Raw genomic sequence first — 60,451 nt, forward strand, 5'->3', positions numbered from 1 at the left:
ATCTCTACTAAAAATACAAAAATTAGCCCAGCATGGTGGTGGGGTCCTGTAATCCCAGCTACTCAGGAGGCTGAGGGTGGAGAATCTCTTGAACCCAGGAGGTGGAGGTTGCAGTGAGCCAAGATTGCGCTACTGCACTCCAGCCCGGGTGACAGACTGAGACTCTGTTTCAAAAAAAAAAAAAAAAGTGTGTGTGTATATATATATATATACACATATATACACACATATATGTGTACATATATATGTACATATATACGTGTGTATATGTGTACATATATGTACATATATATGTGTGTATATATGTATATATGTGTGTATATATGTATATATATGTGTATATATGTGTATATGTGTATATATATGTGTATATATGTATATATATGTGTGTGTATATATATGTATATATATGGTATTGCTTTGATTTTCAGGAAGCATGGACCATTAACTGAATTGAGAATTCCAAAATTTCCCCTCTGGATCTCAGTTTCACCATAATAAATTGAGGGAGTTGAACTCGATTGGTAATTCTCAACCCAAATCACAGTGATGTCTTCTTTCACAGTGATGTCCTCTTTTTTTTTTTTTTTTGAGATAGAGTCTCGCACTGTCACCTGTCACCTGGATTGGAGTGCAGTGGTGCGATCTCTGCTCACTGCAACCTCCGCCTCCCAGGTTCAAGTGATTCTTCTTGCCTCAGCCTCCCAAGTAGCTGGGATTACAGGCGCCTGCCACCATGCCCGGCAAATTTTTTTGTATTTTTAGTAGAGATGGGGTTTACTATGTTGGCCAGGCTGGTCTCAAACTCCTGACCTCGTGATCCACCCTCCTCGGCCTCCAAAGTGGTGGGATTACAGGCGTAAGCCACTGCGCTTGGCCAATGTCCTCGTTTAACAAGTAGTTTATAACTCTCCTTTTACTATTTTAAAATGATGCTAATAGGTAAGAGATAATGAAACTTGTCTATATACATAGTTTCAATAAACATCAATATAACTTCCTAACTACAATATAAAGGAGAAACAAAAGGGAGGTAACTTTTAATAAAATATGTATTTAGGTATATATTTCAGTCGTTGTCAGATGCTTGCACCCATGGGTATAATTATTGTAAATGTGGCAACACATGCATATAAAAATAGTATGCACTGGTGGCTCTAATACCACATAACTCTAAATGATGCCATGATTTTCTGAAATGATTAATTTTGGCAAAATTCCAAGCCAAACGTACCATTTTCCTTCAACTGACATAGTAGTTGTGTTCTTGGGAAAAAATATCAGCGAATATTGAAACCGTGAAAAAATACTTTATCTGTAAAAGGGAGTTGGGAGTTAGGGCTGGGTGCAGTGGCTCACGCCTATAATCCCAGCACTTTGGGAGGCTGAGGTGGGAGGATTACTTGAGCCCAGGAGTTCAAGACCAGCCTGGGTAACAGAGTGACACCCTGTCTATATAAAAAAAAAAAAGGCCAGGCGTGGTGGCACACCTGTGGTCCCAGCTACTGAGGAGGCTGAGGTTTGAGGATCGTTTGAGCTTGGAAGGTCGAGGCTGCAGTGAGCAGTGATTGCACCACTGCACTCCAGCCTGGGCAACAGACAGAGGCCTTGTCTCAAAATAAAATAAAGGTGTGGCTGAGTTAGAATCTAGGCTCAGGTAATCATAAGCAGTTTTGCACCCACATGAAAGTTGAGTGGGGCATTTGAAAGAGTTGTAAGACACTGTACAGTTCTCAGTTCTCCATTGTGTGGGTCTCCCTGTGCCTTGCAGGACATCTCTGTTAATACCAGCAGCGTCGCTGCACATTCTGATTGTGCCCCCTAGAGGGTGCTGCTCCTCTTGTTGAGAACAAGTGGACTAGAAGATCGAATTGCCGGCCGGCTTGATTCTTTTTTGAGTCCCTGCATGATTTTTTTAAATTTACATTTTTATTTATTTATTTTTTTAGACGGGGTCTCACTCTATCGCCCAGGCTGGAATGCAGTGGTGCGATCTGGGCTCACTGTAGCTTCGACCTCCCAGGTTCACGCCATCCTCCCACCTCGGCCCCTCAAGTAGCTGGGAGCACAGGCGCGCGCCACCATGCCCCGCTAATTTTTGTATTTTTTGTAGAAACGGGGTTTCGCCATGTTTCCCAGCTGGTCTCAAACTCCTGAACTTGAGCGGTCCACCCGCCTCGGCCTCCAAAAGTGCTGGGACTACAGGCGTGAGCCACTGCGTCCGGCCCCTTCATGAATTTTTATTGAATGAGACCTATCATAGGGTACTGTGTCATGGATCAAGAAGTCTTGTATGGATCAAGAAGTCTTGTATGTTTCTACATTTGCTGCTTGCGCCTCCATTATTACCAACGTTAGAGACCTGTTTACCTCATATGATATTATGAGAATTGCTGTCTTATAAAAGATTTTGAAACTCTAGAATGTAAAGAATGCAGCATAATTCATTCATTTTTAAGTGGGTTAAAAATAGTTTCTACCACTTAGTTATCTTTTTGCATTTGTCATTTTGTTCTCAAATATGCCTTAGGATTTTTAAATAATTTTTTACTTTCCTAGGGAAAAGTAATATGTGTTGTGGTCTGTTATTTCCAGTAGATGGCAATGTTTGGTGCAAAAAATGACCGTATAGCAATTGCAGATTGCCCTGGCTCTCTTTGTACTTAAAATCCAAACTTCATAGCGCGTGTTTGAAAGTACTGCTCTTTTTTTTTTTTTTTTTAATGACTTGATACGCATTAACTCAGTTAAACCAATGGATAGGCTGATAAAGAGGTGCATGTAATTCAAATTTTCACAACATAACTTACATTTTACTGTTGCAAAAAATTTTTTTAAAGGAGTTCCTAGAAAAATGCAACAATATTTTAATAGAAGGCTAAGTTCGTTCATGAAGTATTTACCTTTTGATTTATCAGTTCTATAAATTATGATTTTCTTATAGGTTTTTTTTTTAAATAATTTATTTTGAAACAGTTTCAGACTTACAGAAGAATTGCCAGAATAGTACAAAGAATTCCAGTAGTCCCTTTAGCCAGATATCCCTACTGTTAACACTGTACCTCATTTGCTTCATTGTTCATTCTTCTGGGTGGGTGTCATTATCATTAGTCTTTGAATCTTTTGAGAGCTAGAGGTTGTCTAATCACCCCTAAACACTCCAGAGGGTACTTCCTCAAAACGAGGTCACTCTCCTACCAGCATACAACCCTCTGAATCAGGAATCAATACTGTCCAATCCATATCCATCCATGCAGATTTTACCAGGTGGTCAACAGTGTCACTCTTTCCCTTTCTGGTTCACAGTCCTATCCAGGATTATGGTTTTGGTCTCCTGCGATCTAGACTAAGTTCGTTAGTCTTTCATACCCTTGAAATTTTTAAAGGGTACAGACATTACATTCTGTATGATGACTGTCATCTTGAGTCTTAAGGATGTTTCCTCATGATCAGATGCCTGCATTCTTGGTAGGAATACATGAGGAGGCACATGATGCTAACCTGTCCCGTCACTGGTAATGTTAATGATGGTCATGTGGTCATCAGGATTTACCTCAAATCTATTGTAGGATTAAAGCCCATTTTAAAAAAGCTTTTTTTTTTATGTTTTTATTTTTTATTTTTTAGGCTGGGTGCAATGGCTCCCACCTGTAATCCCAGCACTTTGGGAGGCTGAGGTGGGAGGATGGCTTGAGCCAAGAGTTCAAGACCAGCGCTGGCAACATAAAAATTATCTAAGAGTAGTGGTGGTACATGGCTGTAGTCCCAGCTACTTGGGAGGCTGAGGTGGGAGGACCGCTTGAGCCAGGGGAAGTCAAGCTGCTGCACTCCAGCCTGGGTGACAGAGCCAAGACGCTATCACAAAAAAGAATAAAAAGATAAAAACATTCGTAATAATTTTTTCCCAAATTTTTGTTTCTTTTATCTTTTTTTCCTGGCTTATTTTTCCTTCATATAAAACTCATTTTAATTAAAATCTTTCATTTGGGTTTTTATTTTTTAAAAAAACAACATATAGTGACTTTCTTCATATGCCCCAAACTTCATAAAAAAAAATCCAAAGATATTTCAAGCATAGCTTGGCCAATCTGTGCCTGTATTTTTCTTTTGCTAAGATCATGCCATAGACTTGAGGGGTAATAACACTGCAGTAATGGCTTAAGTATTTATTGGGGGTTATAATTTTTGTTTCGGAGATGGAGTTTCGCTCTTGTTGCCCAAGCTAGAGTGCAATGGCGCAATCTCGGCTCACTGCAACCTCTGCCTCCTGGGTTCAAGCTATTCTCCTGCCTGAGCCTCCCGAGTAGCTGGGATTACAGGCATGTGCCACCACGCCTGGCTAATTTTGTATTTTTAGTAGAGACGGGGTTTCTCCATGTTGGTCAGGCTGGTCTTGAGCTCCTGACCTCAGGTGATCTGCCCGCCTCTGCCTCCCAAAGTGCTGGGATTACAGGCATGAGCCACCGTGTCTGGCCGGGGATTATCATTTAAGATCATAATATATTGGCAATATCTTAAAGCTCTTGACAAGTTGAATTTGATCACACATCAGCAGAAACAACTTCATTCATAATTGTGTTTTCTTATGTTTTATTCAGTACTGAAAACTACAACATAAAAGAAAATCTTTTTTTTTTTTTTTCTTGAAACAGGGTCTCACTCTGTTGCCCAGGCTGGAGTTCAGTGGCACAGTCACAGCTCATTGCAGCCACAAACTCCCTGGTTCAGGTGATCCTCCCACCTCAGCTTCCTGGGTGTCTAGGACAACAGGCAGTCACCACCAAAATACTTAACATACAAAAAATGTAAAATATAAGAAATGGGCAGGGCGTGATAACTTGTGCCTGTAATCCCAGCACTTTGGGAGGCTAAGGTAGACAAATTGCTTGCACCCAGGAATTTAAGACCAGCCATGGCAACACAGTGAGATCTCATCTCTACGAAAAACTAAAAAATTAGCTGGGCATTGTGGCGCACACCTGCGGTCCCAGCTACTTGAGAGGCTGAGGTGGGAGGATCACTTGAGCCAGGGAAGTCGAGCTTGCAGTGAGCCGTGATCATGCCACTGCATTCCAGCCTGGGCGACAGAGCAAGACTCTGTCTCAAAAACAAAAACAAAAACAAAAAAAACCCAAAACCAAAAAACAACAACAAAAAACAAATGATGGGTTAAGTAGTTGAACAAGGTTTTATAATCAAACAAAATACTCTAATAACAAACCTATTTGCAGAGGGTGGAGTTGGTGGGTTGCAGTGAAGCAAGTTGTCTTTTAGTTGAATTTAAGTAATATCAATAAAATTTGTATATTTGTATATGGTGAAGACTTCAAACCAAATAGAAAAGGTATAAGTAAATCTCTCCCTTCCTTTACCCTCCAATTCCTACTCTCTCCATCTAACAGTATAAGCATTATTTTTTCTTATTTATCCTTCCAGAAAAATATTTGTTACCTACAAGATATGTATATCACGTTCTTGGGAAAAAGTGGAATCTTGCCACACATACTTTTCACCTTTCTTTTTCACTTAATGCTGTTTCATAGAGATATTGTCACTTATAGATGCACATCATTCTTTTTAATGGTTGCATATTATTTGCATGGATTACCATAGTTTATTCTCATTGTGATGGGCATATTTGGTTGTTTCTAGGTTTTTAAATTTACAGACAAAGCTACAGTGACTCTCATTATATATACTTTTGTGGACCTTTGCAGATGGAAATATGATCAGGACAAAAGGGACAAAATGAAATGAAGTATGGGGTGGATTTACGGTTACAGAAAAGTAGTAGCAAAGAGATGCTATTATTGGTGAATAGCAGCAAGCTAAAATTATTTTCTCCTAGTCTCTTTTAAATGAGGTAGAATATTAGGAAATTAAAATAAGAAGGCTGGGCGCGGTGGCTCATACCTGTAATCCCAGCACTTAGGGAGGCCGAGGCGGGTGGATCACCTGAGGTCGGGAGTTCGAGACCAACCTGGCCAACATGGCGAGACCCCCATTTCTACTAAAAATACAAAAATTAGCTGGGTGTGGCTCATGTCTGTAATCCCAGCTACTCAGAAGGCTGAAGCAGGAGAATCGCTTGAACCTGGGAGGTGGAGGCTGCAGTGAGCTGAGATCGTGTCACTGCACTCCTGCCTGAGTGACAGAGTGAGACTCCATCTCAAAACAAAAACAAAAATGAAAACAAAAAAGAAAAAAGAAAATTAAAAAATGTCAAAGTAGATCATATAATTCCATGAAGTTAAAAGTAAAGAAATGGAGAAAGTACATGCAGAATCGTTTTTCCATTGGTTTCAGGATTTATAACCAGCAAAAACTCAACTAACATTTGGTCATATGATTTTATATTCCTGTTTTAGGAAAACAAAACTGTCAAGTGGGCTTCTAGGTGGGATTAGATTTTGGAGTCTGTGCCTCATGCTAATATTCAGTGGTTTAGGTAAGCACTTCATGAAGTAAAAAGTAAGTAGTTTTGAGGTAGAAATGTAAATATATATATATTTAAATTAACATATTTTGTTATCACAGATGATCTTGGGTTACATCTTTTTCCTTCTCTGTGACTGTAGTTTCCTCTCTCCTCTTCTCCCTTCCACTCCCCACATACACAATGAAAAAAAGATAAATGTGTTTTAAATATGTTAGTGTTTATGCTGAAGGGAAAGAGCAATCCGAAATGTCATGGAGATACTACGTCTGCATGGAATGAATATTGGGGTGGAGAGTCAGTGAGATATGACTGTGGAAGTTGACACTGTGCAAGAGATGAAAAATAAAATGGAATGGAAACTTCTGTTTGTGGGTTCAAAAAGTTCAGGCACAGTAGAGAGTTAGGAAAAATAGTAACCAGCTGGGGTAGAGGAAGGTAAGGATGTCATAAAAATCTGGGAAGCGGTGAGAAAAGGGTGAAAGGATTTCGTGTGACAAACCCACAACTTGAAGTGGCTGTGTAATCAAGGCAGGTCATATAGAGGAGAGGATCGTATGGAGATAATGTCTGCCAGTGAAGGACCATTTACTCTTTTTAGTCCCTATCGTGATGCTATGGTAGGCTTTGAGCTCAACAGTGAATAAGGCAGAGGACATGCTAGTGGACCCAGACTGAAAGGACTTGATTCCTTGGGAATCTTCAACAGGATGAAACCACAGAGTTAGAAGTCTGTGACTATGGAAAGAGTGGTTTCACATGGGGATGGACTCAGTGAGAGATGGACCAACTGAGAACATAACTAATGATTGGGGCTGTGATAAAGTGCTGAGAGTGGGAGTAGGATGTGAAGTTAGTAACTTAGGAGACTGAACAGAGAAGCTGGTCAAAAAGAAGTGAATTAGTCCATATTGTATTTTATTCCTTGTTGTCTTTATATCCTGTAATAAAGCAATCATGGGTCAAAGGAGATTACAAAAGTAAAAATGAAAGTAAGGGCCCAGTGTGGTGGCTTGCACCTGTAATCCCAGGGCTTTGGGAGGCCGAAGTGGGAGGATCACTTAAGGGCAGTAGTTCAAGACCAGCCTGGGCAACATGGAGAGACCCTGTCTCTAAAAATAAAATAAAAATTAAAAATTAAAAAAGTGAAAGTAAGGAATGGTGTGATACTAGGAGTATGGTCTTCTGGAGTGATGATTCTCCTTATGCTCCCATTGACTTTAAAATGAAAATACCCTTTCTCTCCTTTCCTTGTTCCTATTATTCCTCCTCCTCCTCCTGCTCCTTGTCCTCTTGCTTCTTCCTATGGTAGCTTTTCCAGAGAGGCTTCTGTTTGGGCAACAGTTCCAATCCCATTTTGTCACGCCCCAGAAGTCTCCTCAGATACAATTTATTTAAATGGTTTCTCCAAAGGGGTTGTGAAAGTGAAGGACCTCTAGATAGATTATGAGGGCTAATTCTGGTAGTATTAATGTAACAACAAAATGTACTGTATTTTAGTTTCTGTCATGACTTAATTTACTTACAACATTTAACAGACATTTAGACATCAGTAGCCTTATTGGCGTCTCACTAAAACAGTGCTGGACTTTTCATAGATTCTGGTGAAACTTTGTGTGTGTGTATGGGTTTGGTTGGGGAGGTGGGATGGCAGAAGGCATTGGCTTTGATTTGGGGATAGTTTTTAAGTTTTAGATTTAGAAACAGTAAGTAAGAGCTGGTAGATAAGTGGTCCTTGGGATCTTTGCCCTGAAGCTCATAGAGTAATAGAGTTAAAGACTATGGCCTTGATCCATTGGCTAAGAAGCCAGTCAGCCATTAGTTCAACCTGTGTCTCCTGAACTTAGGTTGTCAGTTCCATGCTCCCAAACTAAGTTTGTGTGACAGATCTTATTTACTTATTTCTCTTTGAGAAGGTACTCTTAAAGTTTTCTAAAAATAACCTTAAGAATAGTGTTGCTTCTATTACTTTATTTGTAATACTCTTTTGTAACATAACTTTAAGTTCACTTAATATATTGATGCATTGTCATTGATCTAAATTTAACGTTAGAAAACTGATTTACATAATGATAATTTGAATGTCTTTCTTTTATATGTACGTGCATTTTTTTCAGTGCTCAATTAGGAAGTTTTGAGATTTAACTTCTCTTTTTTTCTTTCTTAAATTTTCTAGTATTGTGAATTCCTTTGTTGTTATTCTTTTCTTATCTGGAACGGTGGCTATCATATTAAGGATTCTCCATAAAGATATTATCAGATATAATAAGATGAATTCTCCCATAAGTAAAAAATGCATATGTTAGATTCAACAAATACTTAAGTGCCTATTCTGCCCAGTTTTCATCAATGTTATATTTCTACTTAGAGTATTGCACCTTGAATACAACACATTTTTTATGCCTAGTGATTTTGTATGTTATACCAAATCAGAAAGTACAGAGTTGAGTAAATTTTTTTAAAAGAACAGGGAGGTTTATTAGAGAGTTGTTTGTCATCAACTTTTTGGTTATATCCTTTTTTATGTGTTTCTGAACTCTCAAAATATCATTATTAAAGATTTTCATTGATTAGAAGTATGAGATAACAATATCAAACATTGCAAAATACTGTAATTTAGGTTATACTGTTTATACTGTTTTGACTCTTGTGACCACTTGTGTATTGGTCAATTTTTAATTGCTATAACATTGGTCAAGTTCCTTATGTAGGTTAAATCATTTTGCTTTCTTCATGAGAAGTAAATCAGTTGTGTGTTTTATGTAATTAACACACTCCCTCGGATGCAAAACTTCGAGGAAGGGAGTGATTCATTTGTGTGGCAGGATCATGTACCTTTCAGAGACCTGCTAAATTCATAATGAGCCATTGGTTTCCAGTTAGTCTGCCTTTAAAGGAAAATTCTGTTTCAACTAACTTTCAGAGCTCTTGTAACTTTCTGTCATAGTAGCTTGTATGTTTGTTAGAGACTTTCTTATGTGTGGGAGGATGCCCAGCAGGAGTTTGGCTGGAAGATGATTCATGCAGTTGTTTTCAGGCCCCCAAAGAACGCAATGTTGCTGTCAGCCTTCCTGGGTCAAGGAACACAAATTTTGTTTGTTACCTTTATTACTTTAAATGAGTACACTCAGATATGTCTTAAACATTCATAGTAAGCTGCCGGCATATGTTAAACTTTGAGTCCTTTGTACAAAGGGACTTGGAAAATTATACCCTAAAGTTAATGGAAATCTGTGTTTTATAATGTTTACATTTCTGTCTTCTCAAATTAAGGATATTAGTCTAAGTATCTTCCTATATCAAGCACCTTCCATAGCTTCTTTAGTTCTGAATAGTTTATTGTAAACTCCAATATGTATATTCCTTGCTTTGCAAAATAAACGCATTCTTAAAATCAGTACATGAGTAGAATCATATTTTAAGTGGGCTAAGGGAGTTCATGATTTGAAAGCTAACATTTTGAAATGCTACAGCAAGCCTAAGTGCTGGTCTTTAAGTGTATAAATGGAATGGCATCGGTAGTGGGCTCACAACAGCTGATGAACCCTAGTGCCTTCATTTATAAACTAAAAATGGAGCTTGTCAGTTTTTGATAGCCAGAGTAGTGATTTTCGTAAACAAAGCTGCTGTAAAAAATGGCTCATTAGATGTTTCAGATGTCAATGATAATTTCAAAAATCAGCTTTTAGGGTTATATTTTCCTGAGACCAATTCTCACTTTGATTTTTTTTTCATTCCTGAGCTTGAATAAAAGGAAACAGAAGGAAATTTCTTTGGGAAAAAAAGAAGTGCTGTTTTTGGAGTGACTACTGAAGTGGGAAAGGGGGAGATATTTTGTGTAATTTTGATTTAGACAGTGAAATTAAGGCTAATTCAACTTATGAAAACTTACTTCCACTTACCTTGAATGGAAAATCAGACTTTTTCATTAAGAAAAAGTGTCAAGTACTTAGCCAAGCAAATAACATTTGCTTATAGCATCCCTTGCTTGTAGTACTCCCATTAGATAATTTACTTGTGTGCCGTTTCATATAATGTCTTAATAAGGTTGTGCTTAATTTCTTATAAAGTCCTATGTACTTTTGAGACTATTATTGTTGCTGGTTTTCTATTTCATTTTTGTGCCTTTAGGTCTGGCCTGCCTTGGTTTTCCTTCTCCTGCCAATGGAGGAGCTTTAATGACCTGTGCCATTGTGTTATGGGTCCTTCTGGGAACCCCTGCCAGATATGTGTCTGCTATAATGTATAAGAGTAAGCATTACAACTGTTATTATTCCAGGAAGTTGTTGCGTGAAATGTAGAAATTAAAAGGCTGTGAAGTAAAAAATAAAAAAAATTGCATGGGGGAATTTTAGCCGACTTATGAAAATTTAATTGTGCCTTGATTACTCTAAAGTATTTGTAAAGTTGACTAAATCAAGTTGCTAAAGTAACTATTCAGTTTTTTACTTCCTTAGCATTTAGAGGTGCTAAGTGGAAGACAAATGCCTTGCTGACAGCACTATTATGTCCGGGGTTAGTATCTCACGTTCTCTTTTCCCTATGCAATTATATGCTTCCTTACACTTCATCTTGGAAAAAAAAAAATCATTGTATACTATAACAAAAAGTAGGAAGGACATGAATGACCATTGTGCTTTGTGTAGTCGCAGCATTCCCTTTCTGTTGTATCTGCATTCTTTTTATTTTTTTGTACATCTTAAGCTTTAGTACAAAGAGATGGCGATGGTGGTGCAGTATTCAATTTTTTTTTTTTTTTGAGACAGGGTCTCACTCTGTCACCCAGGCTGGAGTGCAGTGGCACAATCTCGGTTCACTGCAACCTCTGCCTCCCAGTCTCAAGTGGTCCTCCCACCTCAGCCTCCCTAGTAGCTGGGACTACAGGTGCACACTACCATGCCCAACTAACTTTTGTATTTTCAGTAGAGATGCGGTTTCGCCATGTTGGCCAGGCTGATCTCGAACTCCTGACCTCAGGTGATTCACCTGCCTCGGCCTCCCAAAATGCTGGGATTTACAGACATGAGCCACCACTCCCGGCCAGTATTCAATTTTGATCTTTGTTTTTGAAGCAGATTTCATAAATGTTTATCTCAGTTATACATTTTGCATTCTGTCATGCTAGACTTGCAATTTATGCACGACATTTTGTTACTCTCCTTGTTGCTGCCTTCAGTGATTATTTCTTCCTGTCTCACCTAGTTACTGCAGCGTCGTTAGTGACTGCAGTTTCAAGGTACAGTCATAGTCAAAGTGAGGGTGGGAGTGATGCTGTGCAGTGGCTGTGAGAGTAGCTTATCTAGTGTCATAATTATATAGATGCAGAATCTGTAGCCAAACTACGAACTAAAGAACAACTTGTTCTGGGTCTCACTTGAAGTCAGTAAAAGGGCCAGGCTGTATATAACTCAGTGTCCCCTCTCCTGCATCCTATCCATTCCTCTTCCTGCAATACTTGACTGATAAAGTGCTGAATTGCTTAGGGTTTTGTCTCCAAATTCCTTGATATGTTTTTGTCTTAGTCAACTTGGATTGCCATAACAAAACACCGTAGACGGAGTGGCTTAAAAACAGGATGCTGGCATAGTTGGTTTCTGGTCAGAGCTCTCTTCCTGGCTTGCAGATGGCTGCCTTTATCCCTGTGTCCTCACATGGCAGGGTGGGGGGAGAGAGAGAGAGAGACAGAGAGAGAGAGGGAGAGAGAGAGAGAGAGAGAAGAGAGATAGAGATAGAGCTGTCTCTACTTATAAGGGCACTATCCCATCATAGGGACCTACTGAGGTCTGAAAAGCCCCATCTCCAAGTATAATCACATTGGAGGTTAGGGCTTCAACATATGAATTGGTGCGGGGCTGGGATGTGCACAATTCATTCCATAGCATGTTTCATTCACTCATAGAAAGAAAAAAATTGTCTCCTTGATATGTTCTGAAGGACAGTCTTTTTGTTTTGTTTTTAAGGAAGTAGTAATGAATTATATCTTAATTGTTATGTGGTACTTAACTTACTATTTGTAACAAAATTTCCACGTCCTTAATGATGGAAGTGTATCATAATAGGAAAAGAGGCCCTACACTAAAAATTTTACAGAGTAAATTCAGTTACATGGACATGATGTACTGATTAGTGACAAAATGAGAGTAGATGAATTCATAATCCTTTGTAACTGAGTATAATGCCATCAATGATGCAATTCAGTGATATATTCAGTAGACTGATAATATTTTATCTACATGTGGCTTATTTATCCCTAAACTCCATGGAAATAAGATCATTGAAAGATGAGTAAGCATATGTACAGAAAGAAAAAAACAGGCCATTGATAGAATTGAACATTACAAACTTGCACATTAAATACATGTACCTCAAAATTTTTATTTTTTTTGAGACAGGGTCTCACTGTCACCCAGGCTGAAGAGCAGTGGCCCAACCATGGCTCATTGCAGCCTCGACCTCCTGGGCTCAAGCGGTCTTCCCATCTCAGCCTTCCAAATAGCTGAGACTACAGGTGTGTACCACCTTGCCTGGCTAATTTTTTAAGTTTTTGTGGAGAAAGAGTCTTGCAGTGTTGTCCAGGCTGGTCTTGAACTCCTGGCCTCAAGTGCTCCTCCTGCCTTGGCCTTCCAAAATATTGGGATTACAGACATGACACCACCATGCCTGGCCAGAATTTTTTTTTTTTTTTTTAGATGGTGTCTCGCTCTGTCGCCCAGGCTGGAGTGCAGTGGCACAATCTTGGCTCACTGCAAGCTCCACCTCCTGGGTTGATGCCATTCTCCTGCCTCAGCCTCCCGAGTAGCTGGGACTACAGGCACCCACCACCACGCCCAGCTATTTTTTTTTTTTTGTATTTTCAGTAGAGACGGGGTTTCACCGTGTTAGCCAGGGTGGTCTCGATCTCCTGACCTCGTGATCCACCTGCCTCAGCGTCTCAAAGTGTTGGGATTACAGGTGTGAGCCACCGCGCCCAGCCTTTTTTTTAAAATTATACTTCTGACTTACTTAAAATGAGCCTAATGCACCCACCACCCCCAATCTTGTAGAGCCATCTGCTTTTTCTATAACTTTTGAAGGGAATTAGAATGGGTCGTCTTTCCTGAGGTGATTTTTTTTTTTTTTTTTTTTTTTGAGACGGAGTCTTGTTCTGTCGCCCAGGCTGGAGTGCAATGTCGCAATCTCGGCTAACTGCAACATCCGCCTCCCAGGTTCAAGTGATTCTTCTGCCTCAGCCTCCCGAGTAGCTGGGATTACAGGCATGTGCCACCACGCCTGGCTAATTTTTGTGTTTTTAGTAGAGGCAGGGTTTAGCCATGTTGGCCAGGCTGGTCTTGAACTCCTGACCTCAGGTGATCCACCCACCTTGGCCTCCCAAAGTGCTGGGATTACAGGCGTGAGCCACTGCGCCCAGCCGAGGTGAACTTTTTAATATATTTATGTAAGTAACTGATGTCCTTGACATTTTTTCAAACGTTTATTGCTTCAAATTCAAGACTCAGATGAATCCATAACTGAATACGTTTGACAACAAAAGTGCCATTGTGCGAAAGTCATTATACTGGATTGTAATACAAAGAATATCACATGCAAGAATCAATCAGTAAACCATCTACTACTCTCTGCATTATTTATTCAACATCCTTATTGTGGGTTTTGCGGTTTTGTTTTGTTTTTATTTTTACTATATTTAAAGCACAATGCAAAGCACTGTGGAGGAAAGAAGTATAAATTGCTCCTGAAACTTTGCTTTCAAATAATTCATAATCTAGTGGGTTGTTGGGGCAGGAACAGGAGATAAGACATGTAAAATAGTAATAATTTTATTTCATAGTAATTAGGAAGAGTTATCAGACAGTATGTTTAAAATGATGTAGAGTTTCAGGGGAGGAAAAGGTAGTTTCCACTTTGGGGCTCCTGGGAAGGCTTTCTGGAGGTAATGATGCTTAATTTATGATTTGAAAGATACTTAGAACTTGGCTGCTTCTGTGCTTGATTCTGTTCCCTTCCATTTCTTTCACAGTCTTGTTCAATTCATTACTGCTCCTTTCTTGCATATCTACTTTATCTCTCCACTGAGGCCCCTTTTTTCTGCTTATAAATATATTCGGCTCTTCCCTTTCTACCCCTTGGGCCCACCACTTACGCTTTCTAGACATTTTTTTGTAAATTTAAAAATGATTATATATTTTATTCTTGAGATAATGTTGCAGTTATCACATAATGCAAAGAACCACACGCAGACATGCTATTTAAATATATATTTATTTCAAAAATTCATTCTTTTTGGTGTACGATGCTTTGAGTTTTGACAAATGCGTAGAGTCGTGGAAGCACTACCACAATCCAGATGCTGAAAGATTCCATCAGTCTAAAACTTCCCTCGTGCTATCCCTTTGTAGTCAACCCCTTCCCCAACCTGAAACCCTGGCTGCTATGAGTCTGTTCTCGACCCCTGGAGTTTTGCCTTTTTTAGTATGTCATATAAATAAGCCATAGAGTGAGTCAAATAGAGCCCTTTGGATCTGGTTTATTTCACTTCTTAATTTTTAATTACTGAGTAGTATTCCATTGTATGGGATGTGCCACAGTTTATGTATTCACCAGATGAAGAACATTTAGGTTATTTCCAGTTTTTGATGGTTATGAATAAATAAGCAGTTTTTGATGGTTATTTTCAGTTTTTGATGGTTTTTGATGGCTATGCCATAACTGCTGTCAAACATTCATAAAACAGGTTGTTATGTGAACGTAAGTTTTCATTTCTCTTGGGCAAATACTTAGTGGAATTGCTAGGTCATATGAAAAGTATGTTTGACTTTATAAGAAATTGCCTAGGCCGAGTGTGGTGGCTCATGCCTGTAATCCCAGCACTTTGGGAGGCCGAGGAGGGTGGATCACCTGAGGTCAGGAGTTCCAGACCAGCCTGGCCAACATGGTGAAACCCTGTCTCTACTAAAAATACAAAAACTAGCTGGGCGTGATGACTTGTGCCTGTAATCCCAGCTACTCGGGAGGCTGTGGCAGGAGAATCGCTTGAATCCAAGAGGCAGAGGTTGCAGTGAACTGAGATCGTGCCACTGTGATAAGAGCAAAACTCTATCTAAAAAAAAAAAAAAAAAAGAAACAAACTGTCCGATTGTTTTTCAAAGTGGTTGTTACCGTTTTACATTTCTACCAGCAATGTATGAGAATGCTAGTTTTGTTCACATCATTGTCAGCACTTCGTATTGTCAGCTTTCTCTTTTACTCATTCAAATAAGTGTGTACTGGTATTTCATTGTGGTTTGAATTTGTATTTCTGTAATGACTAATGATGCTTAACATCTTTGCATGTTTTTATTTGCTATCCATGTCTCTTCTTTGGTGAAGTGTCTGTTCAAATCTTTTGCTTGTTTTTTAATTGGGTAGTTTGTTTTCTTATTGAGTTTTGAGAGTTCTTTATATATTCTAGACAAAAGTCCTTTGTGAGATATGTGATTTAAAATATTTTCTCAGTGCTTATCTTCTTAATATCTTAACAGGGTCTTTTGCAGAATGAAAGGATTTGATTTGGATGAGTCCTGTTTATCAATTTTTTTCATTTATGGGTATGCTTTCTGTATTGTATTTAAGAACGCTGCCTAATCCAAGATCACAAAATTTTCTTCTGTTTTCTTGTAAAAGATGCATAGTTTTATGTTTTATGTCTAGGCCTCTGATCCATTTTGACTTAATTATTGGATATATGTGAGTTGTGGCTCAAAGTTTTTTTTAATTTTGTTTATGGGTGCCCTGTGGTTTCAGTACTAATTGTAGAAAAGACTGTTCTTTTTCCATTGAATTACCTTGGCAACATTGTCAAAATCAATTGCCCATGTATGTTTGGCCAGTTTCTGCACTCTGTTCTGTTACATTGATCTATGTGTCTATCAGCTCACAAATATCAGACTGTCTTGATTGCTGAATTTTTTTTTTTTTTTTTGAGACAGAGTCTCACTCTGTCACCCAGGCTGGAGTGCAGTGCCATGATCTCAGCTCACTGCAACCTCCACCTCCCGGATTCAAGCGATTCTCCTGCCTCAGCCTCCCGAGTAGCTGGGATTACAGGTGCCCACTACTACACCTGGCTAATTTTTGTATTTTTAGTAGAGGCAAGATTTCACCATGTTGTCCAAACTGGTCTCAAACTCCTGACCTCAAGTGATCCGCCCGCCTCGGCCTCCCAAAGTGCTGGGATTACAGGTGTGAGCCACTGCGCCCAGACTGATTACTAAATTTTTGTAACAAAATTTGAAATTAGGTGGTGTGAGTCCTCTAACTTTGTTGATTTTTCTTTAAGATTGTTTTGGCTATTCTTGTTTATTTTCCTTTCCATATAAATTTTAGCATCAGCTTATTAATATGTACAAAAAGTTCTGCTGGGATTTTGATTATGATTGCATTGAATCTATAGATCAATTTGTGGACTATTGATAGCTTCATAATATGAAGTCTTCCAATCAATGAGTACAGTATTTCTCTCCATTTAATTAGGTCCTCTTTAGTGTCTTTCATCAGTGTTTTGTAGCTCCAGCACATATTTTGTTAGATTAATACCCACATATTTTTTTCTTCCTTTTCATTCTTTTGTTTTTTTGGTGCTATAAGTGGTATTTTACAAAATGAATTCCAGTTATTCATTGCAGGCATATAGAAATATAATTGATTTCAACATATTGCCCTTGTATCTTCTCACCTTGCTAAACTCACTGATTTGTTCTAGGAGCTTTATTGTAGAGTCTTTGTGATTTTCTGTGTATGTAATTATGTCAGCTGTGAATGGAGACAGTTGTATTTCATCCTTTCCAAGCTGGATGCCTTTGTTGATGTTGCCATATAGCACTGGGTAGACCTCCAGTATTATATTGAAAAGTGGTAAGAATGGATATCTTTGCCTTGTTCCTGATCTCAGAGGGAAAGCATCTAGTCTTTTACGACTAAGTATGTTAGCTGAGGGTTTTTCATATATGAACTCTGTCAGGTTGAGGATGTTTCTTTCTATTCTTCCTTTGCTGAGAACTTTTTATCAGTAATAGATTTTGGATTTTGTCAGATGCTTTTTCTGCATTTATTGAGATGATCATATGGTTTTCTTTTTTTTAGTTTATTAATATGGTGAATTACATTGATTTGATTTCTATTTTTGACCAGTTGTGCCTTCCCAGGATTAATTTCAATGCTTGTTATCATTAAATTTTCAAGAAAACTCTAAAGTTAATATTACAAGAAGTGGTACTTGAAGGTATGTAATATAATACAAATACAAGTAAAATGCTCTGAGTAGCCTTGTCATGGTTTTTATTCTTTTTATATATGGCTAGATTCGGTTTGCTAATGCACATAGTCCCTGACTTATGATGGTTTGACTTATGATTTTTCGATATTATGATGCTGTGAAAGTAATATGCTTACAGTAGAAATTGTGAAAGCAATATGCTTACAGTAGAAATTGTACTTTGAGTTTTGAATTTTGATCTTTTCCTGGGCTAGCAATAAGCTGTATGATATTCTCTTGTAATGCTGGGCAATAGCAGCGAGCTGCGGCTTCCAGTCTGCCACACAACATGAGGGCAAGCAACAGACACTCTACAGTGAACTGTGTTGCTAACATTTTTGGATGTTGTGTTTTTTGTTTTTGCATCCCATCATGTCTACAAAATGCCCATGCTAGTCAAAGCTATGATGTTTGATAGGTTAGGTGTATTAGATGCATTTTCAACTTACGATATTTTCAACTTACAGTGGGTTTACTGGGATGTAACACAGTTGTAAATTAAGGAACATCTGTATTTGTTGAGGACACCTGACCTGTCCTCTAAATTTCTCATTTTTTTCCTCTTGTAATTTTTATCTCTGTATTTCTGCTCTACTTTATAGATTTTGAATTTTTATATTGATTTTTGTCATTATTGCCATTAGATTTTAGCTCCCTAGAGCTCTTTTTTAATCTCCTTCCTTCCCTCCTTCCCTCCTTCCCTCCTTCCTTCCTTCCTTCCTTCCTTCCTTCCTTCCTTCCTTCCTTCCTTCCTCTCTCTCTTTCTTTCTTTCTTCTTTTTCTTTTTTTTTTTGAGAGTCTGGCCCCATCAACCAGGCTGGAGTGCAGTGTTGTGATTTGTGCTCACTGAAACCTCCACCTTCCAGGTTGAAGCTATTCTTGTGCCTCAGTCTCCGGAGTAGCTGGGATTACAGGCTTGTGCCACCATGCCTGGCTAAGTTTTTTGTATTTTTAATAGAGACAGGGTCTCACTATGTTGCCCAGGCTGATCTCGAACTCTTGGCCTCCAGTGATCTGCCCACCTCGGCCTCCCAAAGTGCTGGGATTACAGGCATGAGCCACTGCGCCTGGCCTTGTTTTCTTAATGTTCCTTTAAAAAAGCATCTTGTCAGTGTTCCATGAGTGTAGTATCATATTATACCTCTCTTGGGTTACTAATGATAAGTATTTTTTCTCAATGAATAGTATCATTTTCTTCAGACTGACTTTCCCTTTTTGTTTTCATTTCTATCTTTCATGCTACAGGATTTCCTCAAAGGTCTGGCAATGGCTGGTTATATGTACGCATATGATGAAAAGTGTGAGAATAAAATACTAAATGAAAATACTAAATGAATGTTATGAGTGTGTAGGGAAGCTTATAGAATTGGCGCTTCACTGTTTGCTGATCTAGGTGTACTGTTTTTAGTGGACCCTCTTCTGTCAATATCTTTAGGGTTTAAGCCTTGAGATAGTAACTTTTCCCAGAGAAAACCTGGAAATTCTGATCTCCTGGCTGAAGGGTTAATGTCTGGCTGTCAGCATTCTGGGAGGTGTCTAGGGGAAAGGAGCCAAGTGTCTTGACATGTGCCATGTAGCTGCATATATACCCAAGCCCTTAATCATGTCTGATGTTCTCCAACCTGGAGAATAAACCTCCAGATATATGCTATAGTTAGAGTGAGGGAGATGATGGATATATCTACTTCTCAAAAAGCTTTCACAAAATTCTCTTCCATTAGTCACCCCACCACACTTAACTCACAGATTACCTGTTGCTGCCAGTTTCTGAGCTTTTTGTGGATTCTGTAGTATAAATTGGGTTGGCTCTCAGCTTTCTCCACTGCCTGCAATAGTTTCTGGCTTCCTTTTATTGTTTCCTGCTATCTGCTCTCCTGTTCTCCCTGTCTGAAGATTGTTTAAAAAAACACTTTTTATAATTTTCCTGTGGTTTCAGAAGAAAGATTAAAGATATGTGTATTCAGTCAGCCATGTTAGCCTAGAATTCTCTATTTTCATGTTTATTTTTTCCACCTATAATAATAAATTGTTGTGATAGAACATTTAGAGATGCAGAAAGAGCATAAAGATTAAAATAATAATCCCCTACAGTCCCATCTTTTTGACTGAACTGGTGTTGACCTTCTGTTATGTTTCCAGTCTTTTTTTCTGTGCGTGTAAATTATGATGCCACATAATGTATACATTTTTTTCCAGCTTTATTCACTTAATGTGTCGTTAAATGTTAAGTCTCAATATTTTAGGTAATCATTGGAAATTCTCTGATGCCATTTTTAACAACCACAGGTATTCTCTTGTATTGATGATAATAATTCACCCTTATATAGTACTTAACTATATGTCAGATATTGTTCCAAATGCTATGCAAATACTAACATATTTAATCTTCCCATCAACACTATGAGGTAGATATTATTGTTGTTATCCCATTTTGCAGATGAGGAAATAAGGCACAGAGTAGTATAGTAACTTGCCCATGGTCATTCAGCTAGTAAGTGGTAGAGTCAGAATTCAGATTCGGCTGGGCGTGGTGGCTCACACCTGTAATCCCAGCAGTTTGGTAGGCCGAGGTGGGTGGATCAGGGATTGAGCCCAGAAGTTTCAAACCAGCCTGGGCAACGTGGCAAAACCCTGTTTTTACAAAAAATACAAAAAAATTAGCCGAGTGTGGTGGCATGCGCCTATAGTCTCAGCTACTTGAGAGGCTGAGGCAAGACAGTCGCTTGAGCACAGGATGGGGAGGTTGCAGTGAGCTGAGACTGCGCCACTGCACTCCAGCCTGTGCGTAAGAGTGAGACCTTGTCTCAAATAAATAAATAAGAATTCAAATTTAAGCAGTCTGGCTTGAGTGTCTATTCTCTTAATCATGATACCAGACAATGCTTCTATATTTGTGCAATCATTTATTTTTTATGCATTGTTAGAAAATTTAGGTTGTTTGTATTTTACATTAATTATAGATTATGCGTGGACAAGTGTCTTTTTGTGTCAGGTTTTGTGCACTTCAGTTTATTTGCTATTGTCCTTCTACATCCTTTCATGTTCCTGTCCCATATCTCTTCCTTTCTAATCATCTCTCTTTATTTTTATGACCCATTCCTCTTAATACTGGCAGTTTGGATCTCTCTTTTGAAAAGCATTCCTGAAAGTTGACAGATGACCTTTCTTCTTGTCAAATTCATTGCATTCATTCCTAGTCTCCTTGATCAGTCTGTAACACTTGACAGACTATTAGTTACACTCATTTTTTTTTCTTTTGAGATGGAGTTTTGCTCTTGTTGCCCAGGCTGGAGTGCAATGGTGGGATTTTGGTTCACTGCAATCTCCGCCTCTCAGGTTCAAGAGATTCTCCTGCCTCAGTCTCCCGAGTAGCTGGGATTACAGGCATGCGCCACCACGCCCGGCTAATTTTGTATTTTTAGTAGAGATGAGGTTTCACCATGTTGATCAGGCTGGTCTTGAACTCCTGACCTCAGGTGATCTGCCTGCCTCGGCTTCCCAAAGTGCTGGGATTATAGGCGTGAGCCACCGTGCCTGGCCAGCTACACTTATCTTTATGAAAAGTTCTTCTCTTTCACTATTCTTGTCATTGTAGGCTTCTAGTTCTTTCACCTCTTTTTTCCTTCTCTTAACTCCCTTCTGTCATCCTCCTATCAAATGTGAACCTTCTTCCTAGTTATATCCTCACCTGTGGGTTCTTCTTTCCTTCCTCTCCCTCTCTTTCTCCTTCTCTTCCTCCACCTTCTTCCTCTCTCCTCTTCCTCTTTTTCTTGATTTCTGCATTCTCTCTCCTTGAGTGATGGCATCCATTTTCATAATCAGTTTCAAGTACTATGTCTTTATAACTGAATTTATTTATTTCTATTTGTCAAACAAGTTCTCTCACATGAAGTTCTTGTTTTTGTTTATATTATCACCACTGTTTTGGTCACGTAGGCTAAAAACCGTATTCATTCTTAGTTTTACCCTTACTCTTTATTCTTCTAAAACATTTATATATCATTCACATACCATAAAATTCACCCTTGAAAAGCCTACAATTCACTGGTTTTCAGTATAGTCACAAAGTTATGAAACTGTCACCAGTATCCTAATTCCAGAACATTTCATGACCCTCAAAAGAAACCCTGTTCATGAGAACACATGGACACAGGAAAAGGAACAACACACACTTGGGCCTGTTGGGGGATGGGGTTGGGGGAGGGAGAGCATTAGGAAAAATAGCTAATGCATGCTGGGTTTAATACCTAGGTGATGGGCTGATAGGTGCATCAAACCACCATGGCACATGTTTACTTATGTAACAAACCTGCACATATACCCTGGAACTTTAAATAAAAATAAAAAAAGAAACCCTGTTCTTATTAGCAGACACTCCCCGTTTTCCCATCCCCTTGGCTGTGAATTTACTAATCTATTTTCTATCTCTATGGACTTGCCTATTCTGGGCACTTAATATAAATGAATCATGAAGCATGTGATATTTTGTGTCTGACTTCTTTCACTTAGGTAATGTTTTCAAAGTTCATTCATATTGTAGCATGTATCAGTACTTCATTCCTTTTTATGATTGAATAATATTCCTTTGTTTGGATGTACCACCTTTTGTTTGATGGACATCTGGGCTATTTTTACCTTTTGGATATTTTGAATTATACTGCTATAAACATTTTTTTTTTTGAGACGGAATCTCGCTCTGTTGCCTAGGCTGGAGTGCTGTGGTGCAACCTCTGCCTCCTGGGTTCAAGTGATTCTCCTGCCTCAGCCTCCTGAATAGCTGGGACTATAGGCACATGCCATCATGTCTGGCTAATTTTTGTATTTTTAGTAGAGACAGGGTTCACTGTGTTGGCCAGGCTGGTCTCAAACTCCTGACCTTGTGATCTGCCCACCTTGTCCTCTCAAAGTGCTGGTGTTACAGGAGTGAGCCACCGCGCCCAGCCTATAAACATTTTTGTACAATGTTTTGAGTGAATATATGCTTTCAGTTCTACTGTATGTATACCTATGAGTGAAATCACTGGGTCATATGGTAGCTTTATGTTTATTATTTTGAGAAACTGTCAGCCTGTTTTCAAACCTGGCTGCACCATTTACATCCCTATCAGTAATGTATTAGGGTTCCAGTTTCTTCGTACCCTCACCAACACTTGTTACTATCCTTTCTTTTATTTCTTTCTTTTTTTTATTATAGCCACCTAGTGGGTGTGAAGTGTTATTTTAGTTTTTTAAAAAATTTAGAAATTTATTCTGTTTAATCCACAAGCTTTATATAGCTTTAGTTTAAAAAAAAAAAACGAAAAAACATCAAAACAAAAACAGTGAAACCAAGACACTATTCCAAAGTCTGGACCCTTCCAGCCTTCCAAATACAAGAGCTCTGAAAGTTGTATATACCGATTGGAAGAACAAGAGAAAAATATGAACAGAGCCATGACATTTCATTAAACAAAATTGTATGTAACTGAAGGATCCTTCCTGGGACTAGCTCATTGCCTTTACAAAAGATAAAACAAAAACAGAAAACCAGAAGAATAAAATGAGAGTCCAGTGTTCCAAATCAACTAGATACACATCAATATAAATCCACAGTGTCCTGGCAAACAGCATGCTTTCATTTTCTGTCTCATCCTAGAGCTCGAATCCTGATTCATCTCAGCAGAGACTCCACAGGCAACAGGAAAGATTATGGCATTGAAATACTCATTTATACTTTTATGGTAGTTCAAAATGGTGGTCTTATTTCTGGGCAAGCTTACAGACCATACAAGGTCAGAAGCATAACTTAAACGGGTGCTAAGACTCAAATGAAAAAAATGTAAAGAAAAAGAAAAACAGAAAACCAAAACCAAACCAAACAAAAAAAAAACCCTCTGGGAATAGCCAGGGCATTTAAAGGAACCATAAAAATGCTAATAGTATTTAAACCTCCCTTTTTAAAAAGGGGATTTTTTTTGGCTTAAAATATTTCACTCTGAATGAATTATGTCAACTGTCAATGAAAGAATGTTGCTAATACAGTGTGGACAACTTTTGCAATGTAAATCCATGCCCCTTGTTTTTACATGGTGAACTTCAACCTAGCAATTATTACAACAAATGTTAGAGTCTAAAGCTCAAACACATTTTAGCAATTTTGAAATTGAACTGCCTACAAACCAAATAAAATTTACATCACAACAAACATTTCCGCCTGACTGTGGGGACACTTGGGCCTTCCTCATTGATCTCAGGACCTTTTCACACAGGTGCTTTTCTTTTTTATTTTTATTTTTCGGAGACGGAGTCTCACTCTTGCCCAGGCTGGAGGGCAGTGGCGCGATCTCAGCTTACTGCAACCTCCGCCTCCTGGATTCACACCATTCTCCTGCCTCAGCCTCCCAAGTAGCTGGGACTACAGGTGCCCGCCACCACGCCTGGCTAATTTTTTTGTATTTTTAGTAGAGATGGGGCTTCACTGTGTTAGCCAGGATGGTGTCGATCTCCTGACCTCGTGATCCACCCGCCTCGGCCTCCCAAAGTACTGGGATTACAGGCATGAGCCACCGTGCCTGGCCAACGCAGGTGCTTTTCTAAGTCATGAAGGTTATCTTCAGCTTCACTTTCAGTATCCTCCTTCGGCTCTGGCGCTGCCACTGGTTCTTCCTGTGATAATGTGGTTGTGGCAGCTGCAGTGGCTGCAGGGGTCGCAGTGGCTGCAGCCACAGCCTTTTCCTTGTGTTTTTTGTGCTGCTTGTGCTTATCCTTTTGGTGTTTCTTGTCCTTTTTTTTTTAAATATATGATGCAATTTTATTACCATTTTTTCTATATAAGTGACACAAAATTTAGACCGATAAAAACAATTTCTTCCATGAAATTTCAACAGCTGAGCTGTGTTGGGAAGAGCTAAACTGCTTGATGTCGGAGTTTTTTTTTTTTAATTATTTAAGTTCTAGGGTACATGTGCACAACGTGCAGATTTGTTACATATGTATACATGTGCCATGTTGGTGTGCTGCACCCATTAACTCGTCATTTACATTAGGTATATCTCCTAATGCTATCCCTCCCCCCTCCCCCCACCCCACAACAGGCCCTGGTGTGTGATGTTCCCCACCCTGTGTCCAAGTGTTCTCATTGTTCAATTCCCACCTATGAGTGAGAACATGCGGTGTTTGGTTTTTTGTCCTTGCGATAGTTTGCTGAGAATTATGGTTTCCAGCTTCATCCATGTCCCTGCAAAGGACATGAACTCATCATTTTTTATGGCTGCATAGTATTCCATGGTGTATATGTGCCACATTTTCTTAATCTAGCCTATCACTGTTGGACATTTGGGTTGGTTCCAGGTTTTTGCTATTGTGAATAGTGCTGCAATAAACATACGTGTGCATGTGTTTTTATAGCAGCATGATATATAATCCTTTGGGTATATACCCAGTAATGGGATGGCTGGGTCAAATGGTATTTCTAGATCCCTGAGGAATCGCCACACTGTCTTCCACAATGGTTGAACTAGTTTATAGTCCCACCAACAGTGTAAAAGTGTTCCTATTTCTCCACATCCTCTCCAGCACCTGTTGTTTCCTGACTTTTTAATGATTGCCATTCTAACTGGTGTGAGATGGTATCTCATTGTGGTTTTGATTTGCATTTCTCTGATGGCCAGTGGTGATGAGCATTTTTTCATGTGTCTGTTGGCTGCATAAATGTCTTCTTTTGAGAAGTGTCTGTTCATATCCTTCGCCCACTTGTTGATGGGGTTGTTTTTTTTTTTTTTTTTTTTTTTGAAATTTGTTTGAATTCTTTGTAGATTCTGGCTATTAGCCCTCTGTCAGACGAATAGATTGCAAAAATTTTCTCCCATTCTGTAGGTTGCCTGTCACACTGATGGTAGTTTCTTTTGCTGTGCAGAAGCTCTTTAGTTGAATTAGATCCCATTTGTCAATTTTGGCTTTTGTTGCCATTGCTTTTGGTGTTTTAGACATGAAGTCCTTGCCCATGCCTATGTCCTGAATGGTATTGCCTAGGTTTTCTTCTAGGGTTTTTATGGTTTTAGGTCTAACATTTAAGTGTTTAATCCATCTTGAATTAATTTTTGTATAAGGTGTAAGGAAGGGATCCAGTTTCAGCTTTCTACATATGGCTAGCCAGTTTTCCCAGCACCATTTATTAAATAGGGAATCTTTTCCCCATTTCTTATTTTTGTCAGGTTTGTCAAAGATCAGATAGTTGTAGATGTGTGGTTTTATTTCTGAGGTCTCTGTTCTGTTCCATTGGTCTATATCTCTGTTTTGGTACCAGTACCATGCTGTTTTGGTTACTGTATCCTTGTAGTATAGTTTGAAGTCAGGTAGCGTGATGCCTCCAACTTTGTCCTTTTGGCTTAGGACTGACTTGGCAATGTGGGCTCTTTTTTGGTTCCATATGAACTTTAAAGTAGTTTTTTCCAATTCTGTGAAGAAAGTCATTGGTAGCTTGATGGGGATGGCATTGAATCTATAAATTACCTTGGGCGGTATGGCCATTTTCACGATATTGATTCTTCCTATCCATGAGCATGGAATGTTCTTCCATTTGTTTGTATCCTGTTTTATTTCATTGAGCAGTGGTTTGTAGTTCTCCTTGAAGAAGTCCTTCACATCCCTTGTAAGTTGGATTCCTAGGTATTTTATTCTCTTTGAAGCAATTGTGAATGGGAGTTCACTCATGATTTGGCTCTCTGTCTGTTATTGGTGTATAAGAATGCTTGTGATTTTTGCACATTGATTTTGTATCCTGAGACTTTGCTGAAGTTGCTTATCAGTTTAAGGAAATTTTGGGCTGAGATAATGGGGTTTTCTAGATATACAATCATGTCATCTGCAAAGAGGGACAATTTGACTTCCTCTTTTCCTAATTGAATACCCTTTATTTCTTTCTCCTGCCTGATTGCCCCGGCCAGAACTTCCAACACTATGTTGAATAGGAATGGTGAGAGAGGGCATCCCTGTCTTCTGCCAGTTTTCAAAGGGAATGCTTCCAGTTTTTGCCCATTCAGTATGATATTGGCTGTGGGTATGTCATAGATAGGTCTTATTATTTTGAGATACGTCCCATCAATACCTAATTTATTGAGAGTTTTTAGCATGAAGGGTTGTTGAATTTTTCAAAGGCCTTTTCTGCATCTACTGAGATAATCATGTGGTTTTTGTCGTTGGTTCTGTTTATATGCTGGATTACGTTTATTGATTTGCATATGTTGAACCAGCCTTGCATTCCAGGGGTGAAGCCCACTTGATCATGGTGGATAAGCTTTTTGATGTGCTGCTGGATTCGGTTTGCCAGTATTGAGGATTTTTGCATCAATGTTCATCAGGGATATTGGTCTAAAATTCTCTTTTTTTGTTGTGTCTCTGCCAGGCTTTGGTATCAGGATGATGCTGGCCTCATAAAATGAGTTAGGGGAGGATTCCCTCTTTTTCTATTGATTGGAATAGTTTCAGAAGGAATGGTACCAGCTCCTCCTTGTACCTCTGTACCTCTGGTAGAATTCGGCTGTGAATCTGTCTGGTCCTGGACTTTTTTTGGTTGGTAATCTATTAATTATTGCCTCAATTTCAGAGCCTGTTATTGGTCTATTCAGAGATTCAACTTCTTCCTGGTTTAGTCTTGGGAGAGTGTATGTGTCAAAGAATTTATCCATTTCTTCTAGTTTTTCTAGTTTATTTGCATAGAGGTGTTTATAGTATTCTCTGATGGTAGTTTGTATTTCTGTGGGATCAGTGGTAATATCCCCTTTATCATTTTTTATTGCATCTATTTGATTCTTCTCTCTTTTCTTATTTGTTAGTCTTGCTAGCGGTCTATCAATTTTGTTGATCTTTTCAAAAAACCAGCTCCTGGATTCATTGATTTTTTGAAGGGTTTTTTGTGTCTCTATCTCCTTCAGTTCTGCTGTGATCTTAGTTATTTCTTGCCTTCTGCTGGCTTTTGAATGTGTTTGCTCTTGCTTCTCTAGTTCTTTTAATTGTGATGTTAGGGTGTCAATTTTAGATCTTTCCTGCTTTCTCTTGTGGGCATTTAGTGCTACAAATGTCCCTCTACACACTGCTTTAAATGTGTCCCAGGGGTTCTGGTATGTTGTGTCTTTGTTCTTGTTGGTTTCAAAGAACATCTTTATTTCTGCCTTCATTTCATTATGTACCCAGTAGTCTTTCAGGAGCAGGTTGTTCAGTTTCCATGTAGTTGTGTGGTTTTGAGTGAGTTTCTTAATCCTGAGTTCTAGTTTGATTGCACTGTAGTCTGAGAGACAGTTTGTTATAATTTCTGTTCTTTTACATTTGCTGAGGAGTGCTTTCCAACTATGTGGTCAGTTTTGGAGTAAGTGTGATGTGGTGCTGGGAAGAATGTATATTCTGTTGATTTGGGGTGGAGAGTTCTGTATATGTCTATTAGGTCTGCTTGGTGCAGAGCTGAGTTCAATTCCTGGGTATCCTTGTTAACTTTCTGTCTCATTGATCTGTCTAATGTTGACAGTGGGGTGTTAAAGTCTCCCATTATTATTGTGTAGGAGTTTAAGTCTCTTTGTAGGTCTCTGAGGACTTGCTTTATGAATCTGGGTGCTCCTGTATTGGGTGCATATATATTTAAGATAGTTAGCTCTTCTTGTCAAATTGATCCCTTTACCATTATGTAATGGCCTTCTTTGTCTCTTTTGATCTTTGTTGGTTTAACGTCTGTTTTATCAGAGACTAGGATTGCAACCCCTGCCTTTTTTAATTTTCCATTTGCTTGACCTTCCTCCATCCCTTTATGTTGAGCCTATATGTGTCTCTGCACGTGAGATGGGTTTCCTGGATACAGCACACTGATGGGTCTTGACTCTTTATCCAATTTGCCAGTCTGTGTCTTTTAATTGGGGCATTTAGCCCATTTACATTTAAGGTTAATATTGTTATGGGTGAATTTGATCCTGTCATTATGATGTTAGCTGGTTATTTTGCTCGTTAGTTGATGCAGTTTCTTCCTAGCCTCGATGCTCTTTACAATTTGGCATGATTTTGCAGTGGCTGGTACTGGTTGTTCCTTTCCATGTTTAATGCATCCTTCAGAAGCTCTTTTACGGCAGGCCTGGTGGTCACAAAATCCCTCATCATTTGCTTGTCTGTAAAGTATTTTATTTCTCCTTCTCTTATGAATCTTAGTTTGGCTGGATATGAAATTCTGGGTTGAAGATTCTTTTCTTTAAGAATGTTGAATATTGACCCCCACTCTCTTCTGGCTTGTAGAGTTTCTGCCGAGAGATGCTCTGTTAGTCTGATGGGCTTCCCTTTGTGGGTAACCTGACCTTTCTCTCTGGCTGCCGTTAACATTTTTTCCTTCATTTCAACTTTGGTGAATTTGACAATCATGTGTCTTGGAGTTGCTCTTCTCGAGGAGTATCTTTGTGGTGTTCTCTGTATTTCCTGAATTTGAATGTTTGCCTGCCTTGCTAGGTTGGGAAAGTTCTCCTGTATAATATCCTGCAGAGTGTTTTCCAACTTGGTTCCATTCTCCCCGTCACTTTCAGGTACACCAATCAGATGTAGATTTGGTCTTTTCACAGAGTCCCATATTTCTTGGAGGCTTTCTTTGTTTCTTTTTATTCTTTTTTCTCTAAATTTCTCTTCTCTCTTCATTTCATTCATTTGATCTTCCATCACTGATACCCTTTCTTCCAGTTGATTGAATCGACTACTGAGGCATGTGCCTTTGTCACGTAGCTCTTGTGCCCTGGTTTTCAGCTCCATCTGGTCCTTTAAGGACTTCTCTGAATTGGTTATTCTAGTTAGCCATTCGTCTAGTCTTTTTTTAAGATTTTTAACTTCTTTGCCATGGGTTTGAACTTCCTCCTTTAGCTCAAAGAAGTTTGATCATCTGTAGCCTTCTTCTCTCAACTTGCCGAAGTCATTCTCTTTCCACCTTTGTTCCGTTGCTGGTGAGGAGCTGTATTCCTTTGGAGGAGGAGAGGTGCTCTGATTTTTAGAATTTTCAGTTTTTCTGCTCTGTTTTTTCCCCATCTTTGTGGTTTTTATCTACCTTTGGTCTTTGATGATGGTGACGTACAGATGGGGTTTTGGTGAGGATGTCCTTTCTGTTTGTTAGTTTTCCTTCTAACAGTCAGGGTCCTCAGCTGCAGGTCTGTTGGAGTTTGCTGGAGGTCTACTCCAGACCCTGTTTGCCTGGGTATCAGCAGCGGAGGCTGCAGAACAGCGAATATTGCTGAACAGCAAATGTTGCTGCCTGATCGTTCCTCTGGAAGTTTTGTCTCAGAGGGGTACCCGACTGTGTGAGGTGTCAATCTGCCCCTACTGGGGGGTGCCTCCCAGTTAGGCTACTGGGGGGTCAGGGACCCACTTGAGGAGGCAGTCTGTCCATTCTCAGATCTCCAGCTGCATGCCGGGAGAACCACTACTCTCTTCCAAGCTGTCAGACAGGGACATTTAAGCCTTCAGAGGTTTCTGCTGCCTTTTGTTTGGCTATGCCCTGCCCCCAGAGGTGGAGTCTACAGAGGCAGGCAGGCCTCCTTGAGCTGTGGTAGGCTCCACTGAGTTCGAGCTTCCTGGCCGCTTTGTTTACCTACTCAAGCCTCAGTAATGGCGGGTACCCCTCCCCCAGCGTTGCTGCCGCATTGCAGTTCGATCTCAGACTGCTGTGCTAGCAATGAGTGAGGCTCCATGGACGTAGGACCCTCCGAGCCAGGTGCGGGATATAATTTCCTGGTGTGCCGTTTGCTAAGACTGTCAGAAAAGTGCAGTATTAGGGTGGGAGTGACCCGATTTTCCAGGTGCCACTTGTCCCCCCTTCCCTTGGCTAGGAAAGGAAATTCCCTGACCCCTTGTGCTTCCCGGATGAGGCGATGCCTTGCCCTGCTTCGGCTCACACTCGGTGCACTGCACCCACTATCCTGCACCCACTGTCTGACAATCCGCAGTGAGAGGAACCTGGTACCTCAGTTGGAAATGCAGAAATCACCCGTCTTCTGTGTCGCTCACGCTGGGAGCTGTAGACTGGAGCTGTTCTTATTTGGCCATCTTGGAACCACCCCCCTCTTGTCCTTTTTCTTCTTTTTTTTCCCACCTCCTTCTTGATCTGGCTTTCTTGGCGGTGATGCTCTTGGTGTTGGGCTTTTGGCCTTTTTGACTGGTACAGCTGGTGTCCAGTTTGTAGATGGTGACTGAGACTGGATGGGGGATGGAGGTGCTGGGGGCTTTTAAGCTGCTGGCTCTGGAGACCTGGAGACAGATCAGGATGATGAGACCCTCATTATAGACTGTGGGCTTGGTGAAGCAGCCTTTTTTGTTTTTTTAGGTTCCAGAGTCCTGGAGACTCCCCTAAAGGGCCTAGTATTTGGAGACAGGGACTGCCTTCTTTGGGGTGATGACGACCCTGCTCTTCAAACAAGTGGAGGACTTGAGGTCTGAGGAGCTCGAGGCCGTGGTGAGGGTGAATGTCATTTGTTTGGTTGTGGTGATCGGGCCTCGTGGGTAGAGCGGCTTGGGGAAGACCCTTTCCTATGCTTGGATGATAATGAAGGTGAACGTCTCTTGGTGACTGAGGAGCTTCTTTGTTTGGGAGGTGGAGAATGGGAGACCCAATGCTTGGGTGGTGGAGATGGTAATGCTCTTTGTTCAGGAAGGGGAGGAGAAGAAGCCATTCTTCTCTTTGGAGGTGGAGAAGGAGAGTATCTCCTCTGTATTGGAGGAGAGTATCTTCTAGGAGAAGGTGAGCACCGATGTGAGGGAGGAGAAGGAGTTCTTTTTCGTGGTGGTGGTGTGGGAGAACTGTGCCCTCGAGGAGGAGGGGCAGGAGAAAGAGACCATCGCCTTCTGGTGGGTGGTGGGGATGGAGTTCTCCTCTGTCTACCACGAGGGTAAGTCTCTTTTTGGCGCTTTTGTGGTGATGGAGAGGCACTCCGGGAAGGGGAATGTCTCCGCCGCCTGCCAACCTCACCATTCTTCACATGGGATCTCATGGGTCGTTCATCTTCTGAAGAGGAGGAGGAGCCAGAGTCAGATGAAGACTGCTGGTTTAGTTGTCTGTATTGGTGTCTCTGCTGCACAGAATCTGCTGCAGCCATTTTACCATGTTTATCTTCTTCTGATTCAGACAACTACTTTTCTAGGCTTTGGTGCTGGTGAACGGCACTCCCTTTTCTCAGTACCTTTATGTTTTGTTACTACCTGAAGTTCTCCCTGGAGACACGGAAACATGATTTTTTCTTGTACAGTTTGACTGCTGGGGTGTTGGGGAATGCTGAGTTTTGGGTGGTGGAGTTGCAGGAGGAGATGGCCTGTACCTTCGCCTTGGAGGACTTGTTGAAGGAGATAACTTACGAGTTTTTTGAGGGGGGCTGGATGTCCTCTTGGGAGGCTTCTTTGGTGGTGACCGGGAATGAGATGAAGAGGATGATGAGCTATTCCCAGACAAGGATGCTGATGAACGTCTTCTTCATCTTACTGGAGATCTACTCCTTCTATGCCTTGGTGGAGGAGGCATTCTTCTTGGTGGGGTTCTTCTTCGAGGAGATGGCTGCCGCCTTGGGCTTGGCCACCTTCTAGGTGAATACGATCTTGATTGGGATCTATGGCGCTGTCTAGGTGGAGTGTGAGAAGGACAGTGGGGACCGCATCTGAGATTTTGATTTGGAGTGTGACTGAGATCGTGGTCGGGTCTTCTTCTGCTTTTCTTTTTTGGAATTTTTTTCCGGAGAAGGTTCTTTAGGCTCTGGTACAGGTTCAGGTTTGGAAACTTTCAGAATGTCACTAGTAGAAGTGGCCTGTTGTACTGAAGGTTCTTTTACTTTCACTGAAGGTTCTGGGAGCTCTGGAGTTTTTTCCTTCTTTTCTGGAGCAGGAAAAGGACTCTGGCCCTTGGTTCTTTGTTGGGGAGATCGAGAATGACTGTGCTTTCTCTCTTCTAACAGGGGAAGATTGTCTTTTAGGGGAAGAAGATTTGTGTCTTCTTGGGCTACGAGACCTCTCCCTTTTTTCTCTGCTGCTTTCTTTTTCTAACTTATGCCTTTTATCTTTGTCTTCATCTTGCTTTTTCATAGACGCCAATTTTTCTTATTCAATCTGTCTTTGTTTTATTTCTTCTTTCTTCAGTTCTAGGAAAGCAGAAGAGATTCCCGAGATGTTTTCTTGTGCACTTAGCAGCAGGGGCCATAGTTCTCCCGTAAATTCTCGAGCATTTTTTCCATTCGAAAATCCATTCAGGTTGATTTGCATCATTTTGGAGTCTGGATTCTTCACTTACAGCTGGTTGAATATAAACTCAATCACAACATCATCTTCAAACCCAAGGATTTTTGTTACTCTTTTTGTTATCCAAGGCTTTATAACTTCCAAATTTACTTTGCTCGTGTCCACCTTTTTTTCTAGGCATTCTGCAAATTTCAGCTGCTTCAGTAGTTTCTTCTGTTTGTTGCTGAACCGATTATACTGTTCTGCACTTGATCGGTGGAAGAATCCTGAGTCCATCTTGCCGCCTCGCTTGGAGATCGCTCCCTATCCCAGGGTGCACCGCCTATTTTATAGTTTTAATTTGCATTTCCCTGATGACTAATGATATTGAGCATCTTTTCATGTGCTTATTGACCATTTGCATGTCTTCTTTGGAAGTATGTCTATTAAAATCCCCATTTAAAAACTGGATTATTTTTCTTTTTATTGTTGCGTTTTAAGAGTTTTTAAAATACATTCTGGATACTAAATCCTTATCAGGTATGTGACTTGCAAATGTTTTCTTCTATCCCATGGACTGTCTTCTCAGTTTCTTGATTGAATTCTTTGAAGCACAAAATTTAAATTTTGACAAAGTCTGTCATTGGTTGCTTGTGGATTTCATGTCACATTTAAGAAACCATTGCCTAATCTAACGTCACTAAAATTTATTTCTGTTTTACAGTTTTATATTTTTATGTCTTAAATTTAAGTCTTAGATCCATTTCAGGTTAACTTTTGTATATGGCACAAGATGAGTCTAATTTCATTCTTTGCATGTGGATATCCAGTTTGTCTTGACACCATCCGCTGAAAAGACTGTTCTTCCCCTATTTAATTGTCTGGAGTTCCTTGGTGAAAATCAAATGGTCATAAATCTATGGGTTTCTTTCTGGACTCTCAATCCTATTTTATTGGTCTATCCTTACATGATAATCCTTATGCCAGTACCACAACATCTTGATTACTGTGGCTTTGTATTAAATTTTCAAATTAGGAAGTGTGAGTTCTCCAACATTCTTCTTTTTCAAGATTGTTTTGGCTAGACTTTTGCATTTTCATATGTATTTTAGAAAGAACTTCTCAATTTCTTCAGAAAGTCAACTGTAAGCTGGGTGCAGTGGTATGTGCCTGTAGTCCCAGCTACACAGAAGGCTGAGGCAGGAGAATCCCTTGAGCCCAGGAAGTTTAAGGCCAGCCTGGGCAAAACAGCAAGACCCCATTTCAAAAAAATAAAATCCAAACAGAATAAAACAAAAAAGCCAGCTGTGACTTTGATAGGTATTGCATGGAATCTGTGGATTAATTTGGAGAATATTGCCATCTTAGCAATATTAAGTCTTCTAGTTCGTGCACACAGGATATCTTTCCACTTGTTTGGCCTTGTTTAATTTATTTCAATGACATTATACTTTGTATGATTTCAGTTCTTTTCAATTTATTGAGACTTTTTTATGGCCCAACACGTGGTCTACCCTGGAGAATGTTCCATATATACTTGAGCAGAATGTATATTCTGCTCTTGTTGGATGGAGTGTTCTGTAGATGTCTGTTAGATCTAGTAGGTTTATAGTGTTGTTCAAGTCTTTCATTCTCTTGTTGATCTTCTTTCTAGTTGTTGTATCCATTATTGAAAGTGGGGTACTGAAGTCGCCAACTATTATTGTAGAGTTGTCTATTTCTTCCTTCAATTCTGTCAGTTTTTGCTTCATATAATTTGGGGGCTCTGTGGTTAGGTACACATATGTTTATAAATTGCTATTTATTCTTGATGTATTGACTTTTATATTGTCACAGAATGTCCTTTATGTCTCATAACACTTTTTGTCTTTACGTCTATTTTACATGATAGAAGTGTAGCTACCCCAGCTCTCTTTTGGTTACTGTTTGCTACACACACACACACACACATACACATTTTATACTTTTACTTTCAACTTAATTTGTGCCTTTGAATCAAAATTATACCTCTTGTAGACATCATATATTTGGATAATTTTTTGAACACTTTTTCCAATCTCTTCTTTTTAATTTTCATCAATTTACGTTTAATGTAGTTATTGATAAAGTAGAATTTGCATCTGTCATTTTGCTATTTTTTCTATGTATTTTATGTCTTTTCTGTTCCTTTGTTCCTTCATTACTGCCTTCTTTTGTGTTAAGTAGGTATTTTCTAGTGTACCATTCTTATTCCCTTGTCATTTCTTTTACTTTTTTTTTTAGTTATTTTCTTAATGGTTGTTTTATGGATTGCTAATATCTTAATTTATAACAATGTAGCTCATATTAATACCAACTTGATTTCAATATTACACAAAAGCTTTGCTCCTCTACAGCTCCTTTCCCTCCCCCTCCTTTGTGCTGTCATTGTCATACAAACTATACCTTTATACTTCATATGCCCATCAATATGGATGCATAATTATTGCATTATGCAATTGTCTTTTAAATTAGATAGGCAGCAAAGGAGTTTCAAACAAATAATGTTTACTAATCATGGAACTTTGGGCAAGTTCTTTAACTTCTCTAAACTTAGATTTCTTCATCTGCAGTATGGAAATAATGATATTATTTACCTTGTATGGTTGCTGCAAGGATTAAGTGGGATAATGTATGTAAAGCATTTAGAACAGTGCCTAACACAGAATAAGTACTCCATAAATGGTAGCTGTGGTTATTAGTTACTATTTTCTTTTACCATCGTGCCTTTGCTCATGATGTTCCATCTATTTGTAATTTCGTTTTTTTTGTTTGTTTGTTTGTTTGTTTTTTGACAGAGTCTCACTCTGTTGCCCAGGCTGGAGTGCAATGGTGTGATCTCAGCTCACTGCAACCTCCGGCTCCTGGGTTCAAGTGATTCTCATGCCTCAGTATTCCGAGTAGCTGGGATTACAGGCGTTTGCCACCATGCCCTGCTAATTTTTGTATTTTTAGTACAGACGTTTCACCATGTTGGCCAGGCTGGTCTCAAACTCCTGACCTCAAGTCATCCACCCGCCTTGGCCTCCCAAAGTGCTGGGATTACAGGCGTGAGCCATGGTGCCTGGCCTATTTGTAATTTCTTCTTTCGAATTTCCCTATGACAGTTTTTTTCATTCTCAAATACCACCACTTCCATGCTCTTAACTTGTACAGTGTCTATTATCACTATTACAACACTTATCACAGTCTTCCTTAGATTGTAGTTATTTGTAATATGTCTTGTCTCCCATTCTAGATTTTAAAACTCACGAGGGCGAATACTATGTCTTCTTCACCTCAGTATTTTTCACAGTGTGTAACTCAGTGCCTTATAATGGAGTAAGTGCTCAGTAAATGTTTACTGTATCACTGAATAATGTGAATAATTTAAAAATTCAAAACAGATTGAGTTTTCTAGTTCTGTTAGTAGATCTGAATGCAATTTTAAAGCGATAAACCAAGAATGATACAAAGGATGTACTTCCCTTAAGTGGTTTATGGACTTTCTCAGGTGAATAGGAGAGAGAGTCATAAGATACTGGGATTCTTATTTCTCAAAATGTGGTAGATTGAAAGAGAATTTCAGTGCCTCACAGCATATAAATGGATTTGGATTCATTAGGTTGGTGCAAAAGTAATTGTGGTTTTTGCAATTCCTTTCAGCTACAAAATTGCAATTACTTTTGCACCAGCTTATAGATGGAGAAGCGATTAGACTAATGAACATATATATTCCCTAAAAGAATGTGAAGACAGTAAAGTTTATTAAACAATGTAGTTTTCCTCCATGTAACCCCCAAAGCGGTAGGTAGGGAAGGGAAGAGGCAGCAGAGTTTGATGGGTATGCATCGAAACTTTAAAATAGAAAGAAGAAAGTTTGAATTTCAGCACTCAATATTAGGCGAGTGACTTTGGGGAATGTCCTATAACATTTCTGATTGCCCATTTCCTTGCATGTAATGCCTATGTCACAGAGGTGTTTAGAGAAGTAAATGAACTAATGGATTGTGAAATTGTTTTGTGAGTTACAAAGCATTTTTGGTCACTCTTTTCTTCTGGGTTCTTACTGCTCTGTGTTCATCATTCTGCCATAGCACTTCCCATGTTGTATTGTAATTTATTTGTTTATATCTGTCTCCCACTAGATTGAGCTTTTTTCAGAGCTAAGATTTTTGTTTTATTTATCTTTGGACACCAGGGCCTAACACACTGGTACTCAATAAATGTTTGATAAATGTGTGAATAAATGTTTCAGGTCGGAGATGAACTCAGGTGACCTATTAAGTTTCCTTCTAGTTTTGCTGTTTAAGATTCTGTGAAAAGGTCTAGAAATAATTAGAGATTGACATAGGAAGAAATATTTAGAATGTGAAAACATGAACTTGGAGGACAGTTACAGATTTGTTAAACACATATTAACATTCTAGAGTGTACTTTCAAAAGGGAAATTGTTGAGACGGGTTAATTGAGTTTATATATAAAAAGGGAGGTTATGATTTGTCAAGTGAGAAGTAATTTTTCTGGCCAAGGAATGATAACAGCTGAAACGAATCTCTCAAAAGCTAGGAAATTTGGCAGAGGAATATTGTGGCTAAACAAATTCATTAGAGCAGAAAGGTATTAAAAACATTTTGAGAAGTGGAGTTAAATCATGGAAAACCAGGCTTCCTTATTAAGATGCCAGAAACTGATGAGACATAAGGTGGAGGTTTTGTTTTGTTTGAAAGAGCTTGAAGCTACATCAACAGGAGCAAAGTATGAGCCTTTGGAGAGCAGAATAGCTATACCTACTGAAAAAGTTGTTAGTAGACAGAAGAAATTGTAAACACAATTTACAATGTAAACATTGTAGAAATAGTAAAATGAAAGAACAAATGACTGAAGTTGATTGAGTAAAGGCCAAATCACTTGTAATGAGAGATGAAAAACCATCCAAAACAATGATTGTAAATAAAAAATTGAGAAGAGATGACAAATATGATGGCATAATTAAAATGATAGACTTGGAATGGACCTTGGGAGAACTTACAACGAAAGAGCTAACCAGAGATTCCCTGAACAGTAGACCTCAAAGCCTAAACTGGTAATATCGTAGAGTGGCTATTAATACAGTCTCTCTCTCTGGTCTCTGACAAAATGTCCAGGAGGGGAGAAGACAGATGTAATTTGTGGAGTGGGTTCAGGGATAATTTTCTCATCATAGAGGCTTATTTATTTATTTGTTTTTGAGACAGAGTCTATGTTGCCCAAGCTGGAGTGCAGTGGCGTGATCTTTGCTCACTGCAACCTCCGTCTCCTGGGTTCAAGTGATTCTCTAGTCTCAGCCTCCCGAGTAGCTGGGATTACAGGTATGTACCACCACTCCTGGCTAATTTTTGTAGTTTAGTAGAGATTGGGTTTTGCCATGTTGGTCAGGCTGGTCTTGAACTCCTGGCCTCATGTGATCTGCCCACGTTGGCTTCCCAAAGTGCTAGGATTATAGGCATGAGCTACTGCACCCAGGAAGAAATATTTAGAATGTAAAAACATGAAGTTGGAGGACAGTTACAGATTTGTTGCACACATATTAACATTCTAGAGTTATCATCATAGAGGCCTCATCATAGAGGCTTTATTATAGCATAGTGTAACGAGAAAAAACTTGCACTTAAAAAATCAGACACACCTGACTTAGAATCCCAGCTCTTCCTCTTTTAGTGGTTTGACCTTGAGCAAAGTACTTAATATCCCTAAAAGACATTAATAAGGAACTCTGTCCCCTTCCATAACTCCTGTTTTTCGGATGTCTGGGTTGTTCATCTAATTTTCCTATAATTTTTTGCCTGTTTTCAATTTTTTTAAATGCTGCTTTCTAAGACAGTTTATCATCTCTATCTTCCAACCCTTTTATTGAGGTTTTAATTCCTCTTGTCATATTTTTAATTCCCAAGAGGCTCTTTTGTTTTCTCAATAGACTTTAAAATTTCTGTTTCTTGTTTTATGGTCGCAATATCTCCTCTAATCTTTCCGAGGATGTCAATGATAGATTTTCTTTTTAAAAGTTTCCTTCTAAGCTTCAGGGATCTTCCCCAAGAGAACAGACCTCCAGTATTCTGCTGGTGTTGGGGAAGGGAAGTTATTTGGCCCTGCAGAATAGGGCAAGGAATCTGCAAGTCAGCTTCCTAGGCTGACTTTCAAGCAGTCCTCCTGGTTATTACCTCTCTTTCATGCCTACTTGCAGGGGTACCTGGTACTACAAGTTCCTGAGCCCTTTTGGAATTCTGTGGTATAAGTGGATTTGCGTTTCAGCTTTCCCTACTGATGACTTGGGATGCAGGTTTCTCAGTTCTGGTGATTCAGTTACTATTTGTTCAGCTGCTATATCTAGTTTCCAACATTTGTTGCTAGTATCTTCTCTCCCTATTCTCCTACCTTGTGTGTTTATGCCATTTTATAATTCCCTTACTGTAATTTTATCAGGGTTTTGAGGAAGGAGCAGAGCTAAACGTGTGAGTTAAATTATCTGCCATCTTTAACCACAAGTCTCTTAATTCTTTTTTTGTTTTTTTAAATTATTTTATTTTACATTCAGGGGTACACGTGCACATTTGTTTCATGGGTATTCTTAACTCTTCATGTCTTTTATATCCATCTCTTTTCATTTTAACCATCACCACATTATACAGCTTCTTACCACTTCCTATCTGGGCTCCTTTCCTCTATCATCTCGTCCCTTAGGTCTGTTTTCCACAATGTTGTGGATTCTTCTTCCCAAACAACTGCACTGTGTATCAGAGTTTTGATTGTAAAAGACTCTTCTGTTGCTTCTTAATGCCAAAAGGAGAAAATCAAAGTCTTCCACAGTCTAGCCTCTGTCTACTGTTTCAACCTTATTTTTTAGGCTTTCCGAAACACTCATATCCATATCCATACCCATCTCCACTTGTAGCTTTGGTCAAACTTGTCTGGTGTACCAAATAAGTAGGGGCACAGCAGCTCGGCTTGCCTGGTGATGTATCCAGTAGACTTAGAAGTTGGCCTGTTGATTTTGAGCAACCAATTTAAAACTCCTTAAGTGAATACCTGTCTAACTTGAAGGCATCTTATGGCCCCTTTCAGCCTAGGATTTGAAAATCTATTTTCCATATATGCTATTTCTTGATTGTGTTCACTATATAGCATATAGAGTTTTTTCCATGGTCTATTACTCACACCTTATTTACCTTCTGCTAGACTTTGAAGGTGCAAGGATGAGTAGGCTGTGGAAATTACATCCTATAAGAAACTTCCATCTTCTTTCTTATATGGTATTAAGTTTAAGCCATAGCTCAATGACTGGGTATACACATTGTGATTTAATATTCTTCTAGGATTTAACATTGTCATTTATTATATCCTTCTTATGAAAAGAATATCTGGATATTCATAGGTGTGATGGCTCTTGCCCACCACTCCAGTGCTTTGAGAGGCTGAGATGGGAGGATCACTTGAGCCCAGGAATTTGAGAACAACTTGGGCAAGGTAGTGAGACTTCCTCTCTACAAAAAAGGTTAGCCAGTCCTGGTGGCACACACCTGTAGTCCTAGCTGCTCAGGAGGCTTTAGTGGGATGGTTGCTTGAGTCCAGGAGGTTGAAGCTACATGTAAGCGATGATTGTGCTGCTGCACTCCAGCCTGGGTGACAGGGCAAGCTATTATCTCAAAAAAAGTTACGTTTATAACATTTTCCTGAAAGTATATTGTTTTCTTTTGTTGTACACATTTTTAAATTAAAAATTTAAAAATTTAATGGACATATAATATTTGTACATATTCTTGGGGTACATAGTGATATTTCAATGCATATAATGTATAGTGATCAAATCAGGGTAATTAACATATCCATCATCTCAAAATTTATTATTTCTTTGTGTTGGGAACATTGAATATCCTCCTCCTAGCTAGCTATTTGAGACTATATGACATATTATTATTAATTGTTGTCACCCTACAGCATTATAGAATGCTAGAACTTACTTTTCTTATCTAGCTGTAATTTTGTGGCCTTTAACAAATCTCTCCCTACCCCTTGTTTCCTAATGACTTTTTTCTCCCTTCAGAATTGTCTTTGCTGATCTCTTTATTATGATGAAAATTCTCTGGATGGAAGGGTCATCAGCTGCCGTCTCCTTTGCTACTCTGCTAGATATCCTTACAATTTGGTTTAGAATTTTAGTACCACTAACATTTTTTGGTGCATATTTTGGAAATAAAGAAAAGGTAAACTCTTAAAATACTGCTTTTGGCCACTGAGCGATGACTGAAATAATACCTCAGTGTATATATTACACATGAAATACAAAAAGTCCCACTGGAGAAAACTACAGAGAATAATCATTTTGGAATAAAAGATACTTTAAAAAATTAAGTAAAGGACAGTAACACTTTCAAAGACATTAATGCATTTCCTACATTATCAATTGTTTATACTGCCTTTTACCTCTGATGAACCAAATTAAAAGGACATATTGTAGAAAGGCTGACATCAGCCAACTCAGGAAACTAATAGGGTTATACAGTGGGATAAGGAAGTCAAGATGTAGTCCAAGGAATGGGGCTATTCGGTTTACAGATTTGAAGTTAGCCTATTCCACATATCGGAGAAAGGTATAGGATACCAAAAAGTCTCAATGAGGCCACACAGCCAAAAAACTCTTCAAGGATATAGCATGAGATTGCAGAGGAAATGTTGGAAAAGACAAAATGGGAGGTGGAGTTCCACAGAGAGCAGCAAAAAGAAAATTTTCTGAAAACTATTGACACATTCTTAGACAAATTCTAAGAGAGAACTTTTGGACATTTTAGATTATTTTGCATTAGAATAGTCACTGGTAAATCTTTCCAGTCTCTCCCTTGGAAATTATAAAAAAGGATAAATATCCTCATTGATTGTTTAGCTGTGTGTCACTTAGTATGGTGCCACTGGTCGCATGTGGCTGTTGAGCACCTGAAATGTGGCTGTCGGAATTGAGATGGGCTCTATGTGGAAAATACACACCAGATTTTGAACACTTAGAACAACGACAAAGATAACGTAAAATATTTGCTCAATAATTTTATATTAACACAAGTATAAATCATAATATTTGGACATGTTAGAATAAATAAAATATGATGTTAAAATTAATTCCATCTGTTTCTTTTTACTTTTTTAAGGGGGGCTACTAAAAAATTTAGAACTACACATGTGGCTTGCATTATACTTCCATTGCACAGCACTGGCCTAGCCCCTGCCCACATGACTGCTTTTTGTTATTTTCTTTATACTATTGTTGTTTTCTCAAAGCTGCCTTTGAGAAAAATGCTCCTGTAAATATTCCATGCCCTCTTCAGATTCAAGATTCTGTTTTGTGATAATATCTGTATAGATGTTTTTCAGTTTCATTTCATTCTGATTCTCACTTCATTTATTTCCGAGCAGATTAGTTGTCCAGTTCAGACAAACCAGATCCCCTGTCAGATTCCTCCATAGAACTTCTTTACAAAACCACTTCTTGGCATCATAATTGGTGGCATTTTCCCCTTCGGCTGTATTTTTATTCAACTCTTTTTCATTCTGAACAGTATTTGGTGAGTATTACATCTTCATAATCTTAAAAGTGTTAGTTTTTAGTAAATTAACATTCCTATAGTTTAAGGAGGTTAAATTCTGATATGATAATACTTCATTTACCTCCCTTTATCCAGTAAATAACAATCTGACCTAGAAGAATTTCCTAGAGAACCGAGACTTAATTCATGACTTTAAAAATATTTATTTTTAATTTTTGTGGGTACACAGTAGGTGTATATATTTATGGGGTACATGAGATGTTTTGATACAGGCATGCAGTGCATAATAATCACATCTATGGAGAACGAGGTATCCATCCCCTCAAGCATTTATCCTTTGTGTTTCAAACAATACAATTATACTCTTTTAGTTATTTTAAAATGTACAATTAAATTATTATTGACTGTAGTCACCCTGTTGAATTCACAATTTTTAAAAGGCACGTTTTGATGGAAATATTTATAAAGATTTACTTTTTTGGCTGGGCGCAGTGGTTCACACCTATAATTCCAGCACTTTGGGAGGCTGAAGCAGGTGGATCACTTGAGGTGGGGCGTTCGAGACCAGCCTGGCCAACATGGTGAAACCCCATCTCTACTAAAAATACAAAAATTAGCCGGACGTGGTGGTGACTGTCTGTAATCCCAGCTACTAGACAGGCTGAGGCATGAGAATCACTTGAACCCGGGAGGTGGAGGTTGCAGTGAGCTGAGATCGTGCCACTGCACTCCAGCTTGGGCGACAGAGTGAGACTCCATCTCAAAAAACAAACAAACAAAACAAAACAAAAAAAAAAACAAGCTGCAAAGTAGATGATACTAACCATATTTTCCAGATGTTCTTGATGGGAAAGTAGTTTTAAAATGGAAACTGAAAGGTTTTTCAGACAATTAACTTTCATTTCAGTGAAAAGCAATGTGCTTGTTTTTTATTTTACTTTTGTTTTTTATTTTTTTGAGACAGGGTCTCACTCTGTCACCCAGGCTGGAGTGCAGTGGTGCGATGTCGGTTCACTGCAACCTCCACCTGCCTCCCAGGTTCAAGCAATTCTCGTGTCTCAGCCTCTTGAGTAGCTGGGACTACAGGCGTGCACCACTATGCCCAGCTAATTTTTGTATTTTCGGTAGAGACAGGGTTTCAACATGTTGGCCAGGCTGGTCTTGAAGCAATGTATTTGTTGCATACAACTTTGTATAAATTTATTATCTAGGGAGATGCTTCTCAATACTCATCCCTCACTCTCATACTCAGGTATATATTTTACATGACATTTTTAGGTGGCGTATTGATCGGTTCATCAATTTCTTTTTATTTCCAAAAGGCTTTTTAAAATGGATGTTGTGGCTGGGTGTGGTGGCTCATGCCTTTAATCCCAGCATTTTGGGAGTCTGAGGCAGGGGGAATCACTTGAGGCCAGGAGTTCAAGGCCAGCCTTGGGCAACATAGCAAGATCCTGTCTCTACAAATGAAATAAAATAAAATAAAAAATTAGCCAAGCATGGTGGCACGTGCTTGGCTAAAAAATTAGCCAAGCATGGTAGCCTGTAAGTTCCAGCTACTTGAGAGGCTAAGGCAGGAGGATCACTTGAACTCAGGAGGTTGAGACTGCAGTGAGCTGTGATTGCACCACCGCACTCTAGCCTGGGTGATGGAGTGAGACCCTGTCTCTAAAGTATTAGTTAATTAATTGGAATGGGCATTGATCATCCCAACTTAGCTCAGGTCTATAATAACCAAGAGAGTTAACTGCATTCTTTCAAAGTTTCACCTAGATGTAATCCACACACAGATTTTTTTAAAAGGCACATTTGAAAGTATATTTAATAGAATTATGTGTGCTGTGCTATAAAGACATATTTGGAAAAGGTGAATGTCAACAGGCTTTCTAAGGCAAAAGTGGTATTTGAATCTGGTTTTCTGTTTTATGATGTCGTTGTTGGTATTTATGGCATTTGCAGCCTTCAATTTCTAAAGAGAATGTTTTTAAATATGTATGGAGAAAATTATGGTGATATTGATGAGTCTCAAGTGAGAACTAACTTATATGACCAGAGAAACATGGGTAAGTAGCAGCACTGGTTCTGACTAGAGAAGATACGGCCAAACTCTGAAACTGCATAGGTAAGGGACTATTTTTTGGTACTTAAAGGATAAGTGGAGATTTGGAATACAGAGTTGAATGTTTAGGGGAAAAAAAGAAAAAAAAAGGTTTAGAGAAGTGTATGACTGTCTATTGTATAGATTTGGATTGATCTTTCTGTGTGTACTGTTAAGTTAAAGTTTATTTAAACCTCTTATTTTTATTTTCAGGTCTCATTAGCTGTACTACATGTTTGGCTTCCTTTTCTTAGTCTTTATAATTCTTGTGATTACTTGCTCAGAAGTTACAGTTTTGCTGTATTATTTTCATTTATGTGCTGAGGTAAAGCCATAAGAAACTAATGCATTTGCTATACTTGCATTATTGGAATTGGAAGTCTGTGTTTAGAAAAGAATTGAAATAAATGATAACTGCATGTTTCTACAACTTGGGATCAGTTTTATATTGTGTTTTCCTATTAACACATTTTGACTTTGATGTGGCTGTCAAGTTAAGGCTGCTTTGATGGAAAATTTAAATAGAAAGTTATTTCTCTTTGGCTGGTTATTGTAATTGCTGCATGATATTCAGTTAACAGAAAAATATAAGGGACTGATTTAATATTTATCAAGTTCAATGATATTTCCTTTTCTTTTTTTGAGACAGGGTTTCACTCTGTCGCCCAGGCTGGAGTGCAGTGGTGCAATCTCGGCTTATTGCAATCTCTGCCTCCTGGGTTCAAGCGATTCTCATGCCTCAGCCTCTCTAGTAGCTGTAGTAGCTGGGATTACAGGTGACCACCACCACACACAGCTAATTTTTGTGTTTTTAGTAGAGACGAGGTTTTGCCATGTTGCCCAGCCTGGTCTTGAACTCCTGGGCTCAAGTGATCCACTCTCCTTGGCTTCCCAAACAGCTGAGATTACGGGCATGAGCCACCACGCCCGGCTGATGTTTTCTTTTTAACAATTAAATTTTTTCTTTGCAGCTTAAGCCAGCATTCTGGTTTGTTGGTTTGAGATAGTGGCTAAAGGTCCTTTCTCTTCTTTCATTTTATTGCCTTTTGGTTACCACAGACACAATAGTTCTTTTTACCCCAGTCCCATTTTCCCCCGATATCATTCTGGATAACTGAGCTGGTAGTGTACATTGTTCTCTTAAATCCCCTAAATCCGTTTTATTTTGGTAGTTAAATATGACTCTTCAAAGATAACAGACAATAGAGGGTTCAGGGAATGATTCTTATATACATGTTTTCTTAGACATTTTCTTCTTGTGCTATTGGTATAGAGGTACAAAATATAACTATATATATACTTAAATATACTTATGTAGTATATTTATACTTAGCTGGTGTATTAGTTCATTTTCACACTGCTGATAAAGACATACCCAAAACTGGGAACAAAAAGAGGTTTAAGTGGACTTACAGTTCCGCATGGCTGGGGAGGCCTCAGAATCACGGCGGGAGGCGAAAGGCACTTCTTACATAGCAGCAAGAGAAGAATGAGGAGGAAGCAAAAGCAGAAACCCCTGATAAACCCATCAGATCTCATGAGACTTATTCACTATCACGAGAATAGCATGGGAAAAACAGGCTGCCATGATTCAATTACCTCCCCCTGGGTCCCTCCCACAACTGGGAGATACAATTCAAGTTGAGATTTCAGTGGGGACACAGCCAAATCATATCAGCTGGTCATTATTAGTATGGTACATTTTGCCTTAGAGAATCTGCAGCAATCATTAATGAGGCATACAACAATAAGCATATAATGGATATGTTTTTATTCCTAAGAAAATGTTTTAGGGGGTCCTGAAGACTACCCACATGTTTGGTGACTCACTAGAAGGACTCGTGGGACTGGGCATACAGATGCATACATGGGTAGGCTACAGAAAGGATGCCCACAGGATCAGTGAGGGAAAAAGACAGGTGGAGCCTGGAGAAATCCAGGCGCAGCCTTCCTATGTTGTTCCCTCCCATTAGAGAGCACACTGAGTATGCTTCTTTCTCCAGCAGTGAGAAATGCAGTAATAAATATGCAATGTTCTGCCCAGGGAAGCCCGTTAGAGATTTCAGCATCCAAGGTTTTTATGGGGAGTAGTCACATAGGCACCCTCTGCCTAGCAACTACAAAATTCCGGACTCCCCAAAGGAAAGCAAGTATCGACCATAAATCACATTGTCTGTACAGTCTAGGCATAGCAAACCAGTCTACATCAGTCAGGAAATGACTAAATGCCAAATTCCCAGATGCAAACCAAGGGCCAACCTGGCAAGCAGGCTTTTTTTTTTTTTTTTTTTTTTAATTGATCATTCTTGGGTGTTTCTCACAGAGGGGGATTTGGCAGGGTCATAGGACAATAGTGGAGGGAGGGTCAGCAGATAAACAAGTGAACAAAGGTCTCTGGTTTTCCTATGCAGAGGACCCTGCGGCCTTCCGCAGTGTTTGTGTCCCTGGGTAGTTGAGATTAGGGAGTGGTGATGACTCTTAACGAGCACGCTGCCTTCAAGCATCTGTTTAACAAAGCACATCTTGCACCACCCTTAATCCATTTAACCCTGAGTGGACACAGCACATGTTTCAGAGAGCACAGGGTTGGGGTTAGGGTCACCGATCAACAGGATCACAAGGCAGAAGAATTTTTCTTAGTACAGAACAAAATGAAAAGTCTCCCGTGTCTACCTCTTTCTACACAGACATGGCAACCATCCGATTTCTCAATCCTTTCCCCGCCTTTCCCCCCTTTCTATTCCACAAAACCGCCATTGTCATCATGGCCAGTTCTCAATGAGCTGTTGGGTACACCTCCCAGACGGGGTGGTGGCTGGGCAGAGGGGCTCCTCACTTCCCAGTAGGGGCGGCCGGGCAGAGGCGCCCCTCACCTCCCGGACGGGGCAGCTGGCCGGGCAGGGGGCTGACCCCCCCACCTCCCTCCCGGACGGGGCGGCTGGCCGGGCAGAGGGGCTCCTCACTTCCCAGTAGGGGCTGCCGGGCAGAGGCGCCCCTAACCTCCCGAACGGGGTGGCTGGCCGGGCGGGGGGCTGACCCCCCCACCTCCCTCCCGGACGGGGCGGCTGGCCGGGCGGGGGGCTGACCCCCCCACCTCCTTCCCGGACGGGGCGGCTGGCCGGGCAGAGGGGATCCTCACTTCCCAGTAGGGGCGGCCGGGCAGAGGCGCCCCTCACCTCCCGGACGGGGCGGCTGGCCGGGCAGGGGGCTGACCCCCCCCACCTCCCTCCCGGACGGGGCGGCTGGCCGGGCAGAGGGGCTCCTCACTTCCCAGTAGGGGCTGCCGGGCAGAGGCGCTCCTAACCTCCCGAACGGGGCGGCTGGCTGGGCGGGGGGCTGACCCCCCCACCTCCCTCCCGGACGGGGCGGCTGGCCGGGTGGGGGGCTGACCCCCCCACCTTCCTCCCGGATGGGGCGGCTGGCCGGGGGGGGGACTGACCCCCCCCACCTCCCTCCCGGACGGGGCGGCTGGCCGGGCAGGGGGCTGACCCCCCCACCTTCCTCCCGGACGGGGCGGCTGGCCGGGGGGGGGACTGACCCCCCCCCACCTCCCTCCCGGACGGTGCGGCTGGCCGGGCGGGGGGCTGACCCCCCCACCTCCCTCCCGGACGGGGCGGCTGGCCGGGCGGGGGGCTGACCCCCCCACCTCCCTCCCGGACGGGGCGGCTGGCCGGGCGGGGGGCTGACACCCCCACCTCCCTCCCGGACGGGGCGGCTGGCCTGGCGGGGGGCTGACCCCCCACCTCCCTCCCGGATGGGGTGGCTGCCGGGCAGAGACGCTCCTCACTTCCCAGACGGGGTGGCTGCCGGACGGAGGGGCTCCTCACTTCTCATATGGGGCAGTTGCCAGGTGGAGGGTCTCCTCACTTCTCAGATGGGGCGGCTGGGCAGAGACGCTCCTCACTTCCCAGACGGGGTCGCGGCCGGGTAGAGGCGCTCCTCACATCCCAGACGGGGCGGCGGGGCAGAGGCGCTCCCCACATCTTAGACGATGGGCGGCCGGGCAGAGACGCTCCTCACTTCCTAGATGGGATGGCGGCTGGGAAGAGGCGCTCCTCACTTCCTAGATGGGATGGTGGCCGGGCAGAGACGCTCCTCACTTTCCAGACTGGGTAGCCAGGCAGAGGGGCTCCTCACGTCCCAGACGATGGGCGGCCAGGCAGAGACGCTCCTCACTTCCCAGACGGGGTGGCGGCCGGGCAGAGGCTGCAATCTTGGCACTTTGGGAGGCCAAGGCAGGCGGCTGGGAGGTGGAGGTTGTAGCGAGCCGAGATCACGCCACTGCACTCCAGCCTGGGCACCATTGAGCACTGAGTGAACCAGACTCCGTCTGCAATCCCGGCACCTCGGGAGGCCGAGGCTGGTGGATCACTCGCAGTTCGGAGCTGGAGACCAGCCCGGCCAACACAGCGAAACCCCGTCTCCACCAAAAAAATACGAAAACCAGTCAGGCGTGGTGGCGCGCGCCTGCAATCGCAGGCACTCGGCAGGCTGAGGCAGGAGAATCAGGCAGGGAGGCTGCAGTGAGCCGAGATGGCAGCAGTACAGTCCAGCTTCGGCTCGGCATCAGTGGGAGACCGTGGAAAGAGAGGGAGAGGGAAAGGGAGAGGGAGAGGGAGAGGGAGAGCGAGAGCTAGAGCTCGCAAGCAGGCTTTCTAAAGATAGTAGCCTCAGATCTGCTATGTTAATTCTTTTCTGCACTGTCTTTCCTGATGGTCCTTGGCCACAGTGTCTTTGCAATAATATTATCATCAGTAGGAGTCCATGGAACAGGGTGAGACCAACCTGCAGTATTGACCTTAGTCATGCCATCCATGGGTCCTGAACTGAGCCAGTTAAAGCAAATCTTATTAACCACAAGGTCTAGCCTAAATTTCTATATTATCCCCCTTTAAAAAAAAAGGCTAGCCTGAGGCATCAATAGGCATAGCACAATTCTGGCCAGTATGTAGAAGCTGAACTGAATGCCTTCCAGGGCTGAGGCAATGTTATGATAGCCTGCACACATTAAAAGTCCCAATCCCAGAGGGCACATGTGGTATCCCTGGAAACAAAGAGTTGACAATTGTTAGGATACCCCAAGCAGGACATACATTACATATTTTATTAAATTTCTTATAAAAGGTTCTCTTTTATTCCTTTTAATCCATTATTTTATGGAGCTTATCTTGTGTTCTTGTTATAACTGCTAACCCATTTATGGTTAAAATTTCATCTGAAAAGTCATTTTTTTCTACTTCTTTTTACAGGATTATCATTGGTGGTGGCGATTTTTAACCAGAAGCTTTATAGCTGTTTATCTTTTTACGTATGCAGTTCATTACTTCTCTGCCAAACTTCAAATCACAGAAATTGCGAGCTCTATTTTGTACTTTGGGTACATGATGATCATTGTGTTGATTTTCTTCCTTTTCATAGGTAACTACAGAATTACTCAGTATATTTCAGACTCTCTTAAGAGTCTTGGAGATAGCCATAATGTAATAAACATCAATTAACAATTAGTGGAAGGAAAAGGGAACAAAGTCATCATGTTCATTTTTATGCATTGCAGATAAAAGATTGCAAAGCTGAGGGACCTGGGGGGACCTTATGTACTTAGCTACAAGACTGTCCCTTGTGAATGTTTTAAAACAGGGATATGTTCCAAAGCACAGAAAGGGTTATGTGTAATCACCTTTGAACAGCCTCCAAGCATAAAAAATAACCTACTTGAATAACTTTCAAATTAGTAAATTAGATTAATTAAATATGTCATCATATAAGCAATTATATATGAAGGACAAGATGTATACTTCTCAGGATTATTCGTTTGGGGTTGTTACTTGGATTCATATGTGATGGGAACTTCTGTCTAGATTGATGCTTGAAGCAGGTGGAAAAAAATGGAATGTTTTATAAAATGCTCCACTTGGAGAAATAATGAAGTTGGAGAGCTCTGGGACCTTCTGAACTCAAGCAAAGTAGCATTTCTGTCTGTGTCATGTCAAGTTCTGGCTTTAACTCAAGTCATATCACTTGCATAGGTCAGATTGGAAAGTTCAAGGATTTTCTCTGATTTTAACTCTCAGGTTCAACAAATATATAAAAATAAACAATGGACATTTGTTAAAAATCAAGACATTCAGACAAATGTAAACATTATCTGAGAAACCCGGCATCTTGGTGGTGGTTCCTTTTTCTATGTAATATCTAAAATATATATGACCTCTTATGTACTACTGGTCTCAACTGCTCAGTAAAGAAGAGACCATGTAGTCCCACTCTAATCTCTCAGCCACCAGCAGTTCTATTTAAAACTGAAGGCCTAAGAGCTTCTCACCATTCTAGTCCAAGGAGTAGGCTCCTTATGCTTTAAAAAAAAAAACAACTTTTAATTGAAGCATGTGGACGGAAATGCGCATGTATCATAAGTGTACAGCTTGATGAGTTATCACAAAGTGAACACACCTTTGTAACTAGCACCCCCACCAATAACCAGTACATGATTATCAGCCCTGAAGCCACTGTTGGACTTACTTCCACTTGCTTTCCACAGGGCACCCACTATCTTGACTTGGCTCTAAAAGGGAGAGTGTAGGAAGGAAAGATTGATACGCTGATAAAAACTAGAGTTAAGTGACAGGAAGAGGAGGGAAAGCAAGAAAAAGCACAGAATGGTACAAGGGGAATCATCCAAATGATGTTGAAATGATTTCACAGAATAGGTATGGAATGGTGTTAAAGATGCAAAAGAGGGTGAAGACCAGGGAAAGGCCATTCAATTTTGCAAGAATCACCCTTTGAGAGGCAGTGTTCAATGTGGCGTGAACTGCTGCTGCCTGTTTTTTGAGGTCTTTCTGCACAAAGTGCAGAAAGAGGCTGGTCACCTCAGCCCGTAACAGAATAGATTAATTTGGCCCATCTTTGAGTTGTATGTAAATAGATTTACGAACACCACATAATAATACTCTTTTCTGTCTGATTTCTTTCGTGGCTGGTTTCTTGCCCTTTATATTGCTTGCGAGAGCCCTCCACATCACTGTGTGTAGATGTGTAGTGTCTTTTGTTTTGGATCCTCCTCCTACCTTGCCCAGTGAGTAACTAGCTTTTATATTTGTGTAGTATGCAGGTTGGATGTATGCAGCACAATTTCAGACTTACGTTTTCCTCATTATCTAACACTTTGACTCAGGTTGCCTTTTTCTGGGAGTCTTATATTACAACAGCTTCTTTTAAAACAGATGTACTCTTGAATGGTCACATTGTCTACAAAAATCTTTTTCTGTTCTTGGCTCCAGCATCTGCATTCTAGATTCTGTCACCACACCACATTGAACACTGCCTCTCAAAGGGTGATCTCTTACCAAATTAAATGACTTTTCCTAGTCTTTGCCTTCTTTGATTTCTTTAGTTAATACCACTCAACATCTATTTTGTGAAGTCATTTTAACATCGTTTGGATGATTCTTGTACCACTCTGTGTCTTTTCTTGTTTTCCCTCCTCTTCCTGTCACTTAACTCTAGCTTTTATCAGTATTTCATTACTTCCTTTCTATACTCTCCCTTTTAGAGCTGATTCAGTCCCATGGCTTCACTTATCTCCTCAATGCTGACTGCTCCCCAACCTGTATTTCTAACCATAGTCTCTATCTGGCTGAATTCTGAACATTTCCATGTCCCACTGGTACTGCAAACTCACCATGCTCCCAAAATGAAGTTAGCACTTCCTTCTCTACAAACTGACTTATCTTAATTTCTTTCTCTCTTTGACTATCATCACTAATCTCTGATCTCCTTGACCTATTTTGAATAAATTCTTAACATAGCCCTTCTGTATTAGCCCATTCTCACGCTGCTGATACAGACATACACGAGACTGGGTAATTTATAAAGGAAAGAGGTTTAATTGACTCAGCTCTGCATGGCTGGGGAGGCCTCATGAAATGTACAATCATGGTGGAAAGGGAAGCAAACACGTTCTTCACATGGCAGCAGCAAGGAGAAGTGCAGAGTGAAGTGGGAGAAAAGCCCCTTATAAAACCATCAGATCTCATGAGAACTCACTATCAGGAGAACAGCATGGAGGTAACCACCACCATGATTCAATTACCTCCCACTGAGTCCCTCCCATGACACATGGGAATTATGGGAACTACAATTCAAGGTGAGATTTGGGTAGGACACAACCAAACCATATCACCTTCCATGATTGATAGTAATCAATCATAACTTCCCTATTTATTCTTCTTAGAAACCTCTTGTTGCCATTTATTCCTTTTTTTCATACTCCTACAGTCTTTATCCAGGCCTTTATTTCTTTGTCCTTGGATCATTGCAATAGCCTCTTACTTGGTTTGCTGAACTCTAGTCTCTGGAGTTCTTTAAGTTATTTGAAACCAATAAGAACAAAGACACAATGTACCAGAATCTCTGGGACACAGCTAAAGCAGTGTTTAGAGGGAAATTTTTAGCACTAAATGCCCACAAGAGAAAGCAGGAAAGATCAACGACACCCTAACATCACAATTAAAAGAACTAGAGAAGCAAGAGCAAACAAATTCAAAAGCTAGCAGAAGGCAAGAAATAACTAAGATCAGAGCAGAACTGAAGGAGAGAGACACACGAAAAACCCTTCCAAAAAAGTCAATGAATCCAGGATCTGGTTTTTTGAAAAGATTAAGAGAATAGACAGACCACTAGCCAGAATAATAAAAAAGGGAGAAGAATGAAATAGACACAATAAAAAATGTTAAATGGGAGATCACCACTGATCCCACAGAAATAAAAACTACCATCAGAGAATACTATAAACACCTCTACTAAAATAAACTAGAAAATCTAGAAGAAATGGATACATTCCTGGACACACACACCCTCCCAAGACTAAACCAGGAAGAAGTCAAATCCCTGAATAAGCCAGTAACAAGTTCTGAAATTGAGGCAGTAATTAATAGCCTACCAACCAAAAAAAGCCCAGGACCAGACGGATTCACAGCCAAATTCTACCAGAGGTACAAAGAGGAACTGGTACCATTCCTCCTGAAACTATTCCAAACAATAGAGAAAGAGGCACTCCTCCCTAACTCATTTTATGAGGCCAGCATCATCCTGATACCATAACCTGGCAGAGACACAACAAAAAGAATTTCAGGCCAATATTCCTGATGAACATCGATGCAAAAATCCTCAGTAAAATACTGGCAAACCGAATCCAGCAGCACATTAAAAAGCTTATCCACCACGATCAAGTTGGCTTCATACCAGGGATGCAAGTCTGGTTCAACATAGGCAAATCAATAAACGCAATCCATCACATAAACAGAACCAATGACAAAAACCACATGATTATCTCAATAGATGCAGAAAAGGCCTTCGACAAAATTCAGCACCCCTTCATGCTAAAAACACTCAATAAACTAGGTATTGATGGGATGTATCTCAAAATATTAAGAGCTATTTATGACAAATCCACAGCCAATGCTGGTAACATTCCGTTTGAAAACTGAGACAAGGCAAGGATGCCCTGTCTCACCTCTCCTATTCAACATAGTATTGGAAGTTTTGGCCAGGGCCATCAAGCAAGAGAAAGAAATAAAGCGTATTTAAATAGGAAGAGAGGAAGTCAAATTGTCTCTCTTTGCAGATGACATGATTGTATATTTAGAAAACCCCATCGTCTCAGCCCAAAAACTCCTTAAGCTGTTAAGCAACTTCAGCAAAGTCTCGGGATACAAAATCAATGTGCAAAAATCACAAGCATTCCTATACAGCAAAAACAGCCAAATCACAAGTGAACTCCCATTCACAACTGCCACAAAGAGAATAGAATACCTAGGAATCCAACTTACAAGGGATGTGAAGGACCTCTTCAAGGAGAACTACAAACCACTGCTCAAGGAAATAAGAGAAGACACAAACAAATAGAAAAACATTCCATGCTCATAGATAGGAAGGGTCAATATCGTGAAAATGGCCATACTGCCCAAAGTAATTTATGGATTCAATGCTATTCCTATCATGAAGAGCTACCATTGATTTTCTTCACAGAATTAGAAAAAACTACTTTAAATTTCATATGGAACCAAAAATGAGCCCGTATAACCAAGGCAATTCTAAGCAAAAATAACTAAGCTGGAGGCATCACACTGCCTGACTTCAAACTATATTACAAGGCTGCAGTAACCAAAACAGCATGGTACTGGTACCAAACTAGACATATAGACCAACAGAACAGAACAGAGGCCTCAGAAATAACACCACACATCTACAACCATCTGATCTTTGACAAACCTGACAAAAGCAATGGGGAAAGGATTCCCTATTTAATAAATGGTGTTGGGAAAACTGGCTAGCCGTATGTAGAAAACTGAAACTGGACTCCTCTTTACACCTTATACAAAAATTAACTCAAAATGGTATAAGATTTAAACGTAAGACCTAAAACCATAAAAACCTTAGAAGAAAACTTAGGCAATACCATTCAGGACATAGGCATGGGCAAAGACTTCATGACTAAAACACCAAACGCAATTGCAACAAAAGCCAAAATTGACAAATGGGATCTAATTAAGCTAAAGAGCTTCTGCACAGCAAAAGAAACTATCATCAGAGTGAACAGGCAACCTACAGAATGGGAGAAAATTTTTGCAATCAATCCATCTGACAAAGGTCTAATATCCAGAATCTACAAGGAACTTAAATTTACAAGAAGAAAACAAACAACTCCATCAAAAAGTGGGCGAAGTATATGAACAGACACTTCAAAAGAAGACATGTGGCCAACAAACTATGAAGAAAAGCTCATCATCACTAGTTATTGGAGAAATGCAAATCAAAACCACAATGAGGTACCATCTCACACCAGTTAGAATGGTGATCATTAAAAAGTCAGGAAACAACAGTTGCTGGAGAGGATGTGGAGAAATAGGAATGCTTTTACACCATTGGTGGAGTGTAAATTATTTCAACCATTGTGGAAGACAATGTGGCAATTCCTCAAGGATCTAGAACCAGAAATACCATTTGACTCAGCAATCCCATTACTGGATATATACCCAAAGGATTATAAATCATTCTACTATAAAGACACATGCACACGTATGTTAATTTCAGCACTATTCACAATAGCAAAGACTTGGAACCAATCCAAATGCCAATCAGTGTTAGACTGGATAAAGAAGATGTGGCACATATATACCATGGAATACTATGCAACCATAAAAAAGGATGAATTAATGTTCTTTGCAGGGACATGGATGAAGCTGGAAATCATCCTTCTCAGCAAACTAACACAGGAACAGAAAACCAAACACTGCATGTTCTCATTCATAAGTGGGAGTTGAACAATGAGAACATATGGGCACAAGGAGGGGAACATCACACACTGGGGCCTGTTGTGGGGCGAAGGGCAAAGGGGCGGGATAGCATTAGGAGAAATACCTAATGTAGATGACAGGTTGATGGGTGCAGCAAACCACCATGGCACATGTATACCTATGTAATAAACCTGCACGTTCTGCACATGTATCCCAGAACTTAAAGTATAATTTAAAAAAAAAAGGAAAAAAATAGTGCAATTCAGTCCAAGATTACTTTTTTTTTTTTTGAGAGATGGAATCTTGCTCTGTCACCCAGGCTGGAATGCAGTGGCATGATCTTGGCTCACTGCAACCTCCACCTCCCAGGTTCAAGCGACTCTCCTGCGTCAGCTTCCTGAGTAGCTGGGACTACAGGCACACACCCCCACACCCAGCTAATTTTTGTATTTTTAGTAGAGACGGGGTTTCACCATGTTGGCCAGGATGGTCTCGATCTCCTGACCTCGTGATCCACCCGCCTCAGCCTCCCAAAGTGCTGGGATTACAGGTGTGAGCCACCGCGCCTGGCTCCAAGATTACTTTTAACAGGTCAACTCATATTTACAGAATGCTTACACTGTGCTGGACACTGTGTAGGTGTTGGGAACACAGTGGTGAAGAAGACAGATAAGGTTCCCTGTTTTTATGGACCCTTCTAGTGGAAGGGAGACATATTAAAGAAAAATTGTGGGTTTGGTGAGCTTTGTGAAATAAGTGATGTTGAAGAAGAGGTGGATGGTCAAGTGTTCCAAGCAGAGGTGGCAGCATGTTTGGAAGTCCTTAGTGGGAAGTAGTTTGACATCTTCAAAGAACACAGAAAAGTCCAGCATGGCAAGGGAGGGAGGTGGCAATAGTGAAGTTAGAAATGTATGGAATAGGACGGGTGCAGTGGCTTATGCCTATAATCCCAGCACTTTGGGAGGCCAAGGTGAGAGGGTCCCTTGCACCCCGGAGTTTGAGACCAGTCTGGGCAACATGGTGAGACCGTGTCTCTACAAAAAATTAGCTGGGTGTGGTGGCACATGCTTGTAGTCCAGCTGCTTGGGAGGCTGAGTTTGGAGGATCACCTGAGACCGGGGAGGTTGAGGCTGCAGTGAGCCATGATCACTGAACCGCTGCACTCCAGCCTGGATGATAGAGTGAGACCCTGTCTCAAAGAAGAGAAGAGAAAGGGTGGGAGGGAAGCAGGCAGGAAGGAAAGGAAAGAAACAGATCTTATGAGGATCTTGTAAATGATATTAAGGAATTTGTTTTATTGTGGGAGTGATGGGAAGTTGAAGGGTTTAAACAGTGTAATAGGCCGGGCACAGTGGCTCATTTCTATAGCCCCGGCACTTTGGGAGGCCAAGGCAGGCAGATCACTTAAGCCTAGGGGTTTGAAACCAGCTTGGGCAACATGATGAAACCTTGTATCTACAAAAAATATATTAAAAAACATAACCAGGAATGGTGGTGTGTGCCTGTGGTCTCAGCTACTCAGGAAGTGGTTGGATCATTTGAGCCCAGGAGATCAAGGCTGTAGTGAGCCAAGATGGTGCCACTGCACTCCAGCCTGGGTGACAGAGCAAGACCCTGCCTCAAAAATAAAATGAAAATAAAACAGGGCGATAATGCCATTTTCCCTATTCAAAAATTGTAATAGCATCATATTTCTTCCTCCGTCAAGGTCTAAGCTCACCTTGGTGTTGGGAGCTTCCATAATGTGGTCTTGCCCGTTATTCAGTGTGTTTTCTAAGCCTCTGAAAGATGAACTACTCACTAAGTTCAAGCTTGTGTCCTGCCCTTTTTTTTTTTTTTTTTTGGAGATGGAGTCTCGCTCTGTCGCCCGGGCTGGAGTGCAGTGGCACGATCTCGGCTCACTGCAAGCTGCGCCTCCCTGGTTCACGCCATTCTCCTGCTTCAGCCTCCTGTGTAGCTGGGACTACAGGCGCCCACCACTACGCCTGGCTAATTTTTTGCAAATTTAGTAGAGACGGGGTTTCACTGTGTTAGCCAGGATAGGCTCGATCTACTGACCTCCTGATCCACCCGCCTCGGCCTCCCAAAGTGCTGGGATTACAGGCGTGAGCCACCGCGCCCGGCATTTCCTGACTTTTTTAGCATGTTTCCCCAACTAGATCGGCATCTCCTTGAGAGCAGGGACTACACTGTATGCCTATTTTGTGTCCTTCAGAGTGCTAAGCCCATATTCTTCTTGACTTCATAGAGTATGGAAGAGAGGAGATAACATCATGGGATCATTTTTGCCCATCAGTTTTAAAATTAAATCATGGGTATGAGAAACCTCCAAAGTAAATTCTGGGTACCGTTCATATCACACACACAAAATAAAGAACTGTGATTTTGACATCTGTTTTCTAGAACTGTCCTTTAAGAAGCTGTCTTCTTACAGACTCTTAAATGGCATTTCTTTATATTTTATCATTATATGTTGAGGTTCGTAGCAGGAAGCAAGGCTTATTACCTATTTTCATGTTTCACTTGTGAGGAAGAAGTCCTTAATTAAATAATTAGGCTTGAGAATATAGATGTACATAAAAGTACAATTATTAATTTGTGATTACCCTTTCTTCCTGTGGACATTTTTAAAATTAGCAATACTTACTCATTTAAAACATGCTGAGGAACTTCACACTTATTCATGCTTATTGATTCAAACTTATTTAGAATAATTATGCATTCATTCGAAGCTCTTCGTTGTGGTCACCACATTCCCCTTTGGTGCTTGAATTCATCCATAGCATCACAGCAGAAGTACAGGACTTAATAGCTGTCACCTTTCTTTCTTTTTTTTTGAGACAGAATCTTGCTCTGTCGCCCAGGTTGGAGTGCAGTGGCATGATCTTGGCTCACTGCAGCCTCTGCCTCCTGGGTTCCAGTGAGTCTCCTGCCTCAGCCTCCCGAGTAGCCAGGATTACAGGCGCCCGCCAACATGCCTCAGCTAATTTTCCTATGTTTAGTAGAGACAGGGTTTCACCATTTTGGCCAGGCTGGTCTTGAACTCCTGACATCAGGTCATCTGCCCACCTCGGCCTCCCAAAGTGCTGGGATTACAGGCGTGAGCCACTGCACTGTGCTATTGATATCTGTCACCTTTCAATATTGAGTATTGTGACTGTAGGAAGACACTTTGTTTATATAGTAAGTACTTTTCCATGTTGCAATATACCCTTCATATTTATCATGTTTATGGCTGCATATTGGGCAGATTACTTTGCTGAACCATTTCTTCACTATTGAACTTGTTTTTCTCCCCCATTTTGGATTATTTCCTTAAGATAGTCTGTGAAGTGGGATGACAGGGTCAAAAAAACATGAATTTTTTTTTAATGCCTTTCTGCTGTGACCTTGCCTGGCATTGGGTATTATTTTTAAAAAGAAAGAAAAAGCAGTTTTCTTTTTTGTTCATGCAGCATGTCTCAAATGGCACCCCATTGTTTTCTTCCTCTTGGTTTTGGAGCAAAAGGAAGTGATACATATTCTGGCTGGTGTTCCTCTACCCAATTTTTATTTGGTAGCACACTTACAGATGTGTAATGAAAAGTCGAAATATGACTCAAGGGACAGGAATAGGGAGGATAAACCACAGCATACCAAGAAAGGGTACCAGGAGTGAAATTTTATATTTTTATAGATAAATGCAAATGAATTTCAATTAAGGTTGGATGACTTGCCCCAAATCCTAATTAGTTTTCTTTCTTTCTTTCTTTCTTTCTTTCTTTCTTTCTTTCTTTCTTTCTTTCTTTCTTTCTTTCTTTCTTTCTTTCTTTCCTTTCCCTTTCCTTTCCTTCCCTCTTTCTTTTCCTTCCTTCCTTCCTTTTCTTCCTTCCTTCCTTTTCTTTCTTCCTTTTCTTTCTTTCTCTCTCTCTCTCTCCCTCTCTCTCTCTCTCCCCCCCCCTTTCTCTCTCTCTCTCTCTCTCCTTTCTCTCTTCTTTCTTTCTTTTCACGGCGTCTCACTCTATCACCCAGGCTGGAGTGCAGTGGCACGATCTCGGCTCACTGCAACCTCTGCCTCCCAGGTTCAAGTGATTCTCCTGGCTCAGCCTCCAGAGTAGCTGGGATTGCAGGCGCCCACCACCATGCCTGGCTATTTCTTGTATTTTTAGTAGAGACGGGGTTTCAACCATGTTGGCTAGGCTGGTCTTGAACTCCTGACCTCAGGTGATCTGCCCTCCTCAGCCTCCCAAAGTGCTTGGATTGGAGGATAGTGATTTTTTATTTGATTCAGGATTTTGTTTTAGATATCAACAAATGAGTTAAAATCTTAAAGTGAATTAAAATAATATATTTCTATTTTGATATAATGGACTTAAGATCAAAATAATCAATTAAGATCTAACACTTGGGTTTCCTTGTCTTAAAGCCTCAAAGCTGTCTAGTACTATAATAATGGAATTTGTAGTTAATTACAAACTTTGGGCTGGGTGTGGTGGCTCACACCTGTAGTCCCAGCACTTTGAGAGGCCAAGGTGTTCAAGACTTGAGGCCAGGAGTTCAAGACTAGCCTGGCCAGCATGGCAAAACCCTGTCTCT

The 60,451-nt window shown here is 40.5% G+C and overlaps 2 pseudogenes; one reads left to right on the top strand and one right to left on the bottom strand.

Moving 5' to 3' along the window:
• TM9SF5P (transmembrane 9 superfamily member 5, pseudogene) lies at positions 9,421–49,999 on the top strand (annotated as a pseudogene).
• SRRM1P3 (serine/arginine repetitive matrix 1 pseudogene 3) lies at positions 30,778–33,234 on the bottom strand (annotated as a pseudogene).

This window comes from Homo sapiens, chromosome X (genome assembly GCF_000001405.40).
Source record: "Homo sapiens chromosome X, GRCh38.p14 Primary Assembly".
In the NCBI taxonomy this organism is placed as follows: Eukaryota; Metazoa; Chordata; class Mammalia; order Primates; family Hominidae; genus Homo; species Homo sapiens.